This window comes from Hydra vulgaris, chromosome 15 (assembly GCF_038396675.1).
Source record: "Hydra vulgaris chromosome 15, alternate assembly HydraT2T_AEP".
Lineage (NCBI taxonomy): Eukaryota > Metazoa > Cnidaria > Hydrozoa > Anthoathecata > Hydridae > Hydra > Hydra vulgaris.
In genome coordinates, this window is record NC_088934.1 from 201053 (window position 1) to 273141 (window position 72089).

At 28.3% G+C, this 72089-nt stretch overlaps 3 long non-coding RNA genes across 3 annotated transcripts; 1 reads left to right on the forward strand and 2 right to left on the reverse strand.

Annotated features, from left to right (window-relative positions):
* Positions 1 to 25351: 25351 nt before the first annotated feature.
* Positions 25352 to 26281, reverse strand: LOC136091582 (uncharacterized). The gene is made up of 3 exons (XR_010644091.1): positions 25804 to 26281; positions 25521 to 25718; positions 25352 to 25441 (listed from the first exon to the last, which is right to left on the reverse strand). It is a non-coding gene; the product is annotated as an uncharacterized LOC136091582 (long non-coding RNA).
* Positions 26282 to 29957: 3676 nt separating this feature from the next.
* LOC136091321 (uncharacterized) lies at positions 29958 to 30696 on the reverse strand. The gene is made up of 3 exons (XR_010643903.1): positions 30608 to 30696; positions 30239 to 30301; positions 29958 to 30153 (listed from the first exon to the last, which is right to left on the reverse strand). It is a non-coding gene; the product is annotated as an uncharacterized LOC136091321 (long non-coding RNA).
* A 20184-nt stretch (positions 30697 to 50880) lies between these two features.
* Positions 50881 to 52715, forward strand: LOC136091514 (uncharacterized). Its single transcript, XR_010644040.1, has 2 exons — positions 50881 to 51157; positions 51807 to 52715. It is a non-coding gene; the product is annotated as an uncharacterized LOC136091514 (long non-coding RNA).
* Positions 52716 to 72089: the final 19374 nt, after the last annotated feature.

The following is a 72089-nucleotide window of genomic DNA, read 5'->3' on the forward strand; positions in this document are numbered from 1 at the left end:
TGAAATCGTTATTTAAGATTAATCTTTTAGTAAAACATTTATTTTTATATTTTGCTTTTAATTCGCAATAAACCTTATCACTTCTCTGTATAGCCTTTTTAGCATATCGTTTTGAATCATCCAAATCAAAATTTTTTGAACAAAAAATTTCTTCCTATTTGATGTTTTTAATCATAACTTTCTTTCATTAAGTTATACTTTTAACTCTGATCAGTATCCAGAGAATGCAGCGGCTCTACGTAAACTGGTTTCTTATTAAATGAAAAATTGTCAAATTATTTTTTTCCCACCACCTGTCATATTTTTCCTGCCACCAATTTATTATTACGATCATTTTATACTTTCTATTTAATTTTATTACTTAAAACACATTGTTTTGGCATTTAATGATCTCAAACTTTTGAGATCTTAATAATATTTCAAGCAAAATTAAATTGTTTAAACTGCTTAAATTGTTTTTATATTCTCAAGTTTTATCCACTGATCAAAGCCTGCGTTATTGTTTATTTAGACTTTCAAGAATAATATTTCTAGTTATTATTTCAAATTCAATTAATTCAAAAAAGTTTAATTCATTTATAAAAATTTATATAACATTTAATAAACTTTTGAAGGAAAGTGAGAAAAAATCTGTTATAATCCCAAACTGTGTTTATTCCAGTAATTAAAACATTCAGTACTTTTTATCATTCAGTATTTTTGCCTATGAGTCATTGCATGCTAAGTGGACCAAGGTCCAACAAGGACCACCCCAGATGAAACTTGGTGGGTTGGTTTATATCAATGAAAAAAACAGTACCTGAAATTTCAGCATAAAGCTGAAATTTCCAGCTTTTGTAATTTAAGAGATATGGCCATTTGAAATTTCTGTTTTTTTCAAAAATATAAACTTCAGTAGGAAAAACATGTTTTCTTCATACTTTAAAGCTCTATATTTTAAGAACAAAATTTCAAAAAACCTTCTAGTTTTTTTTTATTGTATGCAACTCAAGACTATAATAAAACTTTGATATTGAATTTTTGAATGTCTTGTTTTATACATAATGGCTACCTTAAAATTTGTTAGCAAATATAAAAAGTTGATTTTTGATAGGTCAATAAACAAAACCTCCAATTTAAAAAGTGAAAAGACATATTTTTGATAGTTTCTATAAAAGATAGGCTTCCAAATTTCCATATTTGTAAATAACAAAAAGATGCTTTGTTGCTAGTCTGTTGTTCCCATGGAAACCATGTACTGCATCTCAATATTCAACAAAATCTAGTAATAAAATATGATTACTTGGTAATTTTTTTTTTAGATGCTGCAAATAAGTGGCTTTATTTTTGGCTATATAGCGATAGTCTCTAAATTGGTCTATTTGTTGACAATTTTTTTTAATAAAATCACCCACTGGAAGAGTTACTGGAACTATATCATATTTTTTTGTAGGCTTTTTGCAACTGATTAAAGGATTAACTGATTAAACTGATTTTTCCATGCTGTGTTTATCTAACAAAGTCTTAATTTTTAGTAACGAATTAGTAACTTCCAATGATGCTCTTTTTCTTTTAGACAAGATACAAAAACAAATTGCAAACATAAATGGAAATGCCTTGCAGCCAACCAGCCAACCTCCAAACCTGCTTTCCTGATTGATATATTTTGCAATCTTTTAAGTTGTCTGTCAATTGTTATCTTGCTCTATAAACTTCATCTTTTTTTTCCAGTAACTTTTAACTCTAATAGTCGCTGCTTGCAGCCTTGTTGGAAGCAAATATGTTAAAAAAAAAAAATTAAAATTATTATTAAAATACATATACATTAAAATATACTAACAATACTATAGTTTTATTAGTATATGTTTTGTTTTGTTTTCAAAAAAATCCTGAAGGGGGGAGGGAGAAGTTACCTTTTTTTTTTTTCTACTTTTTTCTTGTCCAGGGCGTAGCACTTAACTAGCCTAAACAACAAATATGTTGAAGGAGGTGCAAAATTAAATAGTTTTCAACTCCAAGCAAATTCAACGTAACTGCTGTCCAGTTTACCTTAAAGTTTTAAGTGTAGTATATGGTTGTTTGCAAAGAAACACTACATAAATCATTTTTTATTTTCTATTTTTTTAGTATATGTTGGTTTGGTGCTTAACCATCCATATCGCCTTAACTAGTCATTAAATAAATATTGATATTTTATTCAAAATATGAATTTTTAAAATTCAAAAATCATTTTAAAAAATTTGTTTTTAAATATTTAATAAAATTTTAAAAATATTTTTTTTTAAACTCTTATTAAATATTTAAGACTGACGGAATTTCATTTTAATTCAATATAATAGAAAAAAATCTATAATCTATAATAGTAGTTTAAAAAGAATTTGATAGATAACTCATTAATTGAGAATATGAAGTCTTGATAATGCTATTTTTAAGTTCCTCTAGCAAAAATTCTTGGATGTTTTATACATTATCACAACTGACAGAACAACTAATGTATTATTTTAATAAAATTTTTTGCAGTTGTCACTTATTTAATATGGATTGCAAATGATGAAAATATAATGATATAAGTGTTTTTTTGATTTAATTAAAAGCATCAAATACACATACCAGGTGAATGAACTTTATTGTTTAATTAAACTAAAAAAGTGATTATAAATAAGTTAATCATATAAATAAAGCAAAAGAGTTTAATGGTGTTGCTGGAGATAAACCTTTTTTAGCTTCGTAAATAATTAATTTATCTTCTTAGTAAATTGTTTTTCAAAACCAATGGTTCAAAACCTTGCTCTTAAACCACAAAAATGTGGTTTAAGAGCATGTTTTTTTATTTTTAATTTTAATTCATCTCCTCAAGACCAAGAAGGCCACTACAGTTGAGGAGGCTACTTAATAGTGGTTAAGGTTTTAAACCATTCCAACATTAAAACATTCCAACATCCAAACCATTAGGTTTTAAACCAATCCAACAGAACGCTCAATTATTCTGGAAATCTCTCTATATAACTCAATGAAGTCTTGACTAAAATTAATAGCACGTTCTGCACTGATGTAGAAGATCAAGAAGATCAGTGACAAATTGTTAAAATCGTTTATATTCTGGAAATAAGTCCCAGTCCCAGCTGGTTTTCAGCCCTTCTAATCTATCTCATTTTATATTTTTAACAAATCAAAGAAAAACAAATAATGGAATAGAAAAAACTAGTTATGTAATTATTTTACAGATAAACATTAATCAGCAAGGCACAAAGCCACAAATCTTTCATTTAAATACCAACAGTGTTTTTTGTGTTTTTAAAGTGTCTTTGACACATATTTCATGAATCAGCTTTTCTTATCGCACGGATACTATATTCACAAACTACTAATTTGTGGCTGAAGAAGATGTTATGTTAATAAGAAATCCCTGTGACATTAATCTAGCATGGTATGTGAAGTCATTGGAAATATTAACTTGTTCTTATTTTATTTTTGGTCTTAATTGTTTTTGCCTAAAAATACTTTCCTTAGAGATTGAATTACCGTCAATGCTTTACCAACTGTTATTTATAACATAAGTTTTGCACTCAGTGCAGCCAAACCTATTCCAAATCATAATTCAGTCGGAGCTAAAGTTTTCTCAATACTTTTTTAAAAAAAAATTAAGAACAACAGATTTTTTAAATTTTCTACAAGGCTGGAGATTATGTCTATTTTATTATCTCCATTACGGTAAGCGTCTAAAGATTTTATTGTCTCCTCAAATTTTTCACTAACATTTGCTTGTTTTCTAATGGATCATTTTTAAAAGAGGAGGATACATTCTCCTCTTTAAAAAACAATATTTTTGCCTAAATAGTTTTGTGTTTGTTCAAATTCTTTTTATTTCTTTTTAAATCAACAATCTTGTTTCTAAATGGCAAATTAAAAGTAAAAGAATTCATTAAAGATTTCGTAACTAAAAAGATTTATACATTGATATTTTCTTAATAGAAATTTATTACTAGTAGTAGTCAGTATTTTCTTAACCTGATAAAGGACGCATGGTAAATTTTTTTTCCATGAGACAACCTCCAATTTTAATACATTAAGAGATAAAAAAAATTTACATTAAGCTAAATTTATTGTAGAAATGTTTGGAACACATAGCACAATCTTTGTTATAAAGTTTTCTTAATAAGCAATTGTGTTATGGGTTATATGTTATGTGTTATATATTTATTTTCAATTCTTTTTCCAACATGAAAAATTTCACAGTGAGATATTTTTTTGCAATACAAGTAAAATTTCATCTATTGCCACTATGCCGTTTCCAAAAAAGTTCATATATTTATATGCATATACATAAAAGTTCATATATTTATATGCAAAAATATTTATATGCATTCATATATTTATATGCATTCATATATTTATATGCATTCATATATTTATATGCATGCAGTTCATATATTTATATGCAAAAAAAGTTCATATATTTATATGCATATACATAAATACTTACATAATCATTGTTTATTTTGATTGATAGGCAATATATGGCTCTGAGATTGTAAAAAACACCTCAACGACACTTGAGGTAATTAATGGTAGAATTTCAATATAATTTTAATTTTTAATAGTTTTTAATTTTTCTTGTTAAACAATCCTTTTTTTTTTAAGGATTTTATTTAGATAAAATAGTTTTTTTTAAATTCTGTTTAGTATTTATATATTCTGTTTATATTTTTTAGTCTGTTAGAACTATTAGTAATCTTATTGGGCATCCAAGTAAGACTTTTTATGGTGATGTATGGCTAACAAAAAACAGATCAGAAGAAGATATGGATCATGCTGACTTAGCATATTCAAATGTTGCTCTTCCGTGTCATACTGACACGGAAGATTCACCTGGGTAAGATCATTATTTTTGATCTGTTATCACAATAGTCTCGCATTATTATAACAAATTTCATTGTTGTAATAAAGAGTTATTTTTTAATAATAACAAATTATATTACAGTAGATTTTAAAAGAATTGACAACTTGTTTTTCAAAACATTTGATTTTTCAAAAAATTTATTTTAAAAACATTAATTGTTGTAAACAAATAAAGTGCCAAAAGTTAATTAGAGATAAATAATAAGTTTTTAAGATTTAAAGAATCTACGAAAAACCGTAAAAACATTTAAAATAGCTGGTTGCATTCAGTCAAAATTTTTGATGTTTATGCAGCTTAACCAGGTGCAACCAGGTTATGATTGGTTAAAACTATGCATCGATTAAAGTAACTAAACTAATGCATAGAAAGCCTTTGTTAAGATCAATGATATAAGATATCAAAGTTTATGACACCTGCTCAAACAATTTAACTAAGTTTTTTTTTTTTCAAAACTCCCAGCAAAATGGCAGCAAGTAACTATTTAAGTTTGAACTTAAGAAGGAGTTAGTAAGAAAGAGTTAGTTAGAAAACTGTCAATTGTATGGAGTCAGAAAAACATGATGAGAGCGATTTCTAAAAATAAATTTTTTAATGAATTAAGAGCATGAAGGAAAAGATTGAGTTTTGGTTGATGGAACAAGAGATAATAGGTAATTCAAGCAGAGAAGTAGTATTTGTAAAAAAATTGATGACATGCAACCTTACAATGATAGGAGAGAGCCTAAAGCTTAGTAGTAGTTAGAGCAGAATTACATTTTAATGTTTTCTCCATCTTTTCTAAATTAGAAAAGGGCATTATTAGATGTTTTAGCTTAAAAATGACAGCAGTCTTCCATACAAGGGCAAATAAGAATTTAATTTTTCAAAGCAAGAACTCATAGATTCTGACAATCTTATCTAGTTGATACAAAAATGATGGTATGCTTTTGTATATCAAAAATGTTTTTATTACTAGATTGATTTCTATTGTTTTAAATACTAGATTGATTACCAATTTTATACCACATTTTTTATACTATATTGTTTAAGTAATTACTGTTGTTTCAATAAAAATTTAGCTTATTTCAATATTTATTATTATTGTTATTATTATTATAAAACAATTAGGTTCTTAAAAGATTCATTAACCACAAATGGCTACTGATTCTGATCTGAGACAAGGCCTTCTCAAACAGGCTGCTCATTTTCCATAATGTGCGATAGCTCATTTTTCGTAAAATTAGCGAAGACCGACTTTTTTACGGTTAAATTATTTTTTATCCTTGCTTTTGTAAACAAACTTCAGATACAAAGAGCTTTATGAGAACAAAACATTTTGAATTTCGGAAGCAAAAATTGTAGAAATTTTTTTTTTACGTCTATAAATAAGTTAGTTACAATAAAAATTTAAGTTATTTAATTTAAGTATTAGAGTTTAGCTAAAAATGACTAAATCTTATTTTTTAAACTATATGTTTATTTTAGCTGTTTAACACTTGTAACAAATAATAATTTTTTTGATAAAAGCAAACAAATATATTAACTTTATTTTGTTAAAATTATTTTGACTTTTTTAACTCAAAGTATTTTATTTTGAAGTTATTAAATATTCCTTCCCAAAATCATCAGAGTGTTTTTTACAATAATTGTTTAAAAAAATGTTTGCCAAAATGCCGCAAACCTTTTTAACACTTCAATCAAGCAATTGAAATTTACTATTGCAGTTAATAAAAATGTCAATTAATCCTCTCTTGCACAGCAATGGTGGAACTGTATTCACAAGTGTCACTTCAAATATAAAAAAACAATAATAATAAAGTAGACTAAATTGCATGTAATTCTGGAAGTTTGTAAGCAATAAAACCTGCAATATATAAAAGCCCTTATTTGCATTTATTTGGCAACTTATCCTCACAATTTTTACATATTGACATATCAAACTCCACATCAAGTTCACAGTTATCACAGTGGCGGTGATCAGGAGGAAATATTGTAAAATCTGCTTGCTCATCTAGAAACATTCTAGTTTTGGCGATTCTAAATTTTTGAATAACATTTCGCACAGTTATCAGATATGTGCCACCTTACCCTTGCCGATATTTCCCAATCTGTTTTTCTAGTGCATCTGATTGCATATGTCCTAACAATACATAAGATACACAACAATTCAACAAATACTTGGCACAGCTTGCTGATCTTTTAGAAGTTTTTTGCAAAGCACTCTGGGTATCCATTGTTAACTTTTTCTCTCTTGATTTTAAATTTATGCATTTCAAATTTTCAGCAAAATAAGAAATATAGTTCTCTAAGAAATCTATTTACCAATCATTGACTGAAGTAATAGGCTTTGTTCGAATATCATTTAATCTAATATCTAGACCTTTTGCTTTACTGTTGACAATTAGCCACCACTTGACAACTGTTTCAATAAAAAGTGCAGTATCTTCAGTTCAGGAAAATTTACATGTAATGCTGCAATTGTTTAATCACAAAAAACTTTGAGAACTAATCCAACATTTTGTCGTTCAATTGAAAAAGACAAAGCAGCATTAGTGCTAAAGCTGTTTTTGCTTTTTCTTGGACATTTTCTGCTTCACTGTACACAATACCTATAATCAATAATATAAACTTCTTAAAAAATAATTTTTTTTTATGATTTATTTTAACTAATTGTGAGTTCTATAATTATTTAAGCTTTTCAAACAATAGTTTAAAAAAAATCTGAAAAAAAATCTTGGCTTTCCAGTTGGAAGTTAAAAATAACTTACCACCAGAATACTGTAGCCCAGGTTTTATGTAAACCTCATCAGCCAAGATAAAGCAGTATTTTTGAAATTCCTGAAGCTCTTTAATTATCATCTTTTAATATTCATTATCTTCAAATTTATTTAATTTGTTTGTCATTCGTTGTAACTCTTGTACACATGGCAAAACAAGCTTCTCTATGAGGTCAAAATATACTGAACGAGATTTTGAATGAAGATGCAATGCATCAGAAACGTCTTCTATAGAAAATGGTGTATTGTTTGTTTTATTTAATAAAGCTACTTGATGCCTAACATAACTTGATCACTTAGAATCTGTTTCGTTATTAATAACATAACAGCATTCTCCAGTTGAGAATAATATTTAATAACTCCTTTGTTTAAAAAGGTTAAAATTGTAAAAGTTGGCCAGTAAAATAAATATCTCCAGAATCTTTTAAAGTTATATATATTGAAAACTTAGGTACTGATGATGATTAGATATAGGTTTAATATAACACCGAAATCACACAATTCCTTTTACTAAAATAATTGCATTTTTAGGGTTAACCCCTAAAATCCAAACATTCTTAGGTTCGGGAGTTTTTGCCCAAAATGGAGGAAGACAACTTTTGTTATTTTTTATACAAATTTATAAATAAAAAAATTGTAAATTGTTCAAAAGTTACACCTTTAAAATCGTTTTATAGCAAAAGTTTTTACCAGAAATGAGACTGTAATAGATTTGGTTATATCATTTGGATATGACTTTCATGAATATGTCATTTGTAAAATACAAACCTATGTCATGGATAATAATTAATGTATAATATAATTGAGATACTGTTTATTTATTATTTTAATATATTTTTGTGACAATAATATAAAAATGTTATAACTAAGTAAAGTTTATTCGTAAATATATTTTCTCAATTCATCATAATTTTTTAGAATTTTACTGGAGACATTCCCATTAAAATTAAAATTAAAAACATTGTTCTGAACCTCTTTTGAAATGTTCAGAATTAACAGGTGATGCGGAAGTTATCGGACAAAATAAAAACGTCAATAACTTATTTATAAATAAAAAAACAAACTACTATTATATTTTTTTTAAATAAAGCATTTATCTTTTAATAAAAATAAATTATTTTTTATATGAAAAAACACCACCATTTGCAATTGATCTCAATTTTGCTCTGAAGCCTTTCATATGCGACTGTAAAAAGTTTAAATCAATTTCTTGTAGTTTTAGTTTAATGCGATCAATCAAAACTTGTTCTGTTGAAGCTTGCCAATCTCCCTCGTAAACCTTCTGTGCCGAATGTCCCCAAAAATTTTCAATTGGTCATGCTTGAGGCACATTTGGGGGATTGAATTCTTTATCAACGTAATAAACATATTGGTCCATCCAATTTAGAGAATCTTTAGAATAATGAGAACTTGCTAAATCTGGCTAAAATAAATAGTTAAAGTCTCCATGATAATTTCATTAATATAGATTGATGAATTGATCGCTACAGCCTTGGAAGTGCGAAACAATGGCTCGGACATACCACGGTCAAATATGGCTATCCACATTAATAATTTTTTTGGAAATTTCTCTTTTCCTATAAAACGAACACTTTCTGGGCATGTTTTTTTGTTGTTTGTGTAGTATCCAGAATTTCCAGGCATATTGTCCCCTGCAAAAAAAAGTATTTTTCGTCATCGATGACTTGAAGCGATTTTGTGTTATAGAGTTGGTTAACTAGTTTCCTGCTTCTTTTCTTTGCCTTTATTTGTTGTTCTATAGTATATTTTAGAGTCTTTTCACGTTTTCTATATTTAATATTCATTTTTTTTAACTGACGACCAATTGTCGATTGATTTACATTGAATTTAATACCTATTTTTCTCTGACTGACCCCTTTTCGATTGTTGACAAGTCTCGTTAATTCGGCTTTCTTTTCTCTAGTCCAGGATGTCGGACGACCAGGGTGCTTTCTATCAGAAAACAATTAAACAGTTTCAAGTCTTTTTAGGTTATCATATATTGTACTTCGAGCAAATCTTTCCTTTTTAAAATGATTTACGATTTTTTTATATTAGGTTTATTTACGAAAAACATTTTTAGATGCTTTCGAAAAGATTCTCGTTCAGCTGCATTTAACCTCATTTTACCACAAAAACTGATTATTATGCTCAAATAATAATCAGTTTTTGTGATAAAATCAAAGATAAGCCACAAAAACTAATTATTATGCTCAAATAATGAAATTAGGATTTGTCCGATAAATTCCGCATCACCCGTTATTGAAACTTTAGTAACTTTATTTTCACTACCACATTTCTCTATATAATTATATATAAAAAAATACTATAAATATGATTAACAGCTTCCTCCATTAGGTGTAACTCTGGTGGAAAAAGGTAATCTACCAATAAGTGGTCGCTGCCTTCTGGGTGTATCAATTGAGGTTTGGTACCATTACAAAAATCTTCAGCATTATGTTACATTAAACTTGATTGTGAGAATTTTTTGTAATGCCGCTCTAATAAACCAAAAGTTCTTAACTTCTTTTTTTAAAATGGTTTCATTTTTTTCAATTTGCACATATGGCAAGGTTAGCACTTTAAGATAAACCACACATTATTTGACAAAGTTTAAAACCAGCTACAAATAATCGTTTTTTCTATCTAAACTATCTTTTCTTTAAATTTTATCTTTTAGAATGTTCATTAATAAAGAAACATTGTAGTGACTAATTGTAGTACTAAAGCTAATTTTTCTCAACTTCTAAACCTTCTATCTCACAATCTGACAGTAGGTTCAAACTGATATAAAATATGAAAAATTTTATTTTACCAAATGTTGTGCTTTATATTTTAGTTTTAGCTGAATCAAGCTGAAGCATATTTGAAATGAAATAGAAAAATAAAAAAAACATATTCTATTTACCTTCAGAAACCTCCTCCAACATCAATTACGAGTTCGGCTATTTGATTTATTAGGATCTTTTCTTTAATCACTATAAGCGAATTAAAAAAACTCCTCAATATCTGCACACTTGATAATAGAAAAACTTTTAAATTTGCAAATTTCCTTTAACATCATATTTTTGAAAATCTGTTATAAAGAAGTCTTTAAGTGCACAGTCAATTACTGGAAGTGATTTTTTTAGGTTTGCTTGCTTGCAATTTTTTTCTTTAATTGATGTTCTATTCTAATTTTCTAGTTTTTATTTTAATTAATTTTGTCTAGACATTAAGATTAGCTGTATTAGTTAAAAAGAACATGATTTCCTTCAAAAAATTGTTTTACCGCATGATATCCTTTAAAAAATTGTTTTACCTGAGTTCTTTAGCTAGCTGTATCAGTTTCTTGTTGGACAAAGTTGATTTTTCAAGGTTGATTTTTCAAGGATTCTACTGATATTTGTAAAGGCACTTGAAGCACGTGATATATGCTGATATTTATAAAGATATTTGTAGCAAGTTTACTTTTTTTTGATCCTTAATCTTATACTTTTCTGAGAACTTGAAATCTGTTTTTTAACTTTAATTGAGGTTTGAAGTTTTTCCTAATATTTTTACATCTAAAACTTTATTTCCACATTTGTGTTTCTTTCCCTTTCCGATGATTGAAAGGCAAAATTTACACATTTTTTTGGGGGGAACGCGACTTAGAAAACTTACTACTGCTTCTTGTTCAGGTTCTCCCACGTAAACTCGTTAGTTTGCAAATTTCGCAGTGACAAGTGACAGTGGCTGACAAATTATTGCAATGACAAATTGCAGGTTAAAGCTGTAACATTGTTTACCCGTCAAATAAAATACTTTCCAGATTTCAAAATAGAGCCCAGTCTATCATTAAATCTAGCAAGTATCTACCAAGTGGGCATTAGACGTCCGAAGAATGTCATGGGGACGTCCAATGGACGTGTTAGGACGCCTGATTCCCATTGGGTAGTTTTTTTAGTTATATTGTTTCTACATTTATGTATTTATTTGCACCAATGTCAAATAGATTTTTAGTTTTGAACAATTAATTTTCTCTTTCTCTTTTAAACATTTAATAGTCTTGATGTTTTGTGTGCACGAAAAATAATTATCATTAGTTGATTTTGATGCTTTCTTTACAAAACTATAAATTGAAAATCTGAGGAAAGTTATGCGTTTTTATAATAAATGATGGAGATCGTGATGTTTTGTGTTTTTAGAATAAATGACGGAGATCATGATGTTTTAAATTGCTTATCATTTGATGAATTTGAAAAATTTTATAATCATTATATAGCTTTATTGGATATCATATATATAGCAAGGAATAAGAGTTTAGACGTAAACTAACTCCTCGAAATTTATTAATTGTCAAAAACTGGAGGTTTGTTTTTATAAATAAAGTTTATTTGCATATTTTAATTTTTTCAACATTTATATCATAATGTTCCTCATGATGCATATATATTAATAAACATCCCAGCCGGCACTATAAAGAACTGTCTTTTTAGAATCTAAAATGTTAACACCTTTTAGACGTCTAAATTCAAATAACTATAAGACATCTAATTGTATTTATCTTTGAGACAACAAATAATAGCTGCCTAAAGCTGTCTAAAAGAAGACTACTATTAGATGTTTTATATTTATCTGAATTTTGACCTCTAAAAGGTGTTAACATTTGAGATGCGAAAAAATTAATCTACTTTTTTTGTGCAATCTTCTATTGCAATATATTATTTTGGTCTTTTTCTATTTTTTTCCATAATTTTAAGAGGTCGTGAATTATTTTAGAGTTCTTCAAGGACGCACATCATTTACTGGAAAACGTAGTTTGAGTGGTTGCTATATCAGCATGGATGACTACTTAAGTACAATTCGTGTCTTACGCGAAAATTTACGCGGAATACCTTCTAAGTAAAGAAAATAAAAAGTTTAGATATTGTTACTAATTGAAAATATATATTTTACTTTGCTCATATTTTGAATAATTGAACAATTTAAGAAGTTATAAACATTAAAAAATGATCCGATAAATTTTTTTATTAAGATATTTTTAAAATCTTTATTAAGTTTTTAAAGTAATTTTAACATCAAAATATTTGTGCATAGGTTCAAAAAAAAGTTATATTAGAGTTTTTTCTTTTATTCGTTTTTGGTGATCATTTTAATAAGTTTTTGTTGTAATGTAATATAAAGAAAAATATAATAGAAAAATAATTCGGCGAATTCGATGGAAAGTTAATGGTGGTGATGGAAAATAACTCGGTGTTAAATTGTCTGTAGTTTTGACAAAAAGTTGAAAATGCTAAAAAAAATTTATTTCGTTTTATATTTTAAAAATTCATACATGCCGAACAATTATTAAGACATGAATTACACTTAAAAAATAAATATATATACATGTATATGTATATTAGGGATATGATTTTTTAATTTTTTTTCAAATAAAATGTTTCCTGTATCATAAATCGATGATCTTTTACCTAAAATCATGAAAAAATGCCCAAATAGCTTTCTGCAACAAAAAAAGGTCACCCCAAAATAAAAATTTGATTTACCATTTTTATACATTCATTTTTGACCGATGTTTAAATCTTAAGCTTAATTCTCAGCTTAATTCTATTTATTTCATTATTTTGTTATGAATTTATAAATATAACGCCACACGTTACCATGGCAACGAAACGGCCGTGTGCCGGCAAATACTTGGAATTGTTATGTGATGACGTCATTGTGTTACCACAGTGATATAGACGACTGTAACAGACTGTAGAAAATTATAGAACTTAGTAGAACATTCTGGAAGCTCTAAATAATTATATAAGCGAGCTGCTGTCAGAGCTCAGTGTTGATAATGTGAATAGTTCTATGAAGTACTCTGCGTGTAACTGAGCTAATAAGGAACTACTGTAGCGAACTAAAGACGCTGTAAGTGTACGAAGTATAAGTAGTTGTAGCATTATCGTTAGGATACGGACTGGATTATCGAACTGTTATCAACATTGACTGGATTATCGAACTATAATTGGATTACTATGCAGTTAAAGTATTTTATTAATTAAACGACTTTATTAAACGGATATTTACGCTCAGCTATCCGTAAAGTCGTAACAATATTATATGATGTCTCACAAGAAAAGTCATACCACAGTAACAAAGAACAAGAAGACTTGGACTAAAAATTTGGTGAGATTTCAAGAGTCACACAGAAGAAGAGGAAGCGTGGCTGTAGAAGAACATTCACTCGATGAAAAATCCAGAATACCACTTCAATTGCAGATCGTAGGAAGATACCAGTTTCTCGGAGCATATGTTAAAGGAAGAAAAGAACGAATAGGCCAAATTTCTAAGGAAATTACAAAACTGTGGGACAATAAACTGAATTTTCCACGTGTGTCTGATCAAGTGATAAGAGCAAAGCTTATGAAGGTGCTGAAGGTCTATGATGAAAGTGTCAAGCGTGGAAAATATGATGTTCTCAATGCATTATTTGACATCACGAAAGTGAATGGCCAGTGGTTATCCTCGGAAGATAAACGTCTATACCACCTACAAAAAGAAAGTAAAGGACAGGTGGGGTACTCAACAGGACAAGTGGCAAGTAAAGAAACCATTCACCCTTCCAAGAGAAGGAAAGTCCAGTCTTGAACAGCAATACCTTCCACATCACAAGTCCTGTCTACCACAGACAGTGGTACTGAATCTGAAAACTGCAAAAGTAAGAGTGAAGATGATGAAGACGACGACGGTGATAAAGACGATGATGAGGACACTCAGAAAAAAACTAGAAAGCACTACAAAAGTAAATTTGCTGTAAGTATGGTTACATCAAGTGGAGTTTCCACAAAGAAAGCTGCTAAAATATGCAATGTATTATCACAACAAGGTATTGATATTCCAACTCCAAGTCAATCAGCAATTTACAAGTCCATATTCAAAGAGGCAGGTAAATTAAAAAAAGAAATGATACAACAACTTAAAATGGAACAGTGGTCCTTACACTTTGACGGCAAACGAATAGATGATAAGGAATATCAGGTAGTTGTACTTCAGAATGAAAGAACTGACGTGAAACTTGATGCACTGCGTTTAAAAGATGGCAAAGCTGAAACTGTTGCTGAAAAAATTGCCAAACTTATTGATGAATACAATTTGTGGAATTCAATTAAGATGATCATTACTGATACAACAAACGTCAATACTGGGAAGAGAAATGGAGTTGTTGTGAAGTTGCAACGTATGTTTAAATTAAAGGGTGTCACAATACCACAATTTATCGGTTGTCAGCATCACGTACTAGACAGGATTCTCCGTCTGGTGATGGACGAAGAACTTGGGGGTGATACCAAATCTCCAAACATTGAATACCCATTTGTGTCTGAACTGTTGAATAAGTATGATGAACTGAAGGATAAGTTTGTGAATGGAACTGTCAAAAATTCTTGATAAATCAGGGTGGAGAGACGATATGAAGTTTTTGTACCATTTAACAAGAGTGTTTAGGTTCTATGAAGAACAAAGAAACTTCCCTCTGATTCACTTTCAGAACATTTCTAATATGAGCAATGCCAGATGGAACTCAAGAGCCATTCTCGCCATTCTGGCGTTCATTCTTATGCCTGAAGCGAGAAAGAATTTGGAGAAGGTTTGCAGGTTCATTTCATATGAGTGGGCAGAACATTGGTTTAGTAGTCAAAAGTACAATGACAATGACTTCAAGAATTTATCTGATGTATTGAAGCCTTACAAAAAGGCATTGCAGTCATTCAAAAATCACTGGAAGAAAGAGCCATCCGTCATCGACATACCACGAAGTAATCAGATAGCTGAACGTGCAATCAAGGTGATGCAAGACCTGTATGCTTCCTGCAGAAAGAAAGACAAACTGCAACTTCGATTCATTCTAAGTAATAAGCGCTAGACTCTTTATGAGACGTGAGCATCATGTGACCCATGTACTAAACACAGTAGGCCTATAGACACAGACAGTTATGTATATTGTTGTACTAGACGCTTTGATACTGTTAATTTTGTAATACTTGTATAATTATATATCACATAATGTTTTTTGTTATATCACAGTACATGTTGCATAAATAAATAAAATAACAACAGGAGTATGACTCTTACAACATCTTCAGCCTTTAATATTCATTTACTGTACAAAAGTGTACCTATTGAAAATTCGATTTTTTGGTTTTGGGGTGACCTTTTTTCAAAATATGTCAAAATGAAACATCTATTCGTTCTTTTTACATAAAAGTTCATTGAATTACGATACAGGCCTAGTAGGTTGCAAAAAAGTCATATCCCTAATATATATATATATATATATATATATATATATATATATATATATATATATATATAATAATTTCATATAATTCAAATATATATATTAATCATATAAATAATATAAAATATTTAAATAATATAAAAAAATGAAATAAATAAGTATTAACCTTTTTAAACAAGTAAAGCACCAGATCAAGATGTCATATATTACAAAAAGATAAAGTATTTAACAATGATATATACATATATCAATAATAAATAACATAACACATTTATTTATTGATACTATCTTGGATAAATTCTTTAACCTTTTTGATAAAAACCAAATAAAGAAAGAAAATTTATTTTTGGTTTTTATCTAAACGACTCTTGAGCAATAATGTATGCAGAAGTTCTAGGGACATTATTATTGCTCAAAAATCAAGAATAAGTTCTGCTAGAACTTATAATTTGTCCATGTAGCTTATTTAATAATTAAATAAGCTACATGGACAATTTATATTTTAATTTGATATTAAATTTGTCATAACTTATTTTGTACTAAATTAAGTAAGCAAAATGGACCAAAATTCGCCAGTCTAAAATATTATATCATAAAGTAGAAAAAAAGCATACCTTGTATTTGAGTTTAATCTTATTTGTGTGGCAAATAGGGACGCTTGATACTAATTTATTTAACTTAATTTGATGTTACAACTTAAAATATATTGTACTTTTTAGTTCTGTTTTAAATGCATTGCGTTATAAGATATTATATAGACCAATTTTTTTTTTTTAATTATGATAATACTACAATAAAAATTAATTATATTATCATAACAGTAAATAATTATAACTACTATATTGAATACAATAACTATACTATAAAAAAATTATTAATATAATAAAAAATATTATTTCACATTTCTTATGCCAGGTTTTTATTGAGAATAAAAAAAGTTCCGAAAGACGTGATATTTTGGCACGTAACTTTCACGTAACTAACCCTAACCCTGACAATTTTTTTTATAAATATATATACATTGTATATATATTTATAAAAAAAAATGTTTTAATTTGTAAATTAAAACATTTTTTTTTACCAAAAAAAATTGAAATATTGATCCACGGTCGTTTACAAGCGCTGTTTGGTTACGCATGTGTATGTAAATAATTGAAAGTAATCAATCGTTATCGAACCTATCGGATGAATAGTTTATTAGTTCGATTACTGCATGGTCCGTTGAGTGATTTTTTTAAACCCAAATTGTTTATTATATAGTATATTATTCTCAGATGAATAATTTTACAGTCTTTCATACATAATAAGTTCTAATAATTTCGATAAACATGATAAAACAAAAAGAGGTCTATAATTATATTTGTGACATCACTAGTCTTGACAATAGGTGTGATTTTAACAATTTTTGAACTCTGGTACAATACCGGATTTTAATGAAAAGCCTAAAATGTTACAAAGAGACAACTCAATAATATTGAATATTGCTGAATAGTTTTAATTTAATATTGAATATTAAATTAAAACTTTGGAATATTGATACCAGAGTCATAAAATAATGTTTACAAATATTTGCGGTGATTAAAGCCTGAGAATATCCGCCATCTAAAAATGGGTCTCTGGTCCTATGCATGGGTGTAATGAAATTAAATTTAAGTTTTTTCATAATATCTTCAACTATATCGAAATTAATCGTAGGATTTAAAATTTCACATATACTTAAAAAATATAGAAGAATAGTGCATTATTGTTTTTTTAATTATTAGTTTAAAGAAATGAGAGAATTTTTACAAAAAGTTATAGAACATTGGGATAGTTTTACTATTATCAGGCATTTAAATTAAAAAATGAATTTAAGGAAATGTAAAACTTTTTTTGCAAGTTACATCTACTAACTTTGCAACTTAGACAGTACTTAAAACCCTTTTAATTGATTTCATGCAAAATCAGAAGAGCGTTAATTGAAACTTGTTAATTGAAAAAGTTTCTCATCGTGTTGAAAAAATAAATTTAAAACATAAAGAGCGCCAAGTAGAGTTAAAATCAAAAAAAAATTTAGTGTTGAAAATAAAACAGCAACTCAAAGCAGGTACAAAAGGAAAGCATCTCTGAAAGAGCAAATATTGTAAATGAATTTAATTACATGATCTTGTCATAAAAGGTAGTATCACGTTAAAGTTTTGTAAAAGGTAAGATCACTTTAAAGTCTTTTTACTATTATTAATTGGTAAAGTTGTTATTATTTAAATGTAAACTAATATTGATAATCAAATGCTAACCAAATTTATTATTGACATTTTACTTTTACTTCCAGAAAAATATAATCACGATTAAATGTTTCTACGATTAAATGCTTCTACGATTAAATGCTTCTACGATACATAAAAAAAAACAAAAAAAAAAGGTGATGATTTTAAATTTGGTGTTTGCTTTTTTCTTAATTTTGATTTTTTGTATTTTTACATTTGCATTAATTGTATTTTTTTTCCATAAAAGCTGCAATTAGTCAACTAATGTTAATATTTATGGGTTTTTTTTTTTAATATTGTGTTCGTATTAAATGCTAAAATTCTTTATAACAGTCTTTTTAAAGTCCGTAGACTTATAAAATCAAGTCTAGGTAACAAAAAATATATATACATATATATAAAGTACAAACAAAAGTATCTGATAGAAGATCCTAATGATCTTATCCCCAAAATGATCTTATCGCCAGAATAATGATCTTATATCCAGAACCTTTTTACAAAAACCACATGAATTACAATACCAGAAAGAAAATACTTATAATATAAAGAAACACATTAAATCATAAAGTTTCATTATATATTGTATATTAAAAAATATTTAAAAATATAAAATAAAATAAAACTTTTAAATAATTTCAGTTAAGAGAATGAAATTTTTTAACCTATTTTTAGAGACTGGAAGAGTAATCAACAAATCAAAATTTGGTATAACTATCATATTCCATAGATGTGACGCATGATATGAAATACAAAATTGATTACATCTTGTTTTACGAAGCGGTTCATTTACAAAATTATTATTTCTTAAGGCTTATTTGTTTATGGGTTTCAAATTAAATAAATCTTTAAAATCTAAACGGGCATAAATCGTTTTTACACATATAAATGAAACATAAAACATTAAATACATTTAATTTGTATGCGTTGAGTATTCTTGTTTCCATATAATATTTTAGTATGCACAGAGTGTGCCAAAATTAAAAAAAAAAATGTGTTTAATATAGGTTTAATGGTAATATTTGTTTTCCATACTTATGAAGCTTTAATAAAATGATATTTGTTAGTCATAAGCTTTTAAATTAAAGTTTATATGACCTGTTGAAGATAAAAACTTTATTTTGATTTGTAAATTTTATTTAACTTTGAAGTTGATTGTTTTTGTATGTTTTTTAAATGCAAATTTTTACCCTCTTTAGTTAATTAAAAAAAGCTCCAAAATACTCCAGTCTGAAAATACTTTAAAATCTTTATTAAGTATATATATAATAATTTAAAATTGATTAGAGCCTCAACTAAGTACCACCTTGTCTAAAAAATAACTTTTAGACATCAGAAGGAGTGGTGCTAGCATTTTTTGGTCTTCAAGATATCTAGCTTCGGGACATTGAGCAAACTCCAAACATTTGTATGTTTATACTTATGTATACTTAAGTCAAATAACGATGCTTTGCAGAAAATTGCGATGATTGGAGCCTGTGATCAAAAAAACCCAAAAATTTTAGCCCTTCCCCCTGCCCCAAACGCGAGAGCAACAAATTGATGAAACAATTTTTGAACTATTTTCAACTAGACTTATATTTATCAATAAAATTTAAATTTCATATTAAAATATTTAAGAGTTCAAAAATTATGACCATATAAAGTTTAAACACCCTCAATTTGAGGGGGTTGCAAATTTTAAATAGTCATGATTTTTGAACGTTGAGAAATTATACTATGAAACTTTAAATACAATTTTAAAAATTTTTTTTTTCTTTTGATCAAAAATATATTTAGAAGATCCAAATATCTTTTTTAAAGCTAATTTAGTATTATTTATGACTCACTGTGATATATGAGAACCGATCTGTAAAATTGATTAAACGCATTAAATGTTTCTGACGGCGGTAAGGACGTTTTAACTTACTTTTGCCTGTACTACCCAGGCAGTAAATGCATAATTTGTATAACTAAGAACAAATGAGTAATAAAGTTAAACATTTTTTTAAACTTTTTTTATTTAAATATATTCTGGTCTTGTGTAAGATTCCAATACTTTTAGACACTTTTGCGCAAACGAAATTAATGTGTTGTTTCCATGCGATGTTCTCGTCAAGAAAAACACCTAATAATTTTGTTACTAAATCTCTTTTATTTTAACTTGATCAACAAAAATTTGCGGCATATTTGTCGGCAAGAAACGTTTTTTGGAGAGGAAACGAAAGAGAACTTAATTTGTTTTGTTTATGATTAAAATTAATTTGAAAGAATTTGATAATTTTTGAAAAATATATAATTTATACTTTCTGCAGTTCATCATTCATAGTCAAAAAGAGCTGCTAAATATTATTATTAGAGAGAAGCAAATTAGTATCATCTGCAAACATGATACTTAAAAGATTTGAGGCTTTATAAAAAAACGCACTTTGCACTTTAAGCAGAGCAGATGTGTTGAAGAAGTAAAAAAAAGTGAAAAAACAAATTAAATATTTTTTTTTTAATATATTCATCTTAAAATGTTTATATATGTATATATATATATATATATATATATATATATATATATATATATATATATATATACATATATATATATATATATATATATATGTATATATATATATATATATATATATATATATATATATATATATATATATATATATATATATATATATATGAATTTACATATATATGTTGTATATCTATAAAAATATAAACCGATATTAAAAAAACATAAAAAATGGATAACGATAAAGTAATTACGATGGGAATGCTTAGAGAACTCATGTCATTGCAAGGAGATACAATTTTCAAATGTTTTACGAAACCGACGTAACAATCTAAGAATTGTCGGAATCAAAGAAGCAAATAACGAAACATTTAATGATGTTTTAAAAAAAGCCTACTATTTAAGGAAGACCTTGAAAGAAAAGAAAAGCGGATCCAGCTAATATAGAAAGAGCACATCGTGTCGGTAAATTTAATGGTAAGCCTAGAACTATTGTCTGCAAAATATTAAACTGGCAGGACAAGGAAAGCATCTTATCTAACGCTCGTAAACTCAAGGGAAAAAACATATTTATCAACGAAGACTATAGCAATGAAACAATGCGAATTCGTAAAGAGCTTTTTGTCCAAGCAAAAATACATCGTGATAACAGAAAATACGCGAAAATCATATATAATCGATTAGTGGTAAGAGAAATGAAAAACGAGAACGAGGGTGTTAAAAGCAAGTAATTTATTTATTTACGTTTTAATTATTTTATTAAGTACTAAATTAAGGTTTTTATTAAGGATTATATTAACAATGAATATATCTAAAACAATGCATAATAATGAAGCTAATTTGACAAAATTAATATCACCTATTTTTGAAATTTTGAAATATAACAAAAATGATTATAATTTTTTGACTGAAATAGATATTAACTGCTTAAATAATGAATATTATAAACCAGAAGAATTTAAGAGAGAAAAACGTAACAAAGATTTAAACATTTAAGTATTAATATACGGTCAATGAACAAAAATTTTGAATCATTTAAACATTTTTAATATTCTTTAAATGATCTTTTTAATGTAATATGTATATCAGAAACTTGGGAAGATGCAAATTTGCCCATGCCCGAAAATTCCCTTTACAATTTAGATTCACATAAAATGATAAGTCAACCACGTGTAATCAGCAAGGGAGGTGGCGTTGCAATATATATTCTTGATAAATTTGAGTTTAAAAAAAGCAACACATTTTCAAAAACAAATAAACATATTGAAGCTTTGTGCATTGAAGTGTTAAATACTTCTGGTAAATCGTTTTTAATCTCCTCATTGTATCGACCGCAATGTGGTAAACAAGTTAACTTCCTTAATATCTTTAGAAATTTTATGTCTCAAATGAGTAAACCAAACAAGCACGTTTTTTTCGCGGGAGATACAAATATGGACGCATTATGTTATGAAAAGTTTGCAAGCATAAAAAACTTTTTCAACTAACTATTTGAATTTAATGTAACACCCACCATTTTTAAACCCACCCGCATTACTAACTAATCATCTTCTGTTATTGACAATATTTTAACAAACAGTTCCCTAAATACTAAATTTGAATCAGGCCTTTTTATTGCAGACTTTTCTGATCATTTTCCGGTTTTCCATATAGCATGCGAAGTACTATCTAATATTGACAATAAAAAAATCTTTGTGACTTACAGAAATCTTTCTATAAGAAACCTAAATAATTTAAAAAAAAACTCCAAATAGAACGATGGGACAACGTTTATTCATCAACAGATCCTAATATTGCTTTTGATAATTTCTCAAGTACATTTCAAAATATCTTTGATAATATATGCCCAAAAATATCTACAGAAATAAAAAACAAAGGATATAAGAATCCATGGAGGACAATAACTTTAATTAAAGCATCAAAAAGTAAACAAAAACTTTAGGTAAAATTTTCAAAATCAAAAAATAAAGATGATGAAAAAATCTACAAAAATTATAAAAAGTTTTTTCAACATAATATAAAAGAAGCAAAAATAAGATATTTTTCCAATCAGCTTGATAAGCATAAATTCTATATAAAAAGGACTTGGGCTGTTATTATCCAACTAACAGGAAGAGAAAAAAAGAAGCATACTTGCTTACCACAAAAATTAATTTCCGATAAAAAAATTATAACAAGTGAATCAAATATATGTCAAGAATTTAACAAATATTTTGTTAATGTAGGCCCCTCTCTTGCTTCTAACATTGTGCAACCAAATAAAACATTTAATAATTTTTGGGAGAAAAACCCAACACTAGTATAAATAATGAAAAGATAACTAAACTTGAATTTAATAAAGCAATTATTGAACTTAAACGCAACAAGTCATGTGGATATGATGGTATTTCCAGTAATGTAGCTATTTATGTTATGAACAGCATTAGTAAACCATTATTTTATTTAATATCATCTTCATTTGAAAATAGTATATTCCCTGACAAACTTAAATTAGCCAACATTAATCCCATTCTCAAAAAAGGTGATTGCAATAATATTTCTAACTACCGACCTATTTCTCTACTCCCAGTTTTTTCAAAAGTATATGAGATAGTAATTTATAATTAATAGTTAGAGTTAATAAGTACTTTACATTAAACAATTTATTATACAAAAATCAGTTTGGATTTCAAAGTAATTGCACTACTGAACATGCTATTATTAAACTTGCTGACAAAATATATATGTCGTTTGATTGTGATAAACTGGTATTAGGAGTTTTTATTGATCTTTCCAAGGCCTTTGATACAGTTGATCCCAGTATTTTACTTTCCAAGCTAAAATATTACGGCATAATAGGCTCAACATTTAAGTAGATTCAAAGCTACTTGTCTAACAGAAAGCAATTAGTACGACTAGAAAAGTCAGGAGCCTTTGATATTACGTGTAAAGTTCCTCAGGGTTCAATCCTAGGTCCATTATTGTTTTTAATATATATTAACGATATGCATAAAGCTTCCCAAAAAATATCTACTATTATGTATGCTGACGATACAAATTTATTTTTTAATCACCCTGATGCAAAGACTTTGTTTGAAACTATGAATATTGAACTCGAAAATTTCAACCTCTGGTTCATAGCTAATAAATTATCCCTAAATTGTATAAAAACTAGCTTTACTATATTTCATAAAAAAAAACAATCAATTAATCTTCCGTTAAAGCTGCCTAAACTGTTTATTAATAAAAATTAAATTGAACGTGACAAATGCACAAAATTTTTGAGAGTACTTTTTGATGAAAATTTGTCATGGAGAAACCATATTGGTTTTCTTGAAACAAAAGTGTCCTCTGTAATAGGTGTTTTGTATAAGTCAAGACCTTTTCTCAATACTAAATCACGTAATATGCTTTACTTTAGTCTTGTACATAGTCAGCTTTTGTACGCAAATATTGTATCCCAGTGGGCATTTTGACGTCCTATCAAACCTATTATGGTCGTCGTATTTAGGCATGACACCGAAATCTAGCAATAATTTCTTTTTTCAAGTTAAAAATTTATTTACTTGTTTAAATGCTATACATGCTATAATAGAAAAAAATTGAAGAATTTTTATATTATTTAATTCCTTCTTTTTGCGATTTCGGCATTGCACGTTTTAACAAGTCGTCAACAAGTGTCTCAATATTGCCCACGTCAAAACCATCTTTTTCTGAGATGAGCGCTTCTAAAACAAGCAAAATTTAGAACTATTTTTCATTTATATTTAAATGTTATTATGACTTTTTTGTTCTTTATAAAAATAAATAATAAAAACTAATAAAAACTTTAAGTTAATTACAATGTAATTAGGTATGTAAACTAACTTTTTAAATATTTATATTACGTTGTGGCAACAAATTTTCGTTTTCCTTTTATCCCATCTTTACTGAAGCAGCTTTGCAAAGGTTGTGCCATTTTGCTGTCTAACACATTTTTAACAAGTCGATGTGGCGTTGAACCACCAACCCGTTTAATCTGTGTAATCTAGAGTCAATAAAAACTTTAGTTAAAAAAAAAAGCAAACAAATCTCAATCTTGTTTCTATTTGAGGAAAGACAAAAACATTGCATTGTAAAATAAAATCAATTGTAAATACAAATAGCATTGTAAATAAAATTGTAAACTTCTAATAAAAAAAAATTTAGCTTTTTTAGTTTTGAGTTGTGTTTTTAAAAGTAACATTTAAAACTGTTGATTAAATTTACTTTTCTATAAGGTGGAAAAAATAAAGAAATTGACAAAATTACCTTTTGAAACCTAGCTGCTTTACTGGAGTTTAATCCATTTTCTTCCTCATCAAGCCTGTATCACTGTAACCTTCCACAACAAACACTGTATCTATTGGTTCTGTTAAAATATCACAATTTGAGAACCCACTGGGTCCCGCAGCATTATTTTCAAGTAGCTCAAGACGATCTTTTGATTCACCTTAACTTGATCAAATTGACTTGTTAGTTCCATGAAAATTGCATATTGAAACTCTGAAAAAAAAAGCGAAAATTTAATTAAATATTTAATTTGCGATTTTTCAAAATTAACAAAATATTTATTATTAATTGCAACTTTTAAATTATATTTAATTACATTTAATTATATAATATTAAATTCTTAATTCTGAAACTAAAATGAATTAAAAATATTATTATCAATATAATACAAAAAAATGAAACAATTTTCATAAATGAAAAACAATTGATAAAATATTTACAAGTAAATACAAAAGTACTCACGTTTGTTTGACATTTCCTTGAAAGAAACTCCACCATCGCCTATATTTGAATGTTTCCTTTTTAAATTACCTGTTTTAAAATCAAGTTGAAAATATAGTTGAAAAAATATATAGTTTTTCTGAAATATCTTTAAATATAACTTCATCACCTGTATTTGAACATTTATTGCTCAGCCTATGAGTAAATACACTGCTCATAGGTTCATTAGAATTAAAAATGAAGTCTAGCTCTGGACTAGGTGCTCGAACTTTTTTTGATTTTCCAAAAGGTTTTCCAGCATTTTTGTTAACGAAATCAGGTGGAAAATCAGGCAACAGACCTGGAGCTTGGGCTGGTTTCAGTTTTTCTAATGCAAAAAAATAATAAAGTTGAAATAAATACTAGTCAAACAAATACTTTTTCTGGAATACCTTTACATAAAACTTCGTCACCTGTATTTGAATATCTATTGCTCAGCTTATGAGAAAATCCACTGTTTACAGGTTCATTAGAATTAAAAATCAAGTCTAGCTCTGGACTGGGTGCTCAAACTTCTTTTGATTATCCTTACGGTTGATACAAAAAAATTATTTGTACACTCATAATAATTTTTTTATCAAGAGAAATTATAAATAATAAAAAATATAAACCGTGATTTTCTGACTCATCTTCTGTTTGAAATTCAAGCATCTGGTTGCATGTCTCCAATGTTCCAGCTTCCAAAATAAATTCAATAAAATCATATTCTTTCCAGCCTGGTTCCGGAACAGCCCACTCAGAAATATAAGTTCCAAGAGTTTTGTATCCTTTGGGTGGGAAATAAACAATACATTTGTCTAAACTAACCCAATGAGAAGAAACCACTGTCTTGGTTGGTAGACCTTTTTCAGTTATAACAACAATATTAAAAAGCCTGAGAATAAAAAAAAGAATTAATGAACAAATCAAATGTACATACACATTACATTAGTCTTGAACATCTTTTTACTTTTTTTTAAATTAGAAGCATAAACCATTCAATTTTTTTTTTACATATAATCGCATATTTAACTTCAGATATTCTAAGTTTTTTAAACAGATTAATAATAAAACCGAAGTTTAAATAAATCTATTCTCATAAAAAAGGTTTAGAAATAGAAAATTTTAATATAAATAAAGGTTTATTTAGTTGTTTTTTTTTTCAGCCCAAATTTACACAATTTAGTAATGGTATGATAACTTGATCATTTCCATGTGCTGAGCAAACACATTTTCTCCATTTTATATTTGGACAAGTTATTTGATTTGACCAAAGTGTATCTTTTCTTATAAGAAATATTTGAAGAGTCTTAGAAAAAATAAAATCTTCAAAAAAATTGTCTAGTTCACTCTTTTTGTACATCTTGCATACTAATCTACCATCAGGCAAAATGTTATTCACAAAGCATATACAATCTTGAGTATTAAACCAAGATTTAGTAGGTCAATTAATTTTGGTAATAGTAATTGTTTTCTCAGAGTAAGTATCTTTTAATTCATGAAGCTTTTTAACTATTTCTATTAATGGATTCTGTTTACCACGTACCAATCCTAAAAAAATCAAAAGGTTTTTAAATAATTTTCAAATTGAAAACATGAAAAAACATCAAGAGAAGATTGAAAAAATTCAATATTATCAGGAAGATGCTTGAGGTTATGTATATTGTATACAGTGAAAGTATCACCACAATGCTCATGTGCATTAGCAACAAAATAATTTAAAAGTTGCCTTGCTGAATTTAGATAACTGCATCACAAGATGGTTTCCTCTTCACATAGCATGCGTATTGCAAGGGCTAAACTCAAAAAATATTTGTACCTTTTTGGTTCCAGAACATCCTTTAGTACAGCAATGCCTGTGTATAGAAAAAAAGTTCTAAATTCAGTAGCCTTCCACCGATTAACTTCAGTTAGTTCACGTGGTTGTCTCACAAAATCTGAAGGTAATTTTCCTTTTAGTTCACTTAAACGATGAGATATCTCTATCAGATCTGCAGAAGCCAATCTTCCTGAAAGTATCTGTGGATATCCTCCTTTTAAATACAATAAAATACAACGCATTACTCCTAAACAAACTAGATGCATATAGTTTAATGGAAACTGCTGAACAAGATCTAGTTGTTGAATTTCATACAATGGAGTCTATATGCTGATGAGATCTGCTTTCATTATCTAGTTGAGCATACTGACCCGAACATAACCCATTATCAGTTCTTTTTAAAACCAAATTACTATTAATTGTACCATAAACTCTACGACCTTTAACACACACAATAGCCTCATCACATTTCTCACAGGCATAGTAACCACTATGTTGTACAATACCCTTCAGAAAACTGCGAGCAGGCGAACCACATGGTATTGCAAAGATTGAGACATAATAGGATTTACCACATAAAACAACTGTTTTATTATGCAGCTCTTTCAGCTTATGTGTAAAATTGGTCAAAAACTCAATAGGATTTAGTTTTTTCTGACCACCATATAAGGCAACAGTAAAAGGTTGAAAAACAGAAAATTGGGATGTAATGGGCCATAATTGGTATCCCGATGATTTAAAAATAGGGAGACCATCTACATTAAAGAGTAGCTTAATTTCATCACAGTTATATGCACTGCGCTTTAAAATCGTTTTAAGGCCTTCCTTTATGCCAAGGTATTTAAATTCACCTTCATTTATTTCGATTCTATCAACTTTGTTCAATGTTCCTTAAACTGTTCTTGAATCTTTTGGAAGTTGGTACCCATGATTTCTTAAAATTGTTAATAAGTCATTAATATATTCTCGTGTAGTTTGATGTTTTAATTCCCAAATACGAATGTCTTTTAATATTGACTATCATCCATTAACTCACAAAATTCAGTATCTGAAGGATAAATGAAACTATCAAAACTTTGCGAAACACTATTTATTTTGGGCTGATGATCACAATCTGATTCATTTTCACTTTCTGATTGCAACAAACAACCCTAATTAAAAGTTTTTAAAGCTAAGTTTTCACTAAAATTTGAATCATTTGCTGGGGAATCAATACTTTGTGAAATTACATACACATGACTATGGTTATTATGCCAGTTAGCTATACGCTTCCTAAAAAAACACTTTGCAAATAATAAACTTGTGTAAAATATACACATAATAAAACTGATTTAAATAGAGATGAGGTGGTAAATTTATTTTACTCAATTTGTAACTAATATCATTATTATTAAAAACTTTTTCATATATGTAATATTAATTTATTATTATACAGTTGAAATGAAAATTTAAGAAAAGATGAAGTTGAAATTAGTTGAAATTTAAAACACATTTAGAATTAAATATACATCATTTAAATTAGATATATCTTTTGAATCTTACCTCTAGGACTCCTAGAACTAAGATTACCAGAAAATACTAATATATATTTTTAATAAGTACTCTAAAATTTCAAAAGAGGAAAAAAACATGGAAGCTGTCTATAAAACATGTAAATAATCAATAGGTATTTTAGTCTACTAGATTAAAATATTTATGCAAAAACTATATCATATAGTTTTAGTATAGATATTTTAATCTAATAGATTATTATATCAGTAGATATTTTAATCTAGCTAGAGTAAAATATCAGGGTTAGGGTTAGGGTTAGGGCTAGGGTTAGGGTTAGGGTTCTAGCTAGATTAAAATATCTACTGATTTGGGTTCTAGCTAGATTAAAATATCTACTGATTAGGAATCTAGCTAGATTAAAATATCTACTGATATAATTATCTATTAGATTAAAATATCTATACTAAAACTATATGATATAGTTTTTGTATAAATATTTTAATCTAGCAGATTAGACTAGAAATATACTATATATTATACTAATATAAAGCTTTAACTATAGAAAATAAAACAAAGCTGAAATAAATGTTATTTAAAAAACTTTATATACTATATACTTATGTAGTTTTTCAACTAACATTTATAATCAATGCTAATAAATTCAGCTTTGTTTAACTCAAAATTTACTTGTACCTTTGATAATTTTCACTTGAATCTCCTTGAAATCTTTTTGAATACGTCTTCCGTTCCATTATTTAATTTTGCAGGAAGACAGAATGATCAACTGTAAGTAATGTGTAAAGTAGGAAGACCCCAGTAGGCACAGCGACGTGACAAAAACGTGAATTTCACGTTATTTTGGCACGTGACAATTAGGTGACTTTTTGGTCCCCATGAAATGACCAATTCACGTGATTTATGGACGTGTTTTTCACGTTACTTTTGGCACGTGATATTTAGGTGACTTATTGGTCCTCATGAAATGACCAATTTACGTGATTTATGGACGTGTTTTTCATGTTACTTTTGGCGCGTGATATTTAGGTGACTTTTTGGTCCCCTTAAACTGTCCAAAAGACGTGCTTTTTACGTTAATTTTGGCACGTAATATTTAAGCAATAACTATGCTTTATAATTACAATTATAAGTGTTTGGATTCGTGTAAAGAAAAAAAACTCATCGTCGAGGAAATATTTAATACGTATTAAAATACATGGTTTTATTAGTCAGTATATTAGTTCTTGACATAAAAATTTTTAATTTCTAATAAAAGCTGCACTTTTGTTAAAATATCCTCCTTATATCCAATAAGTAATAAGTACGAAGTCGTAGATCTGCAACTTACGAAGAACACGCTTCAAACTTATATATCTATTCTCCAATAAAAGCACGCTTCAAACATAATCTAACGAATCAGTCGATATTTTCTTCTATAAGAGCACGCATCAAACTTTATCTAATGAATCAGATTTAGCTGAAAAGAAACGAATAAAATCTTAAATAATAATATGATTATTTAATAATTATCTTAAATCACAAACTTTTAAAACAAATCTTACTTTGAGAGTTGCTAACTACTTTTGGCAACAAGATTTTCTAGTGTGTTATTTGTTTTCTTTTATCTAAATCATTAAATAATTTTAAGAAAACAATACTACATACAGTGTAAAAAAATAAAAGTCATTTGCCTTCTAATTATATAGCCTGATTGCTAAAAAAGTAAATAAGTATTTAATAAAAAAAGATGTAACAAAAAAGTCGACAGATGATTAAAAAAAAAAGAAGTACATAATAAAAAATACAAGTTTAAAAAAATATTTTTTATCTATATATATCTATATCTAATATCTATCTATAGATTTATCTATATCTATATCTATATAAAGTTAATAACTGATAGGCGTGATTAGAAAAAGACCTGTACTCACCTTATGTGATAACATCTGTGTACTGTGATAACATGATAACTTGTTTTCTTCGTTTTCCATCTTCTTATATTTGCATCTGTTTCTGCATTTGTTTCTGCAACTTGTTCATACATTAACTCACTAGATGCAAAGGTGACAGCCCACAAAGTTGCTTTAAATGAGTAATCTACAAAGTTTTGAACAGCATTAAATGTCGTTTTAGAATGCACACAAAAATTAAAACAATTTATATAAATGTAATAGTTATCACATAACCACAAAGCATTATAGTGGGGATTTTATATTATGATTTTCCTTATTCATGGTCAGATTTTCACCTTGAGGCGCCTTTTGCTGTAGAAACATTCACCACGGCTAAGGAGCCTCATCTACCCCTAATTATATATAATATATTAAGTGTAAAACTAAAATTATGTATAATAAAGTATTGTCAAATTAGGTCACCAATAAATACAGAGTGCTGAAAATTCAACTCAGAATCAAGTTGCATTCTCCAACAAGATATAAATTTAATCAAATTCTTACTACAGAGTGCGATCACAAAAGAAGACAAAGAGAGGGAAAAGTGAAATTTAAAGTCAAACTTTAAAAGTTAAAAGGTTATTGGGTCTTACTACAGAATGATATTCCTAGGCAATAACATAACAATACCATTGGGTCTTCCTAGTCAATAATATTTTATGCAGAACTTATCATTTGTCATGTAGCCTAATAAATTTAATATTAAATAAGTTATAATAACTTATTTATTATCAAATTATATACATTGACAAATTTGACAGTCTAAAATAATATACAATATGGTAGAAAAAAAAGTATACCTCGTAGTAGGGTTTGATCTTTTGCGTATTGCAATATGATAATTATCTGCCATAACGTTACACAATTTTGAACTAAGCTTTATAATATATTTATTAAACCTAAATTGATAAAACTTAGTTATAAGATAATATGTTTGGATAAAATATTATATATGTGACATTTTATTTTTGTCAAAAATGCATTGCGAAGTTATAAGTTATCTTACGCCCTACTTTTTAAATTAATTATTATAAAATTACAATGCAAAATAATTACATTATTGTAAAAGTAAAATAAAAAGTAATTACAATAATGAATATATAAATTACATATTTCATGTAATCATTATACTTAAAATATCCGGAAAAAAAAGTTACGGAAAATATCCTGAAAAAATTCAGAATATTTCCACCCTCATTTTTCCCTTAATTTTGCATTCAGCAAAGTTGTTTCTCAATTTTTAAAAACTTTTCTTAATTTTTGTATGAATGATGACTAAAACAACATTAAAACAAATAGATGAATAATATATACTTGTTATATGTTGTAATATAAGTTGTATGTATGGAACTTGTAATATAAGTTGTATGTATGGAAAACTTTTCGGATATTTGGAAAAAGATAAATTTCAGAAAAATATCTGGTATTCTGGGAATATCCCGAATAAGATAATCCCTGAAACTAAATTATAAAAAAATAGTAAATAAAGAATATCTTTCCAAGTTTCTAATCACAGGTTTTTATTATGAATAAAAAAAGTTCCAAAATACACAATATTTTGGCAACATAACATTCACGTTTTAATCAAGTAAAATTGTCACCGGGACAAGGTCACCTAAAATATACATGATTAAAACATGAAGAAGGAAACGGGGTAAGAGCAGGCATCAAACTTTATCTAATGAATAAGTCAATATTTTCTCCAATAATAGCTCACAACACCAAATTTAGCTCAAAAAAAACAAATAAAAACTTAAATAATAATATTAATATTAAATAATCATCTTAAATCACAAATTTTTAAGACAAATCTTACATGGTGAGTCACCAACTGTTTTGGCAACAAGATTTTATGGTGCTGCTATTTCTTTGATCTAAATCATTAAACAATTTTTAAAAAAGCAATGCTATACTTGAGAGAAACTTGCTTTACATATTGGAAGGTCGTCAACATTGAAAGATAAGTAAAATGCAGTTTCAAATACAATAGCATCATAATTATCTTTTTGTGGGGAAAACATCGAACAAATCCGCGTTAATAACCTGTTTTATATTGTACATAATAACAATAGTAATAAAAGTCATATAATATATATAATAATAATTTCATATAACTCGAATATATATATATTAATCATATAATATTCAAATAATATAAAAAAAAGAAATAAGTATTAACCCTTTTTAACAAGTAAAGCACGAGATCAAGATGTCATATATTATAAAAAGATAAAGTATTTAATAATAATATATACATATATCAATAATAAATAACATAACACATTTATTTATTGATATTATCTTGGATAAATTCTTTAACCTTGTTGATAAAAACCAAATAAAGAAAGAAAACCTATTTTGGTTTTTTATCTAAACGACTCTTGAGTAATAATGCAGAAGTTCCAGAGACATTATTATTGCTCAAGAATCAAGAATAAGTTCTGCTAGAACTTATAATTTGTCCATGTAGCTTACTTAATTTGATATTAAATTCGTTATAACATAACTTATTTCGTACTAAATTAAGTAAGCAAAATGGACAAATTCGCCAGTCTTAAATGTTATATCATAAAGTAGAAAAAAAGCATACCTTGTATTTGAGTTTAATCTTATTTGTGTGGCAAATAGGGACGGCAAATAGGGTACTAATTTATTTAACTTAATTTGATATAATTTAGATATTAGATATTACAACTTATATATATTTTTCTTTTTAGTTCTGTTTTAAATGCATTGCGTTAAAAGATATTATATAGACCAATTTTTTTTTTTTTTAATTATGATAATACTACAATAAGAATTAATTATATTATCATAGAAGTAAATAATTATAACTAATATAATGAATACAAAAACTATACTATAAAAAAATAATTAATATAATAAAAAATATTATTTCAAATTTTTTATGCCAGTTTTTTTTGAGAATAAAAAAAGTTCCGAAAGACGAGATATTTTGGCACGTAACTTTCACGTGACTTTCACGTAAAATAGTAACCTGGACGAAGTCACCTAAAATACACGTGATTGAAACGTGAATAAAACGTTGCGTGCCTACTGGGACAGAGTAAGCAACTGTAAGAAGAAATGTTGCAACTAGCACGCTGTTATATAACAGTGAATATAATTATACTCAAAAACACAATTACAATGGCGGTTAATAGTTCGCGCAAGCGTATTAATACTATCGACGTCCGTAGACGTCCAAATTAAAAATTTGGACGAAGTTCGACTAATTTGGACCTCCAAGGACGTCTAATTAGTTCGCGGAAATCCGGACCAGATTTGTTCGTCTTTGGACGTCCAAGGACGTCAAATGCCCACTGGGATGGGCCAGCACCCATAAAACCAAATTGCTAAAATTGCAAAGTCTGCAAAACCATGCATGCAATGCAATTAATTATTTAAATAGGTTAGTAAACCCGGCCCCATTGATGAAAAGCATGATGGTTCTAGATATTGAGAAACTTAACGCATTAAAGACAGTGGTCCATCAATACGGAATCGTTTCCAAAATAAAAATATTAAAGACCTAAAAAGCATTTCATCGTTTAAACAATAAACTAAAATGCATCTCCTTAATTCCTGACATATATATTATAGTTTACAGTATTTGTTTTCAGATTTTTTTGTATTTTTTCTTTTTATTTATTTTTCTTTTTTTCTTCTTATATGTTTTAATTTTATTAAATTTTTTATTTTTCTTTAAAAATTAAAGTGTTTTTTTATTTTTAATTCAATAGTGACTAAAGGGGCTCTATGAAAAGGTTGTGATGATAAACGCATCATCCTTACCTTCTTTGAGTCCCTGACTGATTATAACAGTATATATATATTATAAATTAAAAAGATTAAAAACGTTTTTTATAAAGGTTTTTTATGTTTACGATGTTATTTATTTTATATGAAAAATTGTAATACTGTTTAATCAGCGAAATAAAAGTTAAATAAAAAATAAAAAATAAAAAAAATCATTTACGTAAATCAAGAACAAAGTGGCCCTAGAATAGAACCTTGCGGAACACCACAGGATATTTCTAACAAATTTCTTTTTTATTATGATAGACAAATTGTTTTGATTTTATGAATAGCTTTGAAACCATTGTAAAATTCTGCTGATTATTCCGTAATTTTTAGGTTTATGGAGCTAAATATTGCTAAATATTATCAAATGCTTTAGATAGATCATTAAAAATGCCCAACGTAAATTGAGAATTTTCAATGGAATAGGAGATTATGCGTACAAACTGAATAACTGCATGTTCAGTTTAGTTATTTTTTTTAGTCGAATTGATTTTTGTATAATAGATTATTGTTATTGAAATAGTTGAAAATTCCATTGAACATAATTTTTTCTAAAATTTTTGGCAAGTCTTGAGGTTTTACTTATTTTTTAGATATTTTAAAATTCAAATAAAACTGCTTACTCTGACAAATTGATAAAGCTCTTGTTATTAAAACGAAAGTTGAGATTTTTATAGTTTTGACGGAACTTTAGTTGTTTTTGGTCTAATTTGCCCAAAACTAGGGAAACAAGCCCTAAGATTTTTACATATTTTCAGATATCTATAAATGTAAATGAATCTATTTACTCTGAAAATTTGGAAAAGCTCTTTTTCTTTTACTAAGGTTAATTTTCATGGGTTTTAAAGGGCTTTAATTGCTTTTGATGCAATTGCCCGAGACAGACGAAGCGAGTCCTGGAATCCTTTTTATCATAAAAACAGTTAGTAAAATCAAATGCTTTGAATCTTCACAAAAAATAATTTTCTTAAATACTTTAATAAAACTCTTTTGCATAGATGGCATTTGAAGTTTAAATATTATATCAAGATTTGGTGCAATAAATCCTTCAAGAAAATTAAGCAAATATTCACGAGTTATTGCGTTAAACATAATTTGGCATAAGTCGGAGACCATTTATCAAAATTTAAATTGATTTTCTTATTCACATTATTCACATAGTTTTGCATAAATTATAGCCGGAAATAACGAAGACAAAAAAAGCTCCTCAGTAACTCGTCAATACCAACCAAGTATTTTCAATAATTTTTAAGTAAATTTTTTTAGTATTTTAATGAAACTTTTCCTCATGAGATCATTAAAATGAGACAGAAAAAGATGATTGTTAATGGATTATATTACTTGCTGTTAATTATTCACTTTTAAAATTGAAAAAAAAAAGCGAAAACTTGATTACTAAATTTAGAATAAAACAAGTCGGTAGGAACAAAAATTATATTAGCGGGGGGAGGAGGAAAGGAGGGGAAGACAGTGCCGGATTAAAACTTACTCAATAGTTTTAAGGACCTTTTTTTTTTTTTTTTAAAGTCATTTTTTCAGTCAATTTTATCGAAATTATTTATTTGAAAAATTATTGGGGGAAGGGGGCAAATGCCCCAACTGATCCCCGGTTGCTGTAGGCCTGTAAAATAAGTTACTTAAAATAAAATGTTATATAAGAATACTACGGTAATCGAATTATCAAATGCAAATTTGATAGTTAAGAAACGTGGTTCGTCATTAATAGCATAACAGGAAGAGAAAAGATAAATTCACTATCTCTATAAAAACTATTATCAACAACGCCATCTAGGTAGACAGAGATGCATCTCTTTCAAAAAAAACTATTATCAACAACACTGGCATATTCTGTAAAATGTTCTCGGAAGAATGCAATATTTTTCAAATATTGGAAACTCATTTCAATTCATTCAAATTCATTTAAAAACTACCTTTATTTAAAGTACTTAAATTCATTTAAAAAGAATTTTAAGGTAAATTGTACTCTTTAAAAAAAATGGCACCAGATTTAAATGAAGTATCTAGTTGTTTATTTCTTGCAAGCAAAATCACTTCTGATCTATATGCTAAAGCGCTCAATAACCTCTGAGATTTTTTCGGACTTAAATGAGCACAAATCATGGCCTTCTAGAAATACAGGCCTTGACATCGCGATAAAATATCTTTTGACTGGAGGCCGATTCTCTATTGATAGATTTCATGGAATGAAATATTTTTGTTTTGCGATGGTTATAATCAAATGCGATTGGTCTAAACATAAATTTTTAGCGACTGCGTAGCGTTATTTAATCTGCAACGAAAAAATGTTTAATCTTTTTGTGCAACATATTTATCTAACTAAAAGTTATAAATTAAGCCTGTAAATACACAGTAGTGTGCTGTTAAAAAGTTATAAATTAAGATTGTAAATACACAGTAGTGTGCCGACTTCATTGGCCTGTAATCTTTTATATTTTATCGTGGAAAAAAACGTCCTACAGAACCACCAACTGTCTTTTCCAACATACCAGCTAGCTGTCTTAGTTTACCTTTTTCTAAACCCAGAAAAACAAAATTGCCATTGTCCAGTATAAGAAATACAACATCAGATGAGCTAGATAGCTTAGAGAACATGATTTTTTTTCAATTTGATAGCATAAAAGAGATACTCTTGCATAATAATGATCTTATTGTATACAACATAAATGACGATAATGATAATGTTTACATTCAGTCAAAAGAATTTGTATGTGGTATTCCAAAGTTTTTAGTTATCATTAATAGGGATTTACCATTAACTTCATTTCATCTTGGGTCATCTTGCAGTTTTCCCATTTTAATGCCAACATCATCATGTTGTAAGTATTGGTCAGTTTTTGATGAAATCATATGTTACTTAAAAAATAAAGATGTTTGCCATATAAAAAAATGTATTACTCGAACATATGGACTGTGTGCCTCAAGAGAAAATTGGTGAATTTTCTTACTCTACTGATCGTACTCAAGCATTTGAATATTTTGCTATATCTAGGTCTCTGTACAGCCAAATTAATAATGATTATAAATTACCCAGTATTAGAACTTTGACAAGAATCACTTCAAAGTCGGATCACAAGATAGTCACAAGATAGAATTTTTGAAAAATGATATGATGAGTATTGAAAATACACAACGTAAATGTATATTGCTGGTTGATGAAGTTTTTATTAAACCCACATTAACTTATCATAGTGGTGTATTATTTGGAAATTCTGCTGATCAACCTCGTGTTCTTGCCAAAACAATGTTGGCTATAATGGTAAAATATTTATTTGGTGGATCAGAGTTTTTAGTAAAAATGATTCCAATTAGTCACTTAGATTCTAATTTTCTTTTTAAACAATGCAAACCAATTATTAAAACAATTAACAATCAACCCAATGCAAAACTGTTGTCAATTATTACTGATGGAAATAGAGTAAATCAAAAGTTGTTTAAAATGATGAATAAAATTGAAAAAAACCTTGGTGCGGAGATAATGAAAACACATTTTTGTTGTTTGATTATGTTCATGTCATGAAATGTGTTCGTAATAATTGGTTAACTGAAAAAAGGGGAGAAATACTTTTTGAGTTTAAAGGTAACAAACATGTAGCAAAATGAAGTAATTTAGTAAATCTTTATGAGTTGGAATCTGCCAATCTTTTGAAACTTAGCAAATTAAATGAAATTTCCATCTCTCCGAGTCCAATTGAGCGACAGAAGGTTGACACTTGTTTACGAGTTTTCTGTGATGAAACGGTTGCTGCACTTAAAAATCATCCATCCATTAAAATAGATGAAGTAATTGGAAAATTTGTAATGTGAAAGGTGTTGGAGCAGATATTCGTTATAAACATGAGTTCCGTGTAGTTATAAGATCACACACAGACAAAAGGCTGCTATTCTTATTAGATGTGGCAGAAAAAATGAAAAAATCAGGCGCAAAACGTATTAAGCAGCTTACAAAAGATACCTTTGAATGTTTTTCTGATGTGTTTAGGGGGTTAGTCAACATTGCAAGATATCTTTTGGGTTGTTGAAATGATTATGTTATCAAGGGTGGGTCACAACTGATCCATTAGAAAAAACTTTTAGCAAGTTTTAGCATTAGAAAAAACTTTTAGCAAACCCTGAGGGCCCCTTTTATTCCTCATTTATATAAATCACTTAAATAAATTTTCAAGTATCTTAAATTCAATCCTATTTGCAGACGACACCAACTTATTTTATTCTGATAAGGATATTAATTCTTTATTTGAAACAGTAAACAAAGAGCTTGCAAAACTAAGTGAATGGTTTATAGCAAATAAATTATCCATAAACATAAAAAAAACAAAATATACTTTCTTCCATCGTCTTCATGAAAAGAGACTCATCCAATTAAATCTTCTAATTTTAGTTGTAAATAACTCTTGTATAATAAGAGAGCGTTCATTGTTATTTCTTGGTGTTGTTATTGATGAAAATGTGAGTTGGAAGGAGCACATAAATATAATTCTAAATGATATTTCGAAAAATATTGGTCTACTTTACAAAGCTAAGCAGTTATTAAATCAAACCTGTTTAAAATTCATTTATTTTTCATTTATTCATAGCTACCTAGGTTATGCAAACGTTGCCTGGTGTAGCACTAACGTAACTAAAACAAATAAACTATTAATTAAACAAAAGCATGCTTTAAGAATTATTGGAAATGTAGATCGTTTCTCACACACTAAACCTCTATTCATTAAATTTAATATTCTCAACGTATTTCAACTAAATCATTATCAAATTCTTATTTTTATGTTTAAAGTTAATAAAAAAATAGCACCTATTTTATTTAACTCTTTTTTGGAAAAAATATATCATCTATACCCAACACGATTTTCAGAAAACAATTATGTTCAACCTAAAACCTATTACTCTGTTACTAAGTTCTCAATTGCTAACAGAGGTCCTAAACTATGGAACATGCTATTAAATAATGAGTTAAAAACAATTTCTTCTATTAAACAATTTAAAAACAAGCTTAAGCAAAAGCTTTTAATAAATGACAACGAATTAAAATTTTTCTGAAGCCTTTGATTAGGAGTAATCACGTTTGTCTATTTCTTTATAAATATGGTTTAAATATATATTCTATATACATTTCAATTTGTACATTATGACGTTGTTTTTTATCTGATATAATAAACTTTACATATATAAAAGCCACATTAAGATACTAAAAATGTTTTTAAAAATGTTTTTTTTTGTTTGTTTGTTTGTTGTTCGTGTTTTATCTGTTATTTTATAATTTAAATTCAAAAGGTTTATAAATCTAAAACCAGTTAGGAAAAAAAATAATTTAATTAAAATAATTAACTACAAAATCTTCGTATACTTTTGGATAAATTGCACTGTAATATACAGTGATGGGCACAAACTTTTTTATTATAGTTTAACTAAACTACTAAAACTAAAAAAAAGTAATTAAATTTTTAGTTACAAACTTTTTATAAAAAGTAGTTAACTTAAACTAATTAGAAATAGTTAATTAAAATTCAACTTTTTAACTTTTTTTTTTTCGAAAACTTGTTGATGAATTTATGTTTCCGCTAACGGTTTTATTGATACAGACCAAGCGGAAATGATGTTGAAAAGTCCAGTTCATACACTAAATAAATTAATACATAAAAATAGTAATAACAGAATCCTTGGAGTCCTTAGTCAGGTGAGTGGTGCATAGAAATAGAACGATTTATTTGGCGATATATAAAAAATTTAGTTAATAAAAATTTAGTTAAACTTTTTCAACTAAACTAGGAAAAATGTTAGTTAAACTAAAAGTTTAACTTAAATAAAATAATTTAGTTTAACTATTGCATTTAACTAAAAAAAAGTAGTTTAACTAAAAGTTAACTAAAAAATTAGTTAACTATGCCCATCACTGGTAATATAGCGTAAAATGTTTTTTAGTTTTTATTTATCGTTATTTTATTTTAACGCAACGTTTTGTTTAACGCTTATTTAACGAGTTACTTTGTTTTTTATTTTTATTATTGACATTTTTATTTAAAGGGGCTTGGTGATAAGACAGAACTTGTCTTCTTCTTGCCCCAGCCATGTATTTATATATTTGTATTGCATAAACTTGTAAACTTTTCTTATCGGCGAAATACATAATAATAATAAGTTTCGCCAGGGTTCTGGGGGAACCTATTTTATTACTGCTTAATCTGTCATAGAAAAAGTTAAAATCCAACATGCAAAACTTTCTTTACAGTCAGAAATGGATAGTTTTGATAATTGTACCAGTGGTCGTTCCTGTAAAAACTGTTTTAGTAGTTTAAACGAGCAGGCCTGTATTTCTAGAAGGCCATGGCACAAGTAAAACCTCTATACAAATGAAATGATAAATTGCGCAATACTGACTATATCCAATCTTTCTGTATTTTCAAAATTCTTCAAACGTATAAATTATAATAACATTAACTCCTTCACTTAAAACCATTTATCTTACCCAAATCAGTAGAGATGGTCGGACATGGGCCAAATTGTGTCCGATGTGCGACCGAGTCAAAAAAATTTTACAAGATGCTTAATCAAGATGATTAATTTTTATAATCCAAACTGATTTGTAGAGATGTTCGGACTGATTGACGTTTTTCTGTTCGCCCATGTTTGTACGGTCCGAACCACCGAACCGGTCGAACACGAGCAACAATAATTTTGTCAAACCCGGACAATTCGGACACCCCAAACACCGGACAGAAAACTAATGTCGAACCGAACACCGATCGATCACCGAACAGTCATTGAACTAAAAATCTCGAATGCGGTCGGACGTCGAACATGCAAAAAAATGAAAAATAAAAAATGACACAAGAATATGGTAATTTACCTTGCACTCTCTAGCACTTATGTAAAATATCTCTTCTCTTCCCTCAGAACTACAACGGCCTGATGTGTTCCAAATAAGTGGTGGAACTTTAATAGCTTCCACTGCGAAACAATAGCAAAAGTCTTGAAATAATTTAAAGCTGTGGTGAATAATTTAGATTAAAATGGAATAAATTCAAGAGAGATAATAATGCTGAACAAGTCGTACAACCGAACAGTCGAACATTTTCGGAAAAGTCAATCAATTTTTTATTTTTTATTTTAATACTGTTATTTAGGTGCCCCAAGAAGACCTAACGGTCTTGTCACTGAGCACCGCGGATGTGCATTTAACCAGAAAGTTCACGCCTCCTTCCTTACCGTGACGCGAAAATATGTCCAAGGCTCGTTTGGAACCTGGATCTCTTGCTTATAAAGTAAGAACTCTAACCACTGCGCCACGGCCGCAATTTTAATCGATTTGGTCCAGAAATGCCAACCCGGTCGGACGCCGAACATGGCGGCCATAAAAAAGTCGGTCAATGGCGGACACTTGACAAAACATTCTTCAATCAGAACCGAACATTTCGATCACGGACACCGTTGAAAGTTTTTCAAGTCAAACCGATCAATCATCTTGTAAAATTTTTTTGACTTGGTTGCACATCGGACACAATTTGGCCCATGTCCGACCATCTCTAGATATGAATATGATAAATTATGTATAACAAACTATGATAGACAATGTCTGAAATAAATAAAGCAAATACATGGTTTAGGCTAACACTCTCACTAAACGTTGAAAAAACTTACCATAAACTGTTTCATAAAAAAAATATCAAAAAAATCTTTCCCTTAAGTTGTCTGATATTATTGCAAATTGTTGGTCTTACAATGACTTGTTTTTTAGGTAATAAAAAATAAGCCGTTATAAGATTATAAAGTACTCTTGCTAATAAACATTTATTCTGGCTTGGTCAAGTAAATTCCAATATAACACACCGAAATTGTTGGCATAATCGAATGTGTTTACACATTAAATAGATATCTGTCGGCATTTAACTTTTATGTATCGGTTCAACAGTAATCTCTTTCCTACAAACTTTCATAAAACTTTAAAATAAATATAACACACCCTCGTGAAAATATTGCTTGTGAAAAAAAACAGTAAACCAGAAACCAAGGGTGTGGAGTCGTAAAAAAAGTACCAACTCCGATTCCGACTCCAATTATTGAAATTTTCATAGTACAACTCCGATTCCAACTCCAACTCCGACTGCAGAGCAAAATTTAAAAAAAAACTCTTTTAATTCTTTAAAAAATATTACGCGTTAATTTAAATAAAATTTTTTTTGCTAAATACATAAAAAATTCCTTAAAGGTTAATATATTGCGAGTTTTTGCACGTTCAAAACCGAGAAGTTTTATTATTGGAGTCGGAGTCGCGATTATTTTGAAGGATTCCGACTCCGAATCCACTTCAAGTGTCGCGACTCCAACTCCAAGACTACGACTCCAACTACGACTCCACAGTTCTGCCAGAAAATGATTATACTTGTACAAACGTTGTACAGTTCTAATCTAAATTTTGAAAATATTCTGTTGATATAATATAAAATAAAGGAAGGTTTAAAGGAGCGGATCCTGAATGGATTTGAATCTGAATGGTGCAAATTTAAAACTGTTTAATATTGATACTGGAGTCATATAAAAATGTTTTACAAAAAATTACGGAGATTGGAGCCTGAGAACTTGCTCAAACTAAAAATTTGGGTCCCTGATTCTATGTATGAGTGTAGTGAAATAAAATTAATTTCTTAATTATATCTTAAACTAAATAGAAATTGTTTTTATTTTGACCTTTAGTTAACTGCCCTATTTCTTCAATATTTGTTAGTGTCATTTGAATTGTTATATTTTTTTCGAATGTTAAAATATCTTTTGAGATTGCCAGTATATCATCAACACTCATTAGATTTGATTGGGGGAGTAAAAATATCCTTTGCAACTTCTAAATTTAAGTCAATCTCTGGTTAAGGTATAGCATTAAAGAGGATGAAGTTAGATGTCATGCTATGTCTTACAACGCTATATCGATATACTGGAGATTAAGCTTTGTCAGAGAATCAGAAATTGGATTAAATCTTTTACGCAAACTGTCTTCAAGGATTTAAAGTTTTATCTATAAATAATTTGTTGTTAAAAAACTATAAATATTTTAGTTCAATTGTCGATCTCAACAAATAACTTTGAATGTTTATAACTTTTAAACGAACATTTTTTTTCGGATGAAATTTGAAATCTGGCAATGAGTTTTAATTTTTCTTTAACACAAAATTAAAAAAAAAAGGAGTGTTACTCTAGGGAAAGGTTCTTCAGTTCAAAGTCGGGTATTTTGAATAACTCTTGTACCCTGAAAAAAAAAGTATTTTGGTATTTTTAATAAAGGTTTTGATTTTGAGTAGGGTTGGCTTCCATCTCTTGGATTAAAAATAAATTAAAAAAGTTTTTAATCTTTTTTTTTTTATGGATTTTAGTGTTATTTTACATAGAATAAATAATAAAGACAATTAAAAATTTTGTCAGTGTTTTCACTGAGAAGATGTACCGGTTTATGCATCCATTTAAAACAAACATGACATCCATTTAAAACATCGTGACAATCAATTAAAACAATAGTGATTTTCAATTAAAACATTTAACGCATGCGCAATCTCAACATTCTATATTATTCAAAAATAAAGATTTTATTTATATATTTGTTTATTTAAATTTATTTTTTATTAATATTATATTAATTTATTGATTTTCACAATGTTTTAAATGAATGTCATGGTTGTTTTAAATGGATGCAAAAACCGGTAACTGCAAGGGAGCAAGAACTTCTATAATCTTTGTTTTATCTAGTAGATCTGAAAATACTCGGTTCATACAGTTAATAATAAATGTAGCAAATAATTTTTTTTTACTAATTCTTTTTCTGCGAGCATTTTTGTAATTACTAGCTAATAATCTAATCACTCCAAACCTTCTACGTTCACATGGAAATTGAAAGCTTTGAACTTCATATTTGCTAGATATGCACCAAGAGCAAAGGTGATTTGATTTGAATCAGTAAAAAAATGCGGTAGCAGAGATTTTTGATGTTTTTACAATAACTGATGTTCTGAAGATCGCAACTTTGATTATATTACCTTGTTTTTCAAACATTCGTTTAAGTATATTGGGACATTGCATTTCGTCACGTCTGTCATCGAAATTAAAAAAGGAAAACGTTAAGCACTTTGTCACGTCTGTTATCGAAATAAAAATGTACAACGTCTTGCATAAAGTTGTTCAACTCTTTGTTGTTTTAGAATTTTACTTGAAGTTAAATTTTAATAGAAATTCAACAATCTAAATAAAATTTTTTCATTTTTATCAAGTTGCTCCTTTAGGTTCTCACACAACAGATGTGTGCTAATCCTCGTCCAATAAAATTTAAACGTCTTTTACAGGCTTTATTCTTCCTTTTTTTTATATACTTGATCCACATGTTAAGATGCTCTCAGATATAAGGTATATAGCAAAATTTTTGGTTTCTGGTAAGAACAGTTTCTTTACCTCTAAAACCTGTAATTAGGGTTCTTAAATCTAGAAAACTTTTTCACCTAAATTTGACAGAAAAATAAGCTCCTTATATTTGCTGAATGGCCCCTAAAATTGCAAATGAGCTCCTTAATTTGCTGGGCACCTAATTGGGGTGTTTATCGTATTGTAGTTTATTCTCCTCGGGCCTTTGCCCTGCAGAGTTATTAATAATGTTACAGTAGTAATGAAATAAAAATACATGGTGGTCTACTGTTCCACTAATAAAATACATAAAGACAGACTCCCAGGGGGCTCACATTTAAGAAAATAAAAAAAACCACTATATATAAAAAAATTGAAAACGAAAACAAGCGAACAAAAAAATTAAAAATCGAAAAAATTTAAAAGAAAAAACGAAAAAGAAAAATTCGAAAAAGAGGTTTTCATAAAAAATATATCTTTTTATGAAAACCTCTTTTGATATTATTTTCTCCGCTCCAGATATTTTTGCATTCTTGTAGAAAAGAGATCTTTTTATTATTAATTATAGAAATTTGGAATTCTTCTGACAAAATTTTTTTTAATTTTGGCTTGGAATTCCAGCATGAGCGTCTTTCTGGGATAAATTTTTTTGTTGTGGAACGACCTCATTCTATTACAATATATTATATATAATAGTTTGTTAGTTATTAGTTTTCCAATATAAAATTTATTTACAAAAGTTGATGAAAAGAAAAGTAGTGATTTGAAAGTGTTTTTAAGAGGTATTAGGTATGGGTATATTTTGTGAATGAGGGCTAAAGTGTATTTTACTAAGGGTTGAACTTTTTCACATTTAAACATCATGTGTTGTATGTTTTCTGATTTTTTCATACATTGTGGGCAAAGATCGTCTGTTATATGGCCTCTTCTTTTAAACAGTGTGATGGTATGTTGTACAAAATGTATTAATTAGGGTGTTTATGGTAGTCAAGCCAAGGCACTTTTTACATACAACCTTGTCATACATTGATTTCAAATATCTCGGTAAATCCATTTGTATATCTATTTATTTCGCTTGTGGTGTTTATATAATAAACTTATATATTATGAAAAGTTTGTTTGTAAAAGTAAAATATAAAATTCTTGATATAAATTTGTTGTAAATAGTATCACTAAACTTCTCAAAAAAAAGATCGAGATTTTTTGTTTGTTTTTTAATCCATATGATCGGAGCCAACCATGCTAAAATTCGAAAATGTTAATAAAAGCTTTATCGAAAATAACGTATTTTTTGTAGATTTAAAATATCTATAACTTTTTAACAACAAGTGATTGTTTAATGAAATTTTAAATTCTAAATTAATTTCTATTTAGTCTAAGACACTATAAAAAAATTAGATTTATTTCATTACACCCATGATGCTTTCAAAAATAGTAAATAAACTCTCAATTGATGGTCTTTATATTAGAGGAAAATGTTTGGATAAACGTACTGAAGTGGCAAAAAAACAGCAAAATAAAATGATATTTTGTAATTTTTTTTGATAAAACCAAAATTACCTTTATTATGAAAACATGAAGTATTACTATTATTTAAATATATGATAATTTGTTATTTACATTTGTATAATGATACTCAAAAAGCGTGTTTAAGTATCATTATACAAATGTAATTTCCACAATTTGCACTTCTTCTTTGCCAAGATTTTCAAAGTTAACAGTTTTTAGTTTAGCTTCTTAACGGCATAATAATAACGGCATAATAACGGCAACTAGAGCCACAACAGTCATATGCAGACGTCTTCTCATTCCCAGTAGGCATGTTACGTTTTATTCACGTTTCAATCACGTGTATTTTAGGTGACTTCGTCCATGTTACTATTTTACGTGAAAGTTACGTGAAAGTTACGTGCCAAAATATCACGTCTTTCGGAACTTTTTTTATTCTCAATAAAAACCTGGCATAAGAAATGTGAAATAATATTTTTTATTATATTAATAATTTTTTTATAGTATAGTTATTGTATTCAATATAGTAGTTATAATTATTTACTGTTATGATAATATAATTAATTTTTATTGTAGTATTATCATAATTAAAAAAAAAAAATTGGTCTATATAATATCTTATAACGCAATGCATTTAAAACAGAACTAAAAAGTACAATATATTTTAAGTTGTAACATCAAATTAAGTTAAATAAATTAGTATCAAGCGTCCCTATTTGCCACACAAATAAGATTAAACTCAAATACAAGGTATGCTTTTTTTCTACTTTATGATATAATATTTTAGACTGGCGAATTTTGGTCCATTTTGCTTACTTAATTTAGTACAAAATAAGTTATGACAAATTTAATATCAAATTAAAATATAAATTGTCCATGTAGCTTATTTAATTATTAAATAAGCTACATGGACAAATTATAAGTTCTAGCAGAACTTATTCTTGATTTTTGAGCAATAATAATGTCCCTAGAACTTCTGCATACATTATTGCTCAAGAGTCGTTTAGATAAAAACCAAAAATAAATTTTCTTTCTTTATTTGGTTTTTATCAAAAAGGTTAAAGAATTTATCCAAGATAGTATCAATAAATAAATGTGTTATGTTATTTATTATTGATATATGTATATATCATTGTTAAATACTTTATCTTTTTGTAATATATGACATCTTGATCTGGTGCTTTACTTGTTTAAAAAGGTTAATACTTATTTATTTCATTTTTTTATATTATTTAAATATTTTATATTATTTATATGATTAATATATATATTTGAATTATATGAAATTATTATATATATATATATATATATATATATATATATATATATATATATATATATATATTAGGGATATGACTTTTTTGCAACCTACTAGGCCTGTATCGTAATTCAATGAACTTTTATGTAAAAAGAACGAATAGATGTTTCATTTTGACATATTTTGAAAAAAGGTCACCCCAAAACCAAAAAATCGAATTTTCAATAGGTACACTTTTGTACAGTAAATGAATATTAAAGGCTGAAGATGTTGTAAGAGTCATACTCCTGTTGTTATTTTATTTATTTATGCAACATGTACTGTGATATAACAAAAAACATTATGTGATATATAATTATACAAGTATTACAAAATTAACAGTATCAAAGCGTCTAGTACAACAATATACATAACTGTCTGTGTCTATAGGCCTACTGTGTTTAGTACATGGGTCACATGATGCTCACGTCTCATAAAGAGTCTAGCGCTTATTACTTAGAATGAATCGAAGTTGCAGTTTGTCTTTCTTTCTGCAGGAAGCATACAGGTCTTGCATCACCTTGATTGCACGTTCAGCTATCTGATTACTTCGTGGTATGTCGATGACGGATGGCTCTTTCTTCCAGTGATTTTTGAATGACTGCAATGCCTTTTTGTAAGGCTTCAATACATCAGATAAATTCTTGAAGTCATTGTCATTGTACTTTTGACTACTAAACCAATGTTCTGCCCACTCATATGAAATGAACCTGCAAACCTTCTCCAAATTCTTTCTCGCTTCAGGCATAAGAATGAACGCCAGAATGGCGAGAATGGCTCTTGAGTTCCATCTGGCATTGCTCATATTAGAAATGTTCTGAAAGTGAATCAGAGGGAAGTTTCTTTGTTCTTCATAGAACCTAAACACTCTTGTTAAATGGTACAAAAACTTCATATCGTCTCTCCACCCTGATTTATCAAGAATTTTTGACAGTTCCATTCACAAACTTATCCTTCAGTTCATCATACTTATTCAACAGTTCAGACACAAATGGGTATTCAATGTTTGGAGATTTGGTATCACCCCCAAGTTCTTCGTCCATCACCAGACGGAGAATCCTGTCTAGTACGTGATGCTGACAACCGATAAATTGTGGTATTGTGACACCCTTTAATTTAAACATACGTTGCAACTTCACAACAACTCCATTTCTCTTCCCAGTATTGACGTTTGTTGTATCAGTAATGATCATCTTAATTGAATTCCACAAATTGTATTCATCAATAAGTTTGGCAATTTTTTCAGCAACAGTTTCAGCTTTGCCATCTTTTAAACGCAGTGCATCAAGTTTCACGTCAGTTCTTTCATTCTGAAGTACAACTACCTGATATTCCTTATCATCTATTCGTTTGCCGTCAAAGTGTAAGGACCACTGTTCCATTTTAAGTTGTTGTATCATTTCTTTTTTTAATTTACCTGCCTCTTTGAATATGGACTTGTAAATTGCTGATTGACTTGGAGTTGGAATATCAATACCTTGTTGTGATAATACATTGCATATTTTAGCAGCTTTCTTTGTGGAAACTCCACTTGATGTAACCATACTTACAGCAAATTTACTTTTGTAGTGCTTTCTAGTTTTTTTCTGAGTGTCCTCATCATCGTCTTTATCACCGTCGTCGTCTTCATCATCTTCACTCTTACTTTTGCAGTTTTCAGATTCAGTACCACTGTCTGTGGTAGACAGGACTTGTGATGTGGAAGGTATTGCTGTTCAAGACTGGACTTTCCTTCTCTTGGAAGGGTGAATGGTTTCTTTACTTGCCACTTGTCCTGTTGAGTACCCCACCTGTCCTTTACTTTCTTTTTGTAGGTGGTATAGACGTTTATCTTCCGAGGATAACCACTGGCCATTCACTTTCGTGATGTCAAATAATGCATTGAGAACATCATATTTTCCACGCTTGACACTTTCATCATAGACCTTCAGCACCTTCATAAGCTTTGCTCTTATCACTTGATCAGACACACGTGGAAAATTCAGTTTATTGTCCCACAGTTTTGTAATTTCCTTAGAAATTTGGCCTATTCGTTCTTTTCTTCCTTTAACATATGCTCCGAGAAACTGGTATCTTCCTACGATCTGCAATTGAAGTGGTATTCTGGATTTTTCATCGAGTGAATGTTCTTCTACAGCCACGCTTCCTCTTCTTCTGTGTGACTCTTGAAATCTCACCAAATTTTTAGTCCAAGTCTTCTTGTTCTTTGTTACTGTGGTATGACTTTTCTTGTGAGACATCATATAATATTGTTACGACTTTACGGATAGCTGAGCGTAAATATCCGTTTAATAAAGTCGTTTAATTAATAAAATACTTTAACTGCATAGTAATCCAATTATAGTTCGATAATCCAGTCAATGTTGATAACAGTTCGATAATCCAGTCCGTATCCTAACGATAATGCTACAACTACTTATACTTCGTACACTTACAGCGTCTTTAGTTCGCTACAGTAGTTCCTTATTAGCTCAGTTACACGCAGAGTACTTCATAGAACTATTCACATTATCAACACTGAGCTCTGACAGCAGCTCGCTTATATAATTATTTAGAGCTTCCAGAATGTTCTACTAAGTTCTATAATTTTCTACAGTCTGTTACAGTCGTCTATATCACTGTGGTAACACAATGACGTCATCACATAACAATTCCAAGTATTTGCCGGCACACGGCCGTTTCGTTGCCATGGTAACGTGTGGCGTTATATTTATAAATTCATAACAAAATAATGAAATAAATAGAATTAAGCTGAGAATTAAGCTTAAGATTTAAACATCGGTCAAAAATGAATGTATAAAAATGGTAAATCAAATTTTTATTCTGGGGTGACCTTTTTTTGTTGCAGAAAGCTATTTGGGCATTTTTTCATGATTTTAGGTAAAAGATCATCGATTTATGATACAGGAAACATTTTATTTGAAAAAAAATTAAAAAGTCATAACACAAATATATATATATATATATATATATATATATATATATATATATATATATATATATATATATATATATATATATATATATATATATATATTATATGACTTTTATTACTATTGTTATTATGTACAATATAAAACAGGTTATTTTCGCGGATTTGTTCGATGTTTTCCCCACAAAAAGATGATTATGATGCTATTGTATTTGAAACTGCATTATACTTATCTTTCAATGTTGACGACTTTTAAATATGTAAAGCAAGTTTCTCTTAAGTATAGCAAACCTTTTTTAAAAATTGTTTCATGATTTAGATCAAAGAAATAGCAACACCAGAAAATCTTGTTGCCAAAACAATTGATGACTCACCATGTAAGATTTGTGTTAAAAATTTGTGATTTAAGATGATTATTTAATAATCATATTATTATTTAAGTTTTTATATGTTTCTTTTTAGCTAAATTTGGTGTCGCGAGCTATTATTGGAGAAAATATTGACTTATTCATTAGATAAAGTTTGATGCATGCTCTTACCTAGTTTCCTTCTTCACGTTTCAATCATGTATATTTTAGGTGACCTTGTCCAGGTGACAATTTTACTTGATTGAAACGTGAAAGTTACGTTGCCAAAATATTGTGTATTTTGGAACTCTTTTTATTCACAATAAAAACCTGTTATTAGAAACTTGGAAAGATATCCTTTATTTTCTTTACTATTTTTTTATAATTTAGATATTCCCGGAATACCAGATATTTTTCTGAAATTTATCTTTTTCCAAATATCCGATAAGTTTTCTATACAACAACTTAAAGTATATATTATTCATCTAGTTGTTTTTATGTTGTTTTTAGTCATCATTCATACAAAAATTAAGAAAAGTTTTTTAAAAATTGAGAAATAACTTGGCTGAATGCAAAATTAAGGAAAAAATGAGGGGAAAAATATTTTGAATTTTTTCAGGTTATTTTCCCCAAACAATTTTCCGGATTTTTTAAATATAATGATTATATGAAATATGGAGTTTATATATTTATTATTGTAATTACTTTTTATTTTACTTTTATAATAACATAATTATTTTGCATTGTAGTTTTATAATAATTAATGAAAAAAGTATCAGGACGTAAGATATCTTATAACGTCGCAATGCATTTTTGACAAAAATAAAATCTCACATATGTAATATTTTATCTAAACATATTATATTATCTTATATCTAAGTTTTATCAATTCAGGTTTAATAAATATATTATAAAGCTTAGTTCAAAATTGTGTAACGTTATGGCAGATAATTCTCATATTGCAACACGCAAAAGATCAAACCCTACTACAGGTATACTTTTTTTTCTACCCTATTGTATATTATTTTAGACTGTCAAATTTGTCGATGTAATTATTTAATAATAAATAAGTTATTATAACTTATTTAATATTAAATTTATTAAGCTACATGACAAATGATAAGTTCTGCAAAAAATATTATTGACTAGAATGACAATTGTATTGTTATGTTATTGCCTAGGAGTATCATTCTGTAGTAAGACCCAATAACCTTTTAACTTTTAAAGTTTAAGAAATTTCACTTTTCCCTCTCTTTGTCTTCTTTTGTGATCGCACCCTGTAGCAAAAGTTTAATTTAGTTCATATCTTGTTGGAGAATGCAACTTGATTCTGAGTTGAATTTTCAGCACTCTGTATTTATTGGTGACCTAATTTGACAATACTTTATTATACATATTCTTAGTTTTACACTTAAAATATTATATATAAATAGTGGTAGGTGAAGCTCCTTAGCCGTGTTGAATGTTTCCATGGCAAATGGAGCCTCAAGGTGAAAATCTCACCATGGGTAAGGAAAATCATGATATAAAATCCCCACTATAATGTTGTGTGGTTATGTGGTAATTATTACATTTTTATAAGTTTGTTTTTATTCTTTTGTGTGCATTCTAAAATGACATTTAATGCCGTTCAAAACTTTGTAGATAACTCATTTAAAGCAACTTCGTGGGCTGTCACCTTTGCATCTAGTGAGTTAATGTATGAACAAGTTAATGCAGAAACAGATGCAAATATAAGAAGATGGAAAACAAAGAAAACAAATTATCATGTTATCACATAATACACAGATGTTATCACATAAGGTGAGTACAGGTCTTTTTCTAATCATGCCCATCAGTTATTAACATTATATATAGATATAGATATATCTACAGGTAGATATTAGATATAGATATATATAGATAAATAATATTTTTCTAAACTTGTATTTTTTATTTTGTAATTCTATTTAAGATTTTATTCGTTTCTTTTCAGCTAAATCTGATTCATTAGATAAATTTGATGCGTGCTCTTATAGGAGAAAATATCGACTGATTCGTTAGATTATGTTTAAAGCGTGCTTTTATAGGAGAATATATCGACTGATTCGTTAGACTAAGTTTGAAGTGTGCTCTTTGTGGATTGAAGCGTGCTCTTCGTAAGTTGCAGATCTACGACTTTGTACTTATTACTTATTGGATATAAGGAGGATATTTTAACAAAAGTGCAGTTTTTATTACAAATTAAAAATGTTTATGTCAAGATCTAATATACTGACTAATAAAACCATGTAATTTAATACGTGTTAAATACTTTCTCGACGATGAGTTTTTTTTCTTTACACGAATCCAAACACTTGGTAATTATAAAGCATAATTATTGCTTAAATATTACGTGCCAAAATTAACGTAAAAAGCACGTCTTTTGGACAGTTTAAGGGGACCAAAAAGTCACCTAAATATCACGTGCCAAAAGTAACGTGAAAAACACGTCCATAAATCACGTGAAATGGTCATTTCATGGGGACCAAAAAGTCACCTAATTGTCACGTGCCAAAATAACGTGAAATTCACGTTTTTGTCACGTCGCTGTGCCTACTGGGTTCCGTCTAGAACAAGTCGACCAACGGGCAAGTATCTTTCAGTTAAATCTTTTACATCTTGTTTAACAGCAAAATAACTAGTTCCTAGTCTTTCTAAATAGAACCCGTTTTCTCTGGCTTCGTTTTCGTCAAAGAGCCCCGAGGCGACTTGCTTTCAATTCCAGCTTTTATTGCAGAGTCCAAAAATCATATCAGCAATATCTTTTCTTGCTTTATCGCAACATTCTGGGTCGAAGTAGAAATTGCAGAGTATAGCAGGACCTGTTTGTTTCAGCTAGTTTGCATGGTGTGGCAACTCCAATTATGTTGAGATCAATATTACAGCTTCTTGCGTAACTTTTAGTTTTAAATACAGAAACAAATCAACTTAACATTTGTCAAGTTTAATTCATCCTGGTTTGCTTCTAGACTCCCATAGAGTTTTAAGCAATTTTTCAACAGAACTGTTTGTCGCAGCGCTGCTCACATCTGGTTCAACGCTAAGTAAATCTTCAAGCATGGATAAAAATTTTGGCGGTACACCTGTGGGTTTTGGCGGGGGTTTTCAACAACTTGATAGTAACTCGGAAATTTAATTATCAATAGGATATGTTATTATGTTATCAATTATAAAGTTATTTTGTGCTATTTGGGTGTCTTTAATAACGATTTGGTCAAACTTCTTAGTTTCAGGCTCAAAGAGCCACGCGTGTTTATTATGAACTAAATGCCTCCTGAAATTTTTTGAAAAAGGCTTGGAGGGTCATATTTCCGGACAACGTCAACGCGGATACTAACAGCACGTCCAGCAAGATGCCATAGTGCAAGGCATTTTTTGCATTCGCGTAAACTGACTCCTGCAGCTTGAATTTTAACAAGTTCAAGGCTTTTTGCAATATCGTAAAAATTAGCTGTAGTTGGTTTCTCTTTATGTTTTTAATCGGTCATACCAGGTACCCAGAAATAAACTTAGCATAGAACTGTCTTCTCGGTAGTTTTATATATTAATACACATCATTGCTCAAAGTAAGAGCTGAACGTCAGCCCAAGATTTTTTCTAAAGATTTTTTCTAAAAAATTTTTATTCCACATTTAGGTTTAAAAAAGTCGAGCCTCTCGAGCCACTTTTCTGTTACTGTAAAGTTAACACAAAACTGTCGCACAAATTCAAAATCGTCATATCGAAACTTTTTAGCGAATTGCATCACTTGGTAAATGTTAGGTATGAGAGAAGTGGACTTAAGTTTTCCATTTTAAGGTAAAGTTTTTATTTATATAAAACTTTATCTTTAATAGATAAAAAATTTTATCGAAGGAAATCTACTTTTTGTGAGAGAAACAAATTCAAGTAAAACAGAACTTGTGCTTTATTCGCTGTATCGACGGCGAGAAGTTTAAACATTTTTAATATGTCCAACTATTGCATATTATAAGACCAATAATAACAATGAAAAAATTGCTCGCAGGTTTACATTGCACCTCGTTTCTGGATCGATCGATGCGGTGTTCAATGCATTCGCAAATTTATTAGTCCGAGACCAGCTAAGCTGCATCGTCATAATACAGCTAAAAGATTACCAGCTTTAAATTGATTATAGAAGAAACGATCAATTTATTAGTGATACTCAAGTAAAACAAATAAAAATTCAGCTTCATTCTAAACACTATGCTGCTGCTTTGATAAATTTACATTCTCACGCACATGACAGAATTAAGCTGGTATTATTTTAGAAATAACTTCAGCTTTGCTTGGTTTTTTATCTTAGGAATGGTTATCACGTATATTTGGAAAAAAAATATATATATATATATGTTAAAAACTGTATGATAAAAGATATTTTAGTAGAGCTTATAGGGGAAGGGGCGGTTAAAATTTTAGTTGAACACACATATAAACACAAAACAGTTGGTTTGTATAAGTCAAGATTATCAGAATGCGTTTCAAAAGGAAACAGTTTAAAACTGCTTGGTAGGAAGCTAAATCACCAAGAACTGAATAATATGGCCTCTAATAAAATAGTTGCTGTATAGGGAATACACTTTGCAAATGGAAAGAAGCGTAGCAAAATCTGAAAAGAAAATACTCGCTGAGTAAGCTGCTGCTGCTAAACGAAAAGACAAACGACAAGATTTACTTTCTGAACTTAGTTGGTGCCATTGTATATTTTTTCCGAAAAAACAACGATCTGCCTGCAATTCTCCTACAATTGCTCCTACAATTATTAAATCAGCGCCTTTTATTCAAGCTCAAGATCTTTTTATTCGGGCTCAAAACTCGAGTATTCAAGCTCAACCCACTTTTAAATCAACAAAAAAAACTAGTAAAAGATTGCTGGAGTGTTTGTTAAAATAAGCTCGTCTCATGGTAAGATATTTTTAGATATCTTTAAGCGTTTCCGGCAAATTGTCTACCTCGTCAGCTTCCGTTTTTTGCACCTCCTGGTCAACATATCTTAGAAATGTTTGCATTTTTTCTTCAAGAGAAGCAAATTCAACAGGTAACACACTATGCCTAAGAGCGCGTAATATTCTTTCTTGTAAAGAAGATATAGCCTCTTTGGCTGATGTTTACATGTGGAATGTGATGTATACATGTGGAAGCGTTTGCTATTGCTGTCATATACTTTTTGTATCAAACTGAGCATTGCAGAGATAATTTCAAATGAAGCAATGGTCTCTGCAAGCTAAATGCATACATGAACAGCAACGGCAGGAACTGCAATTGAGCCTGCAACCACTTCTGTTAAAAGTCCAGCTTTTTCAAAACCAGTAGTCGCGATAGATAAATGTTTTGAAATTTTTTTACGGCGTACCCTTTTTTTTCGAAATTTGTCACCGAGCTCATTAGCCCTCTGATCATATGACAAAGCTGTTTGTTTTTTCCAATGTATAACCTGAAGTTTGAAACCCTTTATTAGTAAGAAATGGGTATAGCCTTTGTTCACTTTTTTCTATTATTACCATTACATTACTTGTTTTTATTGTTTAATTTGCAACAACATCTAACCTAAAAATCAAAAACTAAAACAGCTTAAGAAAAACCAATTGCTGTTCCATCATAAACAATAAATTTAAAAGTAAGTTAGTCAATTACTTGAAAAGCCTGTAAAGAAAATTAATTCAAAGATTTAGGCTCACAATAATAAAACTGACTCAATTGCAGATGCGGTAAATAGTGTCTATTACTCTTTGAGGGTTTCCTTTAACTGTTTCCGCGATTGAAGATATCTTATCACATTCTTTTATATATATATAGCACCAGGTGAATTATCAACATCTGCATAGTATATAATTCTTCGTAAAGCTATTTTAATATGCGCTGTTGTTGTAATCGGTACTGTTAAAGTGACCGTTATAGTACCTGTAATACTTACTTGGTGAGCTATATGAGTTTGCTTCGTTTTTTTTTATAAACTATTTACATTTTCTGTCTAATACTTCAGAGCATACACAATGGTAACTATTTGGTAACTATTTCTAATACTTCAGAGCATACACAATGGTAACTATTTACACAATGGTAAATATTTTACTATGCTCCCGCAATTACAATACTTGTCAGCTCCTTGCTCTAGTCTCTCCCGCTTTCTTCAACAGTATTTGCTGTTTCGGTTGTTGAGTCGTCAAGCTGTCCGTTGATTTTGTAGATAGTTGCTATGCCAAGAGGAGCACTAACAAGGGCAATGACTAATTGATTGTTATATTCAACTGTACTGGCCATTTTTAATGCTAAATTGCTTGCGATCGTGTAAGCACATGGGACTACATAGTAAGCATTTTGCATTATTGTTTAATAATTAGATATACCAACTGTATTATTTAAAACCTTGTATTACAATTGCATTTCCATGCATTAAAACGTGCTTCATTAGAAAGTGCAACGCATAGCCTCATAAAAACAACGCGTACAGTATAATACAAATGAAATCTAAACAAAGCTCTCGCAAAGGGTCTTTAAAATATAACATTAGTGTAGTTACACCACAGCAAACAGTAGCACAACATTCAAGAGGTTTAATAATAAACTCTTCTTTATACTCATTATAAGGATAATAATGTTGACCACCTCCTATGTAATTACCATCACTTCCAGCTGGTAGTTTGTTAACTAATCTTGGGAGTTTATATCGATTACTATTTGGAATGCGATATATTTGTGGCCATTCTAGTAGAACTTCTTGACCCGCTTCAATAGCATAATATTTTGCAACTTTTCTTGATTTTCCAATATTTATTGTGTTATCATTAACTAAAACATACTTTAAATCAAAAAAATCAAATAGCGTCATCTGGTATTAAGAAAAATCTTGTTCCTGGTCTATAGTAACTCATTTTTCATATTTTTATTAATGTTTTTTATTTCTAGCTCTTTTTCTTTTTTCTAGATATCAACGGGCAACTCTAAAAATTAAAACGCCAATAGCAATAAAAAGAAGCCATAAAGTTTTTGCTAAACATCCGACAATGTTAGCTGCAACGCGAAATATCTATGACAGAATTCCTCATATGATACCGGAAGGGCAATTTTTCCAGCAACCGACCTTAAACCGCTAGTTAAATGATCTAAAATATTTTTTTGGTTCAGGCTTACGGTTAGATTTTGATGGATTTGGGGCACCGCCTAGCTTTGAAAAACTTTCTACTTTAGCTGCAATAATCGCTTCTATAGTTGTAAGAATAACTGCTTCTGTCATTCCTTGTTCTCGAAAAATTGTTCGTATTTTATCACCTAAAGCTGATTCTCTATCATTAAGTCATCGATTTATAAGATTGCGAATCTTAGCAATTAGACTTTTAACCCTGCCATTATTTTTTTATTTTATTTAAATTTTCACTATTAGATATTAGTCGTATTATAAATAAAATATACTTCCGTTACAAAAGATTATTTAACCAAATACTGCTAAAATATATATTTAACAGAAAAAATAACACTCAGTTAAAAGAGAAGAAACAATTGAAAAAAATAAGTTCAGTAAGCATATATTATGTAAGACTTGTTAAGATAGATTATTTTGTTATAGGAAACTCGTTGAAGACTGAATAAGTCTTATCATCGAGAACCTTGGGGTATTACGCAAGATACAAATAAACATTGTGATTCTAATGCACAAATTTTTTAAATATTATTGTGATAAAATTTTGTTTTGCTTTTTCTAGTTGTATTATGATTTGTGTGTGTATTTTATTTATTTATTTATTTATTTATATTTTTTCAATGTTTTTTTAGATAGATATATATATATATAAATCCGACTTTCTCACGTTGTAGATTGTGTTATTTCAAGTTTTTATTTATCATGTGAACTAGAACAATTCTATGTAATTATCTAAATAAAAAACAAAATTTTTAAGTTTTGAATTTAATGAAAATATATTGTCAGGAAGAGTAATTAAGGTGTATTTCGGAATTAATTTGTTATATAAATAGGGATTGCGATAAGAGATAGAGAATTAAGAGAATTTTTTTTTTTTTCGGGGTACGATAAAGTTACCAGTTACTCTAGTTTTGAACTTATTGGTAATTGAATAAAAGAAGTTTTCTGTGAATCGTGAAGGTACTAATCCCATTTTATATTTTAGCATAAATAGTATATTAGCATAGATATTGATTTGATAAATGTTTAGCGCTTTCATTTCTTTTAATAGGGGTTTAGCACAATCATTCCAAGTTTCGTTAGGGAGCTCAGTTAATTCATAAATCCTTAATTTATTCCGACGTAAACGTTTTTCCAAATCAATAGTTTTTTTTTTTAATTGCTTATTTCATTGACTATCTAACTGTTTGAATGTAAAGGGTTAGGGTTAGGGTTCTGAAAATTATTACTTTCCTGAAAATTATTACTTTCCTTCATACCGTTAACGTCTTTTTCAATTATTACAATCTTTGCTTTGTTTTTATTAAAATTGTTTTCCAGTTTGTCAAGTCGATCTGTTATTATTTTTCAATTCGCATCCATTATATTTGTAAATATATTTTCTTGATTTTTTAAAAGTGTTTCATTTAGAATACTTTTTTTTGTTCTTCTAGTTTTGTTGTTTTGAGTTTTTCTATATAAAGTGTTCTGCTCTACGACCTTTACTGTTTTTAATATATATTAACGATCTGTCTCACTCTATAAATAATTCGATTGTTCATCATTTCGCTGACAACACTAATCTTCTATGCATAAATTAATCAAACGCGAAGCTTTGTTAAAAAGTTAATTCAGATCACAATCATTTGTGTCATTGGTTAAATAGTAACCGTCTTTGCCTAAATATCAATAAAACTGAATTTATTATTTTTCATCCTGCAAAAAAAAGATTGATAGTAATATTGAGAAAATCAGAATTAATGGTAAAAGACTTTTACCATCTAAATATATAAAATACCTCAGGCTATTTCTTGACAAAAACCTATCATGGTACTATCAAATAATTCAATTAAATAAAAAACTCTCACGTGCCAATGGTATGCTGTCATTAATACGACACTATGTTGCCCAACATGTTTTAATATCAATTTACTATTCCTTGTTCTTCTCACGTCTAAGTTATAGTTGCACTGTTTGGGGTCAAAAAGGTAGTTTTCTATTACATCGTATAAACAGTTTACAATGCACTTCCTTAAGAATTATGACATTTTCTCCCTTACGATCTAATATCAAAAATAGATTTTCTGAATTAAAAATTCTAAAATTTCAAGATCTTGTAAAGCTTTATAATTGTCTCTTTGTGTTTGATTTTCTTTAAAATAAACTTCCGAACTCCTTTAATAACTTTTTTATTAAAACAAGTGAAACACAAATATTACACGCGAAATACTGAAAATTTTAACTTGCACACTTCCTTTTTCAACACTATTAAATATGGTAAGCGCACTATAAAACATCAATTTTTCACTGCAACCAAATAATACCATTTATAAAAAAAAAAGATTTTAACTAAATACCCTATTATTATCAACAATCTTCTTCTCAATCGAAACCAAATTAAGAAATTTTTATTTGAGTATATATTTAATAAATATTAATTTTATCTTTTATTATTATTGCTTTTTTTAAGTTACTGTATTTATGAAACTATTATTACTTTTATTTTATACTGTCTTTTTTAACTCTACTAATATTACTAATATCATTAATTTATGTTTGTTTTTTAAATCTTATTAATATTATTTATAATGATAGTGATATTGATTCAATTGTAGTAATAGTTTTTTATTCACATTATTATTAAGATTATTATTTTTATTATATTTTTATTGCAATTAAAAATATCATCTTTATTTATTAGTACTTTATTTTCCTTTCTTTCGTTTTTTTTTTTTTTCTTTTTTCTTATTTATTCTTTCTGTGTTTTATTTGTTATTTTTTTCCTTTTTTTTTTTTTTTTTTTTTAGGTGTCGCTTCATTGACTAGTTTTTAACTATATGAGTGACACCTAACCTTATTTATGTAACTTTATAAAATATTATTGCAAATTTTCATATTTTATGATTAAATAAATGGATTATATTTTTTATCGAAACTTCCATATTTGTTTAGAAAATAATAAGTAGCTTGATCAACACGTCTTTCTCGTTCAATGCCGCAAACCAAAAACCCAAATTGGTTTTTCTAATGCTCTGTTTAAAGTGTCTGACTCATTTTCAGATCTTGTTATCCTTTTTTTTAGTTCAGCTTGCGTTCTTTCTTGTAATTCTAAAGCAGCCCTACGCTCTTTATCTAAATTTGTCTTTTGATAATTTTTTCAGATTCGATTTTTTTTTCAGATTCGATTTTAATTTTTAAAGGTTTGATATTAATAATTGTATCATCAAAAATCATTTGCATCATCAAAACAGTTTTCATATAAAATCAAAATTAGTTTTAACATTATTTGCGTCAGTAAAACTTGGTGTCATGATAAAAATATTGAAAGCGATTCAAATTTCCAATTACCTAATTACAATGTGGTACACATTGTTCAATGCCGCTTGGTTTTTCTAATGCTCTCTTTAAAGTGTCTGACTCATTTTCAGATGTTGTTATCCTTTTTTTTAGTTCAGCTTGCGTTCTTTCTTGTAATTCTAAAGCAGCCCTACGCTCTTTATCTAAATTTGTCTTTTGATAATTTTTTTTTTTTTTTCAGATTCGATTTTAATTTTTAAAGGTTTGATAATAATAATTGTATCATCAAAAATCATTTGCATCATCAAAACAGTTTTCATATAAAATCAAAATTAGTTTTAACATTATTTGCTTCAGTAAAACGTGGTGTCATGATAAAAATATTGAAAGCGATTCAAATTTCCAATTACCTAATTACAATGTGGTACACCAAGTTAGAGGTTGGGACAAGGAAGTTGGGTTAGGGTTAGGGTTAGGGTTAGGGTCAGGGTTAGGGTTAGGGTAAGGGTTAGGGTTAGGGTATCTATATTATTTAACTCATTATCATACAAATTTATGCAAAATTTAAGCTCAACCACTAATGGCTACGAATCATTATGCGTGCAAATCGTTATCAAAACCTCAAGAAATATTATTGTGCATGTATTAAATAGACCGCCAACAGGAAAAATTAATGCATTTAAAGACCGCATTAAAAAAATAATTAAAAAAAAAATCAAGTTTAAATAAAAGTGCTTATTTTATCGGAGACAGTAACCTCAACATTTTAGACTATGACGTTAATAAGCACACTAATAATTTCTGTAATGTCTTTTTTCAATCTGGTTACTATGGTTACATACCATCAATCAATAAACCCACGCGTGTAACTAAGACTAGTGCAACATCAATAGATCAAATTTTTACCAATGAACTTCTTACATCAAAAATAAAAACAGGAATATTAAAAACGGATATTTCGGATCACTTTCCAATTTATTCTCACAAAAGGTAACAGAGCGACTAATAAACGATACCTCCATTAAATCTTTTCATGTTATTATATCATTTGAAAAATGGGACGAAACTCTATTAAGTTTAAATGCCGATGAAGCCTATGATATCTTCTTAGCTAAATTTCTTAACTGTTTTACTAAAGCATTTCCCGAAGTTACAAAATTACTAAAAGAAAAAAGCCTTTTTAGCCCTTGGATAACAAAGGGAATTGTTAAATCTTCAAAAATAACACAGTGATTTCATTGCAAATATCTTAAAAAAGAACGCTAGAAAATGAAACTAACTATAAAAATTATAAATGTTTATTTGAAATAACTTTGAGACGTTCAACAACTAACTACTCTTCAGATCAAATAATAAAAAGTAATGGTTCACAAAACACATTGCGCATTATTAAGGAAGTAATAGGCAAGAAAAATTTAGACAGAAATGCTCTGCCAAATAATCTCAAATTCAATGATAATTAGTTGTTGATAAATCTATGGTAGCAGAAACGCTTAATAACTTTTTTGTTAATGTTGGTAAAAGTTTAGCCGCTAAAATTGTACCATCTAAAATAAGCTTTAAATCATACTTGACATCAAATAATACTATTATGCCTAATCATGAACTTACGAAGGAAGAGTTATTAAATTCAGTATCCATGTTGAAACCTAACAAAAGCTCAGGTTTAGATGATTTCAGCAGTAATGTCGTTATTAATTCACTAAAATATATAACAATACCACTTTTACATGTTTTTAATTTATCTTTAAAAGATGAAGTTTTTCCTGAAAAACTAAAAAGTGCAAAGGCAATTTTTAAAACAGGTGATCTTTCCTATGTTTCCAACTACAGACCGATCTCAATTCTTAATCGTTTTTCTAAGGTTATAGAGCGTGTAATGTATAATAGTCTATATTCCTTCTTAAATGTAAATAAGATTCTTTACAATTAACAATTTGGTTTTAAATCTGGTTATTTGACCGATCATACAAAAATTAATCTTTTGCAAGAAATATTTATAGCTTTGGGGTCATCCATAAATGACGTCAGTAAATAGCGAATCAAATTATGATAGAAATATTAACTCTTTGTACATAAAATTCACAATTGTTATTCGCTTCCTAGCGGATTATAAAATGTGGTTTAAAGTAAACTCATAAAAGTAAACTCATAAATTTGTCATTTTTTGAAATTAAATTGTCGTTATTTCAAATGCGAAACTCTTATTGCTCTCTAGTTGATTGTAAAACGTGATGCAATGCAAACACATAAAGTCTATTGAAAATTCGAAACGCTAATTTCTCCCTTGCGGGTTGAAGGAATTCTTTTAAAAAGCTTGTGCTAAGAATAAGCAAAATCATTATTATGATTGTGATGTAAACAATACTAATAAATCAATATTAAAAAATGGATAAAACCGCATTACTCAACTTGATAGTCTCGTATGGAAATGCTCATCCCGTTAAAAAAAGGCTAATACCCAGAAAGAAGTATATGGAATTGATTTTTTTTTTGATTTATTTATTTTGCCGTTTAATAACTTTTACAATTTACAAGGTTTATAAATTAAAAAAAACTGGCGGGGCAAGTAGAAGACATTATTTTGTCTTATCACCGACCCCCGATCGTTACAAGCTATTTATTAAAAATTATAAATTTAAAAATAAATAACAATTAGTTTAAGAAATACTTCAAGAACAATATTCATGTTAAGAGTAATAATCAAGTAAACAAGAAAAACTGAAAGAAAAGTAAAAAAGAAAAACAAAAAAAAAAATTAATTAATTAAAGAGCACGTATTTTCAAGAACCACACTATATACGTATATTATACAAAGTATTTGTTGAAGAATATGAAAATAAAATTTATAACAATTTGTATTAAAGTAATATTTGAATAAATAACAAAAAATTCAAAATGAAAGAGTACTTAATTTAAAAAAACCGTTTTATGTATGTATATTTTTAACTAATTTAATTAAAAGTAAAATAAATAACAACTCATTAATAGTTAAGTAAAATGTTAAAAAACTAAGATTTCACCAATAACTTTTAAGATTAGAGGAAACACCATAACTCAAATAATGAAAAAACTAACAAACAAAAATTGATAAATTGATAAATTCTGATACATATTTTATATAATTGAATTTTAGTTTAAAAGAGGCATTTAAAATCGGTTATATTAAAATCCATAAGTAATAACACCTGTTTCGATTCTTTTTTAAACTGATGTATACTAACTTTTTCCGTATTTGCAATATTAGGAAACTTTTTCCACAAATAGGGTCCACGATATTGAATTGAATATGTAATTTGTTTTGAATTATATTTAGGGAAAATGTAGTTATTATTTGAAAATTTTGTCGGATATTTATGCTCTACTTTTTCAAAATAGGACTGAAATATTTTAGAAGATAGTCCCATTTTTGTTTTATACATAAACATTAAAACTTGATGTAAGTTTATTTTAAAAACATTTAATGCGCCCAGTATACGCAGAAGAGGCTCGCATGGTACAATTTTATCAGCTCCAAATAATATTCTGCAGGCATGTTTTTGTTTACTGTACAATTTTTTTTAATTTTGAATGATTTGTACTTGCCCATGCAATATTACAATAAATCAAATGACAATGAATGAAAGAAAAATATAAACTTTTTAAAGATTTATTATTTAGAAATGGTTTAGCCCTATATTAACCCTAACCCTAACCCTGATGGATAGTACTTTTTTTGATTTGCGGCATGGTAGATATATCATGGCAATATTTTTTGATAACTTTTTCTCAATGCTTTTTATATGATCACTCCAACGTAAATGTTCATCTAATATTATGCCCAAAAAGTTAACTGAAGTTTCTCTTTTAATGTTAGCGTTATTGATTATTAGATTTGGGAGTTTAATGGGAATATTTTCTAATTTATTTACTTTATGAAATTAAATAAATTTGGTTTTCTCCACATTTAGAGACAGTTTATTACTTATATACCATTCATTAACCTTACCCAACTCTTCGTTAGCTGTTTCAAAAAGTGTTTTAATATCTCTGTGAGAATAAAAAAGATTGGAGTCATCTGCAAAAAAAAAACAGTTTTAGAAGTGTGTTGCTAGATTTAAATCATTTATATATACTAAGAATAATAAGGGTCCTAAAATAGAGCCCTGGGGGACACCAAAAGTTACAGCATATGGAATTGTTTGTTTTTGCGCATATTAGATGAATTGCATTCTATTGGTCAAATAGCTTTTGAACCAAAGTAAGGTATTATTTTTTACTCCATAATATTCAAGTTTTTTTATTTGTATGTTATGGTTTACAGTATCAAAAGCCTTTGACAGATCAATGAAAACTCCTAATGTAAAGTAGTTAGTACTAAATGCGTTTGTTATTTGATTGACAATCACTGCATGTTGAGTGGAACATTTTTTCTTAAAACCTAACTGTTTTGAGTACAACATATTGTTTTCTGATAAATAATTAAATAGCCTGTTGTACATTATTCTTTCTATCAATTTTGAGAAACACGGTAATATAGATATAGGTCTATAATTAGAAATAATAGAGTCATCGCCAGTCTTATTTTTTGGCAGTTATCACCTTGCAGAAGAGTACGGAAGCTGCTGAATGGTTAGATTAAAATGAAGTTGACGCCACGAATTTGATTGTACCTCAAGAATACGATATCCTTTTAGAGCGCGGAGAGCATTCACTACCTATTGTTTCAATCGATGATCACTTCAACAACCCATGGGAAGATAATATTAAAGATATATAATACTATTTGCATAGTTGATTATTTAATGAGATATCGACTATTATATAATATAATTTGATGAGATCTACTATTATATAAATGTATAATTATCTAATAGTATAATTTAATCAGATAAAAAATCTATGGTTTTTAAGCATTTTAATTGTTTTTTAAGGGAGAAGTACACAAAAACTGACATCATAAATAACGGGGGGTTGGCCAAAAATTGACAGAGTTTGACAAAGGGAAGAGAAGGAGTCGAAAAATTGAGAAAAAACAGTGACATCATTTATGGATGACCCCTTTTGATGAACAAAAAGTTACTTTAGGTGTCTTTATTGATCTAAGCAAAGCGTTACCGTAGATTATAATATTCTGCTATATAAACTTAAAACTTATGGTATCATAAACTCTAACTTAGATTGGTTTAAGAGTTATTTGAAGAATAGAAATCAATGGATTTTATATGATGGCGAAAAAACAGATTTAATAACAATTAACTGCGGAGTCCCCCAAGGATCAATATTATTTATAAGAACCGCTTTTATTCTCATTTTTCACTTAACAACATTGGTTTGCAATACAAGACTGTTTGTAACCCACAGCTAGCTAAATAAGTTGCCTTACATAGTATAAGTCGCATTGGACTCGCTTTTGAGCGAATAATACGCCATCGCCGTGTTCAGCGTGACGCAACTTAAACTTCGTTGCTTTTTGTACGTTCTCATATACTGCCTTCAGTCAAACAATTTAGCTAGATAACCTGAAATGTCAAACGCTGTATTGAATGTAACAAAAGTAGATTCAAACGGAATGGTACCATACCATTTATTTGAATTAACTCATCCAACGAAACAAACATGCTTAACGAAGAAAATGGGTTTTAAACTATAACACAAATAATGGATTTTAGTCAGGCTCCCAATAGCTTTTAGGCATAGATTTTATATCTTTATGCGACCAACATTCATCAGGGTGCGCTCAAAAGCTTGAAAACACAGATTTTCAAGCTTTTGACCGCATTTCTATATCTTGGACAGCCGGCACCGGTTCAGTAGACGTACTTGCATAACCTGTCATTGACGCTGTCGCTTAGTTCGAGCAAGGACGTTTCTATAATGTCACTTACTAAAGGCACAAAGGAAAAGGAAAAAATGAGTGTGAATTGAAAGTTTTTTGCTTCTGCTTTTGTTGCAATAGGTGAAAGCATTTTTGCACACGTAAAAATTAAGGCGTTAAATTTTTTTGTACCTTTAAAAAATACACACGTAAAAAGTTTTTTGTACCTGTAAAAAAAAGCAGACAAAAAAGCCTTCGATTACTTGGGGGAGCCCCTTCTTTTGTAAAAAAATATAAAAATCCAGGTGAAAAGTCTTTGATCACTAAAGGGTGCCTGTCTAACGATGTTGCTTACTAAAAAGGCGCAAAGAAAAAGTAAAAAATGAGTGTGGCGTAAAAAGAATTTTGTACCTGTGAAAAATGCAAGCGTGAAAAGTTTTCGGAACCCGTGAAAAATGTGGGCGTAAAAAGGTTTTTGAGGCTTTTTTGAGCTTCGCGACCCAGTAAGGAAAATGGGGGAAAAAAGGCCTTCGTTCACCGTGGAAGAGTGCCCAATAGTCTTAAAGAACAGAACAATAATAAATTAGTAAAGACATCTAATTTAGTAAAGATATCTAATTTCTTTTACACAACAACTTGTTTCATCATCAGTAGGTTTTTAAGGGACAGGGGCGAAGCCAGCATTTTTTAAACTTTGATTTGCTAACTTCCAGTCATGGAGCAAACTCCAAACATTTATTTATTTTTTTCTTTGTAATTTGTTCTCCTGAATAATATGAACAAGGTAAATTTACAATGAATATATTACTGGTAGGACTTCCAGAAGATTTTCAGATGTTAAGCAAGTTTTAACATAATATTTTATAATATAGGTAAATAACATTCTCAATATTGAATAGTATTATAATATAAAGTATTTAATATATGTTGTATAAATTATATTCTTTATACAGTAAACGAAAATAATGTATTAAGTCATATTAACTTGAAATACTAAAAATAGATGAATAAATTTTGTGGTGAAAATATTATTTCTTTTAATTTCTTTTTAAAGGAAGAAAAAGACCACTTGAAAGAAAAATCAAAGTTAGGTAATACTATTTTATTCCTGAGAAATGGACCACGTTAAGAAATACAAAACTGGTCAATTTTTGTTTTGCAAAATGGCTCTTAAATTGTTTTACTACAACGAAGTTCATATTTGTTTTTGGGTTTCAAATTATAGAGATTTATAAATACACAAGGAGATTCTTTACATTTAAACATAAGACATAAAATATTAAAATTATTTAGTTCGTATATATTTAAAACTTTCATTTCTATAAGAAGTGGCGTTGAGCTTGAAAAACGATTTGCAAAAGTAATTATGCGAGCTGCGTGTTTCTGAAGCCGATAGAGAGATTTAAGTTTGGTTTTGTGAGCGCTTCCTTATATAATATTAGCATAGTTTATATGGCAATGAATAAATGAATAATATAGTTGAGTTAGTTGGTGTTTATTTAGTATATATTTAGCTTTAAATAGAATACCAATGCTTTTAGCAACTTTCTTTGAAATATTATCAATTTGTTGATTCCAAGATAAGTTTTCGTCTATCATGACTCCTAAGAATTTTGTAACTTTTTCTCATTTTATGATTGTATTGTTAATTAATAAGTTAATAAGTCAGGCAAGATATTTTGGATTCTCTTTTTTTTAGAGGTTGGATAAAGTAGTAAAAATTTTGTTTTATCCGTATTCAAAGACAATTTATTTTTTCTAAACCAATATGATATTCTTTTTAGTTCATTATTCATTTTATTAAAAAAGTATATCTATGTCTTCGTGCGACTGAAATAAATTCGTATCACCCGCAAAATTTACGGTCGTTAAGTTAGAAGCTTTGTAAAGATCATTTATGTATAATAAAAATAACAGTGGCTTAAATAAGTAACCTAGGGGGACAGCACATGTTATATTCGTTATTATTTGCGATGAAAATTCTTTATTATAAACAAATTGTTTGCAATTACTTAGGTAGATTTTGAACCAATTTAGGGTTTTATCTTTTACACCATAGCTCTCCAGCTTTTTAATTAAATATGATGATTAACAGTATCAAAAGTCTTTGACAAGTCGATGAATATGCCTAGTGTGAAATGAGAATTCTTAAATGAATCGGCAATACTGGGCGTTACTTGGAGAATAGCGTGTTCATTAGAATTTTTTTTTGAAAACCAAATTGATTTTTAAAGAGGAGTTTTTTAGCAATAAGATAAGTGTATATTCTGTTATACATTATTCTTTCTAATACATTTGAAAAGACTGGTAGAACTGAGATAGGACGATAGTTTGTTATATTGGTATGATCACCTGTTTTAAAGATTGGAGTTATTTTCGCTATTTTCGAACTATCCAGAAAAGATCCTTGAGTAATAGATGCTTCAAAGACTTTGTAGAGGATATCTTTGATCAAATTAAAAGAGTCAATTATATTATTTTGTTAAGAATAATTTCTCGTTAAGGAAAATTTGCTTCGTAGATTTTATAAAATATATTTAAAAAAGATTTATAGATGATGTTTATATCCTCATTAAAGTTTATATAACTCCAGTCTTAATGTAAAAGTTGCTGTTTAAATAAATTTAGGTTATTGTTGTTATAAATACGTTTTTTCATTGTTACTTATCCGTGCGTATTTGTTTTGAGGTCAGCGCCTAAGCAGATAAAAATTGGAAAATGATCCGAAACATCCGTTTTTACAATACCTTTTTTGAGCGTTTTATTGAAAAAGTCATTGGTAAGAACATTGTCAATTAAGGAGGATGAGAATTCTGTAATTCTGGTGAGTTTAATTATAATAGGTACTGTTCCCGTTTCAAATAAATGGTTATAAAACTTTGTGATATTTTGTTTTTCATTGTACTGGAAACAGTCTAGGTTGAAATCCCCTAGTATATAATTTTTTTTCTTTTCTTGACTAGCTTTTTCTATTATATTATGAACAAGATAATTGCTTAGGTACTCAATTCTTTCAGTTGGTGGCCAATGCAGCAGCTCAGTAAAATATTTTAAAATTTTTTTCTTAATATTTCAACCGTTAAAATCACAATATTTTCATCAAAACACTTATTTCGCTTATAATATTATATCCAATGTTTTCTTTTATGTAAAAAAGAACTCCTCTTCCACGCCTATTAGTATTACGCTCTAAAAACACTGTTTTAAAATCTGTATAATGGAGATCATATATATTTTCTTTTAAACACCCAGTAATAAAATTACAGGTAAAGTAACTTACATTATTACAGTTTATAGTTAAATTACGTCAAGAGAGAACGACTCTCACAATCATTAGCCTTTAATGCTAATAACTAGACGGTTAGTTCTATTTTAGGAATATTCACCTCCATCAAAGTTTTAAATGTTTTTCTTTGTTCTTTTAAAATCCATAACTGGAACTATTCTTTTAATATTGCTATAATCTCAGCTTGCAGTTCTTCTTGAGGTACTGTAAATTTAATTTTTTTCCCCTTCTATCATGTATTGAAAGAGGTTTAAACCAAAAGTTTTACATATAAAAATCACTTTATTTGTAAATGATTTTTTATTTTGTGTTGACTGTAATTGATTAATTATCAGTGAGTAACAAGTTTGATTTTTCATTAGCCTGATAAATAGATTAGCTTTATTTCGAATTAGAATAGTTGAAATATCCTCTATTTTAAAAAAAGAATGCAGGTAATTTTCACTATATTTTGAGATACCAAAAAATGATTTTAAAACTGCTCTTTTAACGGCGTCTATGTTTAATAGGAAACTGATATCAAAGTTGCATAGTTCAAGGCCATATATAAGCTTTCGCACTGCTAAAGTGTTGTATAACTGAACTATTGTTGACGGCTGGCAATAACGAATTCCACTGTCAATTAGAGCTATTGCAACCGATTGAAACTATATATATACGTTCATTTAGATTTTTTTTTGAAGTGTTGCAATTTTCTTGTTGTTTTTACCATTATTCCATTGGGAAACCTAGATGTTTTAATTTATTTTGGAGACATATATAGCTTCCGTTAATTTGAACAACGTTGTTCGGAAAACTTTTACCAGAAATCAGAAATTCCGTTTTTTCAGTGTTTAGCTTAATAAAGTTTGATATTCCATATGTTTGAAACCTGTCAATCAGTTCTTGCAGACCAGAGATTGTTGGACTTAGCAAAATTCTATCATCTGCGTATGCACTGAAACCAGTATAGATACCATTTATTGTTGAATCTACTTTACATTCTGAGACGATTTCATTTAAGATATTTTCAGTATAAATGCTATATAAATGTGGCGATAGAATAGACCCTTGACGCACCCCTTGTGACAGACTGAATTGATTTGAGGTATTTCCCTGATAGGATACGTTAGCAGTACCAGAGAGAAATATGCGATGAGATTGTGTCTCTTTTATGTTTTGCGATTTATTAATTGTAAATAAACGAGTTGTTGCTTTAGTTTTGATTTTACTAATGTTGTCCAAAAACTTCTTAGGACTCGTAGTTCGTTGATTTTCAATATTTATCGTTTTTTCATGGATCTTTTTGTTATGGGCTGCTTTAACCGCATTTCGAAAGTTTTTACGTGCAAGGATGTATCTTTTGTATGCCATGCATTCGGGTGACTTATTATATAAAGATTTTTGCCATTGTTTAAAGTTTAATGAAAAATTTTCTTTGCATTTTTTAAGTTCTGTTGTCCACCACAGTTTTGAATACCTACCGGTTTCGCGTTTTCCAAAGCACTGCATAACTGCTAATAAAGCAGCATTTTTGATCTTTTTGCATGTTTCTATTAACTCTAGTTCAATTCTTTCCTCGTTGAAGGTGTAGTTATTGAAAGCTATAGAGAGATTATGGTTATATATTTCGATGAAGTTTTTGTTATTTCATGCTTATTTTGGAATATGAATATATTT